This window comes from Lactuca sativa, chromosome 3 (genome assembly GCF_002870075.4).
Source record: "Lactuca sativa cultivar Salinas chromosome 3, Lsat_Salinas_v11, whole genome shotgun sequence".
NCBI lineage: Eukaryota > Viridiplantae > Streptophyta > Magnoliopsida > Asterales > Asteraceae > Lactuca > Lactuca sativa.
The window spans coordinates 228,500,980-228,573,068 of record NC_056625.2 but is presented as its reverse complement, the minus strand read 5'-3'; the positions used below and the strand labels follow the sequence as shown (position 1 = coordinate 228,573,068).

General features: G+C 37.9%; 1 protein-coding gene across 2 annotated transcripts; it reads left to right on the top strand.

Annotated features, from left to right (window-relative positions):
• The first annotated feature begins 38,523 nt into the window (after nucleotides 1-38,523).
• On the top strand, nucleotides 38,524-51,284 carry LOC111918599 (5'-3' exoribonuclease 3). Of its 2 annotated transcripts, XM_023914244.3 has the most exons (23): nucleotides 38,524-38,880; nucleotides 40,691-40,793; nucleotides 40,918-40,994; nucleotides 41,108-41,299; nucleotides 41,568-41,687; nucleotides 41,769-41,831; nucleotides 42,132-42,281; nucleotides 42,660-42,824; nucleotides 44,331-44,408; nucleotides 44,498-44,584; nucleotides 44,674-44,931; nucleotides 45,075-45,170; nucleotides 45,481-45,576; nucleotides 45,845-45,915; nucleotides 46,750-46,878; nucleotides 47,031-47,107; nucleotides 47,631-47,671; nucleotides 47,767-47,841; nucleotides 47,934-48,091; nucleotides 49,196-49,300; nucleotides 49,784-49,859; nucleotides 50,202-50,281; nucleotides 50,451-51,284. In XM_023914244.3, the coding sequence occupies exons 1-23, from the start codon at nucleotides 38,677-38,679 to the stop codon at nucleotides 51,073-51,075; spliced, it is 3,126 nt and encodes a 1,041-aa protein (XP_023770012.1). In that variant the 5' UTR covers nucleotides 38,524-38,676; the 3' UTR covers nucleotides 51,076-51,284. The 2 variants fall into 2 exon arrangements, with proteins under 2 accessions (XP_023770012.1, XP_052625458.1); XM_052769498.1 differs by lacking the exons at nucleotides 38,524-38,880; nucleotides 40,691-40,793 and having other exon boundaries at nucleotides 40,930-40,994; nucleotides 41,112-41,299.
• Nucleotides 51,285-72,089: the final 20,805 nt, after the last annotated feature.

Below are 72,089 nucleotides of genomic sequence, written 5' to 3'. Positions count from 1 at the left end.
ATGAACTCACCAGCGTTATGCTGCTTTTCAAACCACCTGTGTTCTCAGGTCAGTGTTAGAACAAGTACCCGAAGATCCTTTTGTCCAAAGATGGAGTGCGCAGAAGACCTGTTTCATTTTGTTTATATATATATATATATATATATATATATATATATATATATATATATATATATATATATACTATGTATCACAACTGTACAACTTTGCTTTTGAAACCATTGTAAAACTTTTCAATATGTAATGTAATGGTTGTTTTACTTTACTTACTATGTGCATTGGATTTGATACTCAACATGGAGTCAACCCCGGAAATGTTTCCGCCTTCGGTTATCGGGGTGTGACAACCTGGCAGCTCAAGGGCCTGCCATTGCTTCCAAGTTGTTGTGCAACCAATTGAGAACTTTAAGAACTCATATGCAAAGCCAACTTTAATTGGAATGGGCACAGAATATGTCAACTACAGATTTTTATTCTTGATTAGATCTTGAACTTCTTGTCAGGATCTTTAAGACTCCCACTGTCCTCTTGACATATAAGACTATCTTGCCAAATATTCAAGAGATAGTGTGGATTCTTTATCAAGACAAACACTTCACACAATTGGCCTCAGTTGGTCTTTGTTTTATCTAAAACATCACAACTTACCAATTTCAAATGTACAAGAGTAGGACACTTTTACTTTTACACTTGACAAGTGTTTTAAACCTTTCTTTAAGATATGTCACTCAACTTACAGTCTTGGAGTATAACTCTAAGAGTTGTTTTTGGAACAAAGCATGACTCATCTTCTTGATTTAATCATTCCAACAATTCAAGATTCCTCTTCTTAGCTATCAGAATGCACTTAGAGGATGAATTGTGATAAGGTCTCAAAATCAGTAAGATAATCTTAAAACATGATACTAAATTACTCTCCCATCTCTTTAGATTTGAGAAACTTTTATCCTTCTACCTAATTTGATTCTTCTTATTTGTTCTGTCATACATTGAAACTTTTCCAATGTCTCAGAATTGTAAGTATAATAATATTTACTAAACCTTAGTAAATCATGACGAATAGTCTTATCCATCTTTTGTGGTGGACTTTGACAAGGGCACAAGAAAGTGTACTTGATCCCTTAGTCCTTCTCTTGAGTCACATATACATGTGACCACGGAACTAGTCTTAATTTTCCAAAGTTGAAAATTCTCATACATCACACTCAACACCTTGTATGATTCCAAGTTTCGGTCCAATTGAAACTTGGGTGATGAGAATATTTCCTTATTTGGTAAATTTAGACACTACCACAAATGAAAGAATCAAATTCATATTTCCTCTCTTGCTCTTAACGGAATCTTATAAGCAACAAAGATTTTCACAAATGCCATTGTAAGGATATTTTAAAATAAATAAAATCAAAAAATTTTCCTTTTATTTTAAAACTTTGCGGAAAAAACTATCCTTACAGTGCAAAAGCACATGAAAACTTTGTTGTTATCTATTCCTCAGCAATATATCATAACTCCTAAGAAGTAGCTCAAGAATCCGATCTTCAAACTATGCGATAGAAATCCATCTACGCGATCAGATTCAACATATTCTTTCTTTAAGTTTCTTCACTTTTCTTTGATTCTTCAAACATCAACATGTGACCTAGTCACATCATGTAATAAGAATCTCCAAGTAGGAACTTAATAGAGTTAAACAATGGACTTTACCTGAAGTAGATTCAAACTTATTGACTTTACCAGCCTTATGATCTTTCAGGTAAATTTGGCAGCTTCGCAACCAATGCCCTTTCCTTTTTGGCAATAGAACCATATGGATCCTTTGGGAATGGTACATGGGATAATCTCAGACTTAGCCTTTCTCTTTACCATTTGGTCAACCGAGTTGACTATGGCCGATCCCTTTCAATTAGGAAGAGAATGCTTTTTCTGGATTTCCTGTGTCACTATTGTCCTTGTCCATAAAGTTTTGGGAAGTTGATATCCTAATCAAATTTGCTTTACTAGCCTTCCAAATCATTGTTGATTCAGCAGCACCAAGCAAATAGATAAGATCATTAAGGGTCTTGTCATAGTATGTTTCATATGAGTCCCAAAGGAACTCACTATGTGACTTAGAAAGTGATTGAACCACCAACTTTCTCAAGACTTTGACACCTAACTCTCCCGGCTTGTCAATATGTGACTTCATCTCCAAGATGTGATCACACCTAGACCTTGCCTTGCCAATAGGGCTTAAGTGACCTTGAACTTGTGGGTTAGGGAGAATAATTGGAGGGGGTGGAGGAAGTGAAATTCCAAGAGATTTGGGAAGATCATAGATGTCTGAACTAGACATCTTTTGGGAGATATTCAAGATAGTTGATTTAAAGTCCTTAATATAACACCCAATATGAAATATTAAGGCTAGGACCCAACAAACTATTTTATAACTTAGAAGAGGGATGTCGTAATCCAAGCTATAAAATATTTGAAGGTAGGTGAATGATGATTCACCAATTTCCACCAAGATAAACGAAATGTATTATTATGTTTTAATTGGATTTGAAACTCCTAGATCTTTTGAGATTCATTGAATTTGTTCAATGGCATGTTTCAATCTTGAGTGTGCCCTTCAGGTTTTGTGACTGGGATGCCGAGGATCACAAAAAAAGATGTGAATAACCATGCAAATATACTTGGTACCCTTAAGTTTTTACCCCTCAATCGATGTGCCGGTTAACCACACACGCTCTATCGATCGATGCTATGATAAGCATTAAGTTACCCTTTGCCTACCTTGTTAAATAAGAGTTAGTGTGCAGGTTAACCACACATGCTCCACTAACCGACTTAAACAAAGCGCAAAGTGTAATTTCATGGATTAGCACCTTATTCACATTTTCCTAAGTAACTAAGATTGAGTATTTATAAATGGTTTAGTTACTTAGTATTTATTATTAATACTTTTAATAAAGGGAGAATTCTAGTCCTTGTCCTACCCGTTCGGTTAACGACCCTCCACCGGTCAAGGAAGCGGTGGTGAGAGTGGACACCCATTAAACTGCCATTTTATAGGCAGTAACCTTATACCCCCCCCCCCCCCTTATAGATCGGCTTCGTGAATGAGGCCTACTAACGGTAAGACTGACTTGCTCTTATACATATATAAATATTATTAAATTGTAATATTATAAACTATAAGGGTTGAATTTTAACTTTTAAAATTCTAAGGGCTTAACTTGGAATTAAAGTATTCATTAGAGAAAACTTTACAAATTCCAAAACTTGAGGGCAAGTTTTGAAACTATTCAAAACTAATTAATTCCATAACTTATGAGTTTAAAGTAGTTTTAATTAAAAACTCTTCAAGTTCCATAACTTGAGGACAAGTTATGGAAGACTTTAAACTAATTAATAAAAAAATAACTTTTTTTTTATTGAACTTATGGAACTAATTAAGGTTACACTTTTTTTTATATTTATTATTAATGAAGAGACTCTTGAACCTCCATAACTTGAGGACAAGTTATGGAGTCATAAAACCATTTAATTAGAACTAGACTCTTCATTTTGTAACCTTTGCCAACTTTTATGAGTTTTATAATTTTTAAATGTGACTTTTCATATAACTTGAGGACAAGTTACAAAAACACACTTTGGAATCAACTCTTAGATTAAAATGGATTGAAATCAACTATTTTACACAACTTTTCTATTAATCTAAGAACAAGATAATTCAAATCATCAATCTTCAAGAAATTAGCATGAACATACAAACTAATACAAATCTTGAAATTATGAAAATTATCTTAGAAATTGGATTAGCATGAACATTACCACATCAAAAACAAGTTTATAAGTCCAAAAACATCTTAGGGTAATGTTCCTATTCCAATTCCAGCCAAAACAATCGAATATATGCTGTCAGGGGGTCCAACTCGTCGAGTGCACGAACCAACTCGACGAGTTGGATGCATTTTGCCTTGGACTCGGCATGTCCATTCATGGAATCGGCGAGTCTGCTGTGCAGATAGCATCAAAACTCGATTTTTTTTTCAGCTACTTTTGCAAGTATAACAAGAAAACAAGCCTAGGCTCTGATACCACTGTTGGGTTATGAGCATTCTAACACTCCTAAGTGTACATGCAACCCTAAATACCTTGGATCTTTGTTTTCTCTATTATAGATGCAATTATGAACATCCAAGGTATTATCCTAATCTAGCATACAAAATAATGAATATAACAAGATAGAATACATACCTCTTTGATGTAGAATGTCTTCATGAAGCTTGAGTTCCTAGTGCCTCAAGTGTGACACCTCAAATGGTTCACACAACACCAAATACACTTGGAATAACTTGAGAGAAACTTGAACACTCCTAAAACCGGCTAGCCCTTTCTTATTATTCATAGTGGCCGATTTTTCCCAAAGAATAGGATCTTATATAGTTGTTACAATTAGGGTAAACCCTAATTGTCATGACCTTCCATTTCCTTGGATCCATGGGTTCAAATACACCATGGAGTATCCATGGACCATCCTATGGGTTTTAGCCCAACTTGATTATCCATGGAGCATTAGCCCACTATACAAGTATGGATGATTTACACAATCAACCCATATATTTAATTAGTCTTCTTTTGATCACTTAATTAATTTCTATATTAATTGTTGATCAATACTAATTAAATAATCCTATTAATATATTAGAACTTATAGTATATTAATCAACCTTAAATGTTATTTCTCTCATTATAGTCTATCCAAGTGCATGATGCCATGCAACCCAAATGGACCATGCCGGGTCGGGTCAAGTCTTACCAAATATAGTTATGGACTTAGACATTAATCCAACACCAAGGACTCTCACTCACGATTTAGGGTTTTTGGATCTTAAAAGGGTGGTAAAGAGGCTGGGGAAGGGATGTAATGTTCTTTAAATAGGGCACAATCCCCGGGATTAGGGTTTTTCTCGTCCAGACCAGACTCACTGAGTCCACTAGCCGACTCGCCGAGTCGGCCACTTACTTTATGCCCCGGATCCCGCTCCGACTCATTGAGTTCCTCCCTGGACTCGATGAGTTGACTCATGACTTAGAGCTTTTCTTTTCTTTTCTTGGTCTTTCTAATTCTGGGTGTTATAGATAACCACCGTGATTAACAAGAACTAGTCATAAACTAACATGAAAGTTGGATAATTATTGAGCAATATAGACTTTGCAATGACACCTTCACTATCCTTGCATCCTTAAGGGAAAAAAACTATTGCAACCATTGTTGCTCTAGTATCCAAACTAAAGTGAAAACTCAAAATTTAACGAAGGGTCTTGATTAGAGATTGACATCGTTCGTGAGTGGGATATAATAAAAGCATATGGGGTGTAAAAGGTAGCTTCTAATTGAAGATTTCAATAATAGAGTAACAACAACGGAAAGAATAGAAAGAGAACAAAAAGAGATTTCTTGGATGTTGCTTCTTCAAATGACACACACACACACATAATTAATTTTAAAAAAAAATCTAAATATCAATATGGACGACACATCGACACCATATGGATAAAACTTGTTGGATATGGCTACATGACATGCCAAAGAAGCTCCATGTAGGTTGGAAAAGCAAATTGGTTATAAAATGTCATAAGGGGCAAACCAACTATAGAAATTCATAAGGTACAAATGAAAAAATTAGAGTAAATTATGCGAATGGTCCCTATCATTTAGTGTAATCAACGCGTTTGATCCCTAATTGTCTTTTTTAACTCAGACGATCTCTATTATGTATTTTTATTGCGTGTTTGGTACATGCCAGACCTAAAAAGGCTATATTGCCCTTCTTTGTTTCTTTTTTGATTTATTTGATTTATTTAATGTTAAAATAATAAAACAAACCACTCCTTTCTTCTCATGAATTCTTTGTTTCACAACTCTATGAGTTTACTTCTCCAATATTGTTTCAGCCTTGTTTTCCTTGACATAAATCCTTTAACATTGCTCTTGTATTCGATTCTAACCTAACATGCATATGGAATTCACCAAAACAAAAGCCAAATTCGTAAAGCGGATATGGAGAATATGTATACTTCTTCACAGTATGAACTTGATTTTTCTCTAGAATTATCTTACATTCGTTTTCTTGGATGCTTCAAATTAGGGTTTTAATGGGTCAAAGGTAGGATTTTTGGAGAAAAAGGGGTCCTCGGAACGTGATCCATGAAAGCTCACGACATAAGGAGGGCCGCATGAAGATTTCATTCGGGACGGAGCTCAAGACATGAGTAATAAGAGCTCACGACGTGAGGATCGCTGAAGCCCAAGCCCACGAAGTTTTAGGGTTTCCCACGTATTTAAGCTCCCTTAACTTGGTTTTAGGGTTCATTTCTCAGCCTCCACCTTCCCCTAACACATAAAAACCATAACCTAATCCATCTTGGTGATTTTGGATCCATTTTAGTGTTTTGGTGGCTAGAAGAAGAAGAAGAAGAGGTTCTAGAGTGTTGGTTCAACAAGGAGGCTTTATCATCATCATCATCATCTTGTGCATATTTTTGACAACTGTAAGTGTCCAAGATCTAATCTTTATGAGCTCAAATTGCTAGATGTAAGTTCTAAGCTCCTCTTTGCATGTTTATGTGGGATTGCATGCTTGGGATCCATAAAGTTGGCAACTTTATGGATCAGTGAGTCATTCTCTATGATTTGGTCATATGGATCTAGAGTATGGTTATAATTTATGAATCTTGTTTAAGTTTGGGGACATTTCTTGTGACAACCCGAAATTTCTATCTTATAAAACCATCCAATTCAATCAAAAGTCAGACTTGTTTCTGATATCTTTTAGCATTTTTAAGGGTCTGTTTGAGTGTTCTAAGCATAGTACATTCAAGGATTGGATGTTAGGAAGTATCTCCTAGAGTTTGTTGTTCAACATTCAAGCCGGAAAACTCCAAGGCTTGGAGTTTATGGTCGTAAACTAGAGATTACGGCCGTAATCTCTTGGCTGGCTGTAAACTCCTCCCATATACATGATACTCCTTCCTTTTTCACCACTTCTCACACTTCCAACTCAAGAAACTCAATTCTCTCTCAGCTATCATCAAGGATTTTTCATCTTGATCTTCAAAAGTGTAAGTGATTCTTCCATTTATAAGTTGATATCCTTCTTAATCTAGTAAAACTCTATGATTTCATCTATGGAATTACCTCTTTTGGTTAGATCTTCAAGATCATCATCTTTCACCAAGAACGCCAACAACACACACTAGTTCTTGGTAGCTGTGAACACCCCTTCAAGCTTAAAAAACGTAAGTATCCTTTCCATATACTAGTTTCCCATTAGAAGCTTGAATTACACCCTTGAAATCAACCACTTTAGTGGATCATCAAGAGTTTACGACCATGAGCATCTCCCTTGGCCGTAAACCCTTCTCAAGAACACCATGGGTCGTGAATATCATTGGCTGAAAACCCTTCTCATGATCTTCTTAGGTCGTAAACTCCCATAACTGCAAACTTCTTTGGTCGTAAACACCATGGCCGTAAACCCCCTTAAAGCAATCATATGTGATTGCAACACTTCAATCCAAGTGTTTCCTAGTCCCTAAGGTGGTTCCCTATCACGATTAGTTATTATATACACTAATTATATATATATATGTGTCATTATATGTTTAATAGGATCTGTTTGTGCTCGAGACTTCACCTGACACATAGCATCTTGTATCTGTCTTTCTTGCTAGATCACTCACAATCAGGTGAGTTCATACCCCTTAACATATCTTTTAAATGATTTTAAATGCTTTTATGTGGGTGTGGGGGTGGGGGGAATACAAGTAGAAACATTATAGTTATTATATCAATCACATGTGATTAATAACTATCAAACAATTGAATTTCTTATACTTCAAACTGTTTTATCAAGCAAACTATTTCAAAACATTTATATAAACTGACATCAAGTCATCAATAGTCATTCAAATGGTTAAAACTCTTTTATATGCTAAACACTTTATTAAACTCTTTTAAACTTATATATTGTCAAAATCATGTCTACACATCTACAGTTATATAAATAAGGTTGAAAGGGCTTAGGACTGATAACTCACTTTATTTCCTGTTCCTTGTTTGGTTGTGGACTTAAGGTATTCGGTTGTTTGTCCAAGTGTCATTTGAATCTTAGTTATATATTATGTATATGTGTATAGATATAAAATTTCTTACTTCATTTCAACACCTTTGGGTAGCAAAGGTGTACAAACATACTCAGATACTCAGTCATTCAAACAACATTATGTGACAACCCAAAACTTTTTCCGTTATCTTTAACCAATTTTCGTTAATAAAATTTGAATTTTATTGGATTTCTGTCAAATCCCTTGGTTTTGAAAAATTATTATGAATTATATAATTAAAATTATATACAAGTCAGAACCAAAATTGCACGAAGAACCCGAAATGTCTCGAAAATCTAACAGTTTTTTTTTTGCCTAAGTGAGTGTACGGCTGCACACCCGCTTACGGTTGGTGCCGGGTGGACCCCACCACCAACCATACCCACAACCTATAGATATGGGACCCCCACCCTCATTTGAACACTCTTGACCGAAAACTCTCTCATTCTCTGTAACAACCCAAAATCCAGGTAAGCTTTATGGTCCTTCTATTTTGAAAGTTGGCAAGTTTAGTCCTTTGAGTTGTATGTTGAATTGGCGAGTACGCTGGGCGTACTGAGGTGTACGCCGCGCGTACTCACGCGCTTAATTTGGACGCGGACTTGACCGAGTACGTTGGGCGTACTCAGAGGTACGTTGGGCGTAGTGAGCCCAGATGCAAACCCTAATTTCTGGCTTGTGCACTATAAAAGGAACATGTGGCCCTTTGCCCTAGCCACCATATTCCTTGAATGAGTCCCTTGAGAAGCTGAGATCCATGCCTTAGGCTGTGTGTGTATGTTTTGAGCTTGGAGTTAACTTTTCAAGGTGAAGAAGGGAAGGAGGAGCCATTGTTGGTGCTAGAAGTGGAAGAACAAGTGTAGATCTGTGCTCTACAGTGGTTGGAGATCTCTTTTGAGGTAAAAAGCTCTGAGCTTTCCTTGTTCTTCTTAAGTTTTGCTTTTTGGGACCATTTTAGGGTTTTTGGGTCCAAAGTTTGAGACTTTATGTGCAAATAGTCTCCATGAGCATGAATCTGGCCTCTTCTAGTGTGTTTGATGTTAAGTGTTCATAAAAATCCAGTCTTGGTCGTGGATCTAGTGTCATGCATGAGTTATAGTCCCATTATGGAAAGAGAAATGGTGTTTTGAGCACAAAGTGACCTCTACAGCCATGCAAAGGCATAAATGTCTTGACTTTATGGATTAAGTCGTATAAAAGGAGTCAGATCTGGAGTTTGGACGAAAGTCTTAACAAATTAAGGTCTGAATGAGTGGGATAAGGGAACTGGGTGTTACGCTGGGCGTAATCCCAGTACGCGCGGTGTAGAGTGTCGCGTACCCCGATTCTGTGGATGCTCCGGGTACCCCCAGCATACATGTTGGTATGCACAGCGTAACCCGGAGAGGGTTGACTTTTGTTGACTTTTAGGGTTTGGTCAACTCTAGCGTATTTGAGCCTAGCAGGGGGTAAAATGGTCTTTTACCCTTCCTAAGAGTGTTTAGAGAGTTTGGTCTAGCCTTGGGAAATTATGTTGATGACGAGTGTATATTTCATATGATTAGGCGGAGGCTAGGTCCTATTCACCGAGTTCGAGGTTTTCTGAGTTACCAAGTTACGCGAGGTGAGTCTTCTCACTATACGTTACCTTAAGTGGTATTCTAAGTTGACCAGAGGGTCTTATGTGCTATGTACGAGAATATGTGTTATATTAGAGATTACATGCTATGTGTTATTTGTATGTTGTATGATTACATAGACCGGACCGGAGGGTCCAACGATTCAGACCGGGTCAGAGGGCCCAATGAGCTATGACTGGACCGGAGGGTCCGACGAGCTGCGGGACAGGAGGGTCCCGCCGAGACATCTTGACCGGAGTGTCGGGTTTAGCCTCGAGTGGCGTATTTGTGGTATGTGGTATTTTGGGGAACTCACTAAGCATTTATGCTTACAGTTGTTGTGTTTGATGTCTCAGGTACCAGCGAGGACCGTGGGAAGGCGACGGCTTGACTCGTACACACCCACACCGATGGAGTTCACATTAGAGAGATCTTGGGATTTGTTTTGAAAACACTGTTGTTTTGGATTTGAGATTATGATATGATATACATTTTGTGGTTTAAAAATGAAAAATTAAATTGGAAATTTTACGTTGTTACATTCTCTCTCTAGAACCCCATACCGTACACCCCAAAAACACCTTTATTCTTCTGTAAAACATCAAAAAAACACCATTGGGGATTCATTTCGGAGAATCTAGGACACGTATTCACCGATTCCAACACTCTTGTTCTTGAGTATACGGCCGTACACCTTCAAGCTCGTTGACCGTACACTCATCCACGGTCGTACACCTTCAAAGGCCATACACCCTTCAAGGCAGTATACGGCCATACAGGGTTCACGGCCGTACACTCTCTTTCACGGCCGTACACACTCCCTAAGTAGTACATTAGGCTAAAAACCTGCTTTCCTCGATTCAATCAAGTCCCGGTAACATTCCTTAACCGAAAACAAGTGTTTTTCCAACACTTTATTTAATGAAATCGCTAATTTAGATACATATATGTATTTAATTGTTATTAGGATTCCGTTAAGTGCCACGTACAACAACTCGAGGGTCTTCGTTTCCAGTTCATTGATTCGACGCTTGCACACAACTAACGGTGAGTTCATACCCCTATATTTTTCGAGCTTTTAATGTTTTCAGGGGGGAATACAAGTAAAAGCACAAGTAATCTTGTGTTAAGAATATAATTTTGTTTATTATATCTTCCTATCATTAGTATACATTAAACATAAAACTTACTAAACTTGATGAACATAGTTACTACTAGATTTGCAGTCAGCTTTATAAACATGTTAAGATATAAACATTGCAAATATAGTTTTCAGAGCAAAGGAAACAAACTTATGAATTATAAAATGAAAGATACTGTTTTATAAGGATTCATGTTAATAACAAAAAGGGTTTTCATAGTATTATTAGTGAATTCGTTGAGAGAACTACAGTGTGAGACACCTTGTAACCAGAGTCTCCTGGAGAGAGAGTGTGAGTATGTGTATAGATCTATACGGGAGTGACAATCCCGCATCCTGACTATTAGCTATAGTCAATCCAGGGTGACAAACATCATTTTTCACGATGTCCAAGTACGTCGTAATGTTGATCGTCCATAGTATGGTTATAAGAATCCGTAGGTGAAACAACGAGTCGTTCACGTAATAATATACCTAACTAACAGTCAACAGGGTTAGTAACTATGTGATGCCTTAGTATGTACATTAGGGTAATATGAAATTAACATCCGAATTGCATTGGGATGTGTGATTTCTGCCTCATTTCCTATTCCTTGTTTGGTTGTGGGCTTAGGGCAGAATCACCCAATCGATTGTTTGTTCGATCCAAATTTCTATAACTTGTATGTACTAAGTGATCATAGGAGGGTATTAACAACACTTTCAGGATACATAACAACACATTATCAACTAGTTTTATTTATGTAATAAGACTATTATACAAAGGTTTTCATACAATGGTTTCTATACAATGGTTTTCAAAACAGAAAAATGCTTAAACAACATAAGTATGGTAGATACTTGTACTCTACAATTTGGAACAGATAATTCAATAACGTACATTTAGGGAAAAAGTAGGATTTTTGTGACAACCCGAAATTTATTCCGTCACAGTATTCCATTTCCGTTAAAAAATTTATTTTTATTAAGATTTTCTGTTAACTTTTGGGTTAAGTTAATTAAATTGAGACTTTTATTTTTAACTTCATAAGTGTCGGAACGCATTAGAAACACGTCAAATCATCCTCAATATTCTTTTGGAAGATTTTTAGTTTCAACTAAGTCGGGTTACGGCAAATTAATCGAGTATGACCAAAAGCTCCGTTTAATGTCGGTATCGGGTAGATTTCCACCGGGCCATAAACTCAACCCCTATATAAAGGATTGAGTGACCACATTTTGAAGCTTTTTCACTCTCTTAAAACACTTTCTCTCACTACTCTCTCTCTAAAACTCGAGTTTGATCCAAAAACACCCATTTCAAGCTCCAAATTGGTAAGTAATCTATCCTAGCTTGTTATTAAGCTTGTTTATCATGCAAATTCGTGTTTAAATCATCCAAATGCATCAAGAACATGTGTTTATGGTTTGGGAACATCTTCCAAAACCGTGAACTCCTATAAGAGGGTTTTGAAGCCCCAAAACCCTTCCAAATCACTTCTAGTGCTTAGATATGACTTAGGGGCTTGCATGAATGGACTTAGAACACCAAAATCATACCATTTGGGGAGTAAACTTGAGTTTACGGCCCAAGAACATTCTTGGACCATAAACACCTCCAAAGGGTGTTTAAGTGCCCCTAACACCTTGTATGGCTTAGATTTGGGTCTAGAACTTAACATGCTTAACCTACAACCACCAAATTGCATGAAGAATGGACCAAGCATGAGTTTATGGCCGTAAAATCGTGTTTTTACGACAGTAAACTCCCAAAGTGTCCTTCATAAACCGTAAACCCCTTTTTCCAAGGTCATTTCAAGTCCCGAGCACTTCCTAAGCCATGGAATCAACCCTATAAACCTCCCCTTATGCATTATAAGACCATTTAGCACCCAAAAACACACCACCCATGAGTTTACGGCTGTAAACTCATGGGGATATGGTCTTTGGGCCGTAAACTCCTCAAAGAGTTTACTTTTGAAGAGCAAACTCCATAATTAGGCCCTACACACCCTTAGATGCAACCCAAATCATTATAAACACTTGAGATAAAGTGTTATCGCGCCTCAGAATGTATTATCTTATTTAATTAGTATTTCAAAGTCTAATTAGATACAATTATGTATCTCCTCATGATTACATAGGATCCTCGCGTGTATTCAAGCCCTAAACTGACACTTAGCATCCAACCGGCACATTTGTCGACTGGTGAGTTCATACCCCTACACTTTTCTGAGTTTTTCATGTTTTCAGGGGGGAGGGGGAATACAAGCAAATCATAAGGATTTTCGAAACTTAAAATTGATGTAATTATATGATTTTCTGACAAACTTTAGATATTTTATCCCTTTTGTAATATGCGGAGCATAAGGGACATTTTCTTAATATAATTACATAGATTTCAATACAATGTGAAAAATTTATCAAACCAATTAAATTATTATGGGAATAATTTGGGATCTTTATTACTTGTTTTACGGATTCAGATTTCATGTAAAGTCAATATATAAACTATGTCTGATTTAGTTTATCCATATTTAGTCTAGAGTATCATGCTAAATAATTTCTTTGTATACGATTATTTATTCTCTATCTTATTTCAAATGATTTCAAAACTTGATAACGATCAAGTGTACTGTGAATTATTTAATACTAGGTCTTCGTTGTACCCTTCGGGGTATTAGTAAATCCTCTCCGGAAGTATAGCAGAGTCTCCTCGAAGGAGAGCGTGAAATTTGTGGATAGATCTATTCGGGACTGACAATCCCACAACTTAACTGTTAGCTACAGTTAGGTGGGCACGCCTGGGGTGACAAATTTTGTAAATCGGTCGATGTCTGAAGAACGTCTAGGAGGTCACAGGTCAAATTAGTATGGGTATACGACTCACAATACGTATTAAGATAACTTTGTTCACAGATTTATTTCTTTCTGTCTTCTATAGTCTTATTTATGTAATAAGACTACCTACTTTCGTAATGAATGGTATTCCAGGGTTCTTAATCTATAGTTTTATGTATTAAAACTACCTACTTTCGTAATGAATGGTATTCCAGGGTTCTTAATCTATAGTTTTATGTATTAAAACTACCTACTTTCGTAATGAGTGCCATTTCAAGGTTTTTAATCTATAGTTTTATGTATTAAAACTACCTACTTTTGTACTGGAGGGTACTCCATAGATCTTAACTTATGATTTTCTTAACGTACTGGTGACAATCATGGTCTTTCTTATGGAAATCGATAAACATGTTAGAAAATATGGGATTTTATTGGAAACATACATATGTATTTTATAACTCATAATTAATGGTTTTCGATATTACTGTATTCTTTGTCAAAGGAAATGAAGTGTTTTCACAAGATTTAATAATCAGATTTTTCTTACAAAACATGCTTATGAACCCACCAACTTTATGCTGATATTTTTAAAACTGCTTGTATTCTCAGGTTCTCGTTAGACAGGTATCCCACGATCTTTTGGAGAAGACAGAGCGTATAGAAGTCACGTCTTTACTTTTGTTCAAACTAATGTATCTATAAAACATGTATTACTTTACTTCCAAACAAATGTTAATTTTCTTATGTAATGTAATGGTTGTGTTTACTATGCTTACTATGTACATTGGTTGTGATACTACGCATGACGTCCTCCACCCCGGAATGTTTCCGCCTTCGGTTTCGAGGTGTGACAATTTTCCAGGGTAAACATCAGTACTTCATAAACAGTTGGTTTATTATTCAATTAACGAATATTCATTATTAATTCCATGACTCCTTAGTTTATGCATCCGGGTTACGTATGAAGAATATCCAATAGACTGTGGAATGTGTGGTTTCCACCTCATTCCCTGTTCCTTGTCTGGCTGTGGGTTTAGGGCGGATTCACACAATTAACTGTCCATCCGATATTAGTTTATACGAAACTAGTATGAACTAAGTAGCCATTGAAGGAATGGGTTAATCATGCTTTTCATAAGAAAATATTGGATTTTCTTGAGGAACAATATCAACAGATATCAAAGAACCGATACAGTTAACTTTGTAAGTATCTAGTGAATACTTCAGGATCATGTACATGAGGATCCGACAACCAGTGGAATGTGTGGCCTCTGCCTCATTTCCTGTTCCTTGTTTGGTTGTGGGCTTGGGGAAGAACCACACAATTGATTGTTTGTTCGATCTGGATTGTATATGATTTGTATACACTAAGTACTCGCGGGAGGAACTAGTAAAAATCATTTTTACTTAACATTCATTACATCAGAAAATATAAGGTTTTCCGGAGAAACATAACGCACTTTTCGAAAGAACACGAAACAATTTTCCAAAACAAAACGCTTATGAACTCACCAACTTTATGCTGATACTTTTTCAAAACCTATTTGTATTCCCAGGACATTAGTAGACAGGTACACACACCAGGTTCAAGAAGATGGAGCATAGTAGCTTCAAGTCTTTACTTGTTATTTACTTTTGGAGTCAATCATTTATGATTCAAACACAATGTAAACATTATACTATTAATACAATGGTTATTGTTGCTTTGATTACTATTATTCAATTGTTGTGATACTACACATGACGTCCTCCGCCCTCGAACGTTTTTGCCGTTTCAGTTTGGGGGTGTGATACATTACTAGTAAACTATAATAGCTATAGTTTAGAGAATTACTACTCACTATTTATAGTACAATGAAACATACGAGAGTCGGTTCATACATGAGTCGGTACAAACATACTATAATGAGAAACAGAAAGAACATACTATAACGATAAATAGAAAGAACATACTATAATGAGAAACATGGAGGAACATACTATACACTAGAACAGAGAGAACATACAATACACTAGAACATACTATACAAACACAAGAATACTATAACATTAGTGTGAGCCACTACTTCATGGCATGAAAATATACTACAGTGTCACGTTTTGTAACCAGAGTCTCCTGAAGGGAGAGCGTGAATTCTGTATAGATCTATACGGGATTGACCATCCTACACCTTGCTGCTAACTACAGTGGGACCTGCAGGTCTACGGGTGACGAATGTTATACCATTTTGACGCCTTTGATCACCGTGTTTTACTAGTCAATCAAGTATGGTTACAACCTCATCACATTTTACCTTAATTAAAAAAACTAGTTTAAGGTAGTTAGTACATTGGTAGATACTTATATACCATACTACAGTACATCTTTATTTTCCCATTGCATTCACATTATGATCTTCTCACATAAACGGTAATGTAAACTATATTTTGGTAATGATAGTCATGTTTGGGAAAACACTCACTTTTACAAAGGAACAGACATGCGGAACAGTCATGTCTTGGTAGAAGACTACATTTCATAATGAAGTAGAAAATATAGGATTTTCTAGGAGACACAACATTTACATCAAACATTTACAAACACTTTCATACAAAACAATGACACTAAAATACTTATGAACTCATCAGCTTTAATGTTGATCTATTCTTTCAAAATAACTTGTATTCTTAGGTCACTAGTAGACAGGTACACTGGAACAGGTTTTGAGAAGACGGAGCTCATTCAAGACTCGTCATTTATTTTGATTCTTATTTTGGTGTCTTACAAACTATACACAGAACACACTTGTATTAAATTATATTATTAATGCAATGGATAATGTTGTTGCTTGTTTGCTATTATGCATTGATATGATACTGTACATGATGTCCTCCTCCCCCGAACGTTTTCGTCGTTCCGGTTTTGGGATGTGACATTTCTTGTCATGTTGACCTAAGATGGGCTTAGGACATGCTTGGGGCATGCATCTCCATAAAGTAATTGTTTTTATTGGTCTTTGGAGTCCTTGTTAGATTTTGGATGAAGTAGGATTGAATGCTTAATGGATTAAGGACTTAAAGGTTGGGTTTCTAGCCTCAGACTGTTCTCATGACGTGAGACACAAGGTCTCACGTCATGAGAAGCGTTTGGTCTCGTTTCTGGTCATCTGTTTGGGGCTCACGACGTGAGAAAGGCTTCTCACAAATTGAGGGCTTCCCTTGGCTGAGTTGTCTCGGATGAGTCGTGATGAGTTTGGATCTAATTGAGTGAGTTCTCATGACATGAACAAGGCTAGTCATGACGTGAGATGTGGTTTTTGGGCTTTTGGGCCTTGTTAGGCCTTAGTTTTCTGTTTTTGGGCCTTTTTGGTGCTTGGGCCTATTTGGAGCTTTGGGTATCTTTTAGGAGGTTGGGCCATAATGGGCTTTTGATGCTATTGGTGGGACTAGGATTTTGGGCCAAGTGGGGAAAAGGGTAAAATGGAATTTTACCCTAAGTGTTGAACAATCGAACTTGGATCCTAACTATGGTTTGTGGACCAATTATTAATTTGGTATTATTTGTTGGTGCTAGCGCGCACGGATTCTCTGGATCGGCAAACCGGGCTTTTATCTAAGATATTCAACTGTCTGAGGTGAGTCTTCCTTTGTAGTAGCCGTGGGTCGAAGGCACCAAGGTCGGCCCACTAGTTATGTTATAACATGATGAGTGTCTTGTGATAATTGGCAGTCATGTTTGTATTTGTATGATGACTCAGTGATTATTGTGATGATATTATGTAGTAACAGTAGGAGGTGAAATAGACTCAGTATCCAGTTAAAATAGACCGAAGGGGTAGGCCAACACCCAGATATACTTGGAAGTATCCGGTTGAAATAGACCGAAGGGGCATACCAGCACCTATATATGCTTGGAACTATGTTTGTTTAGTATGTTTGTATAGTATGTTTGATTGGTATGGGGTAATTTAGGGAACTCGCTATGTTTTGTGCTTATAGTTTTTAGTTTATGTTTCAGGTAGGGGTGAGCATTTGGACATGTGGATTGGACCAGACCGGACAATTTTTTAAGACCCCCGGGCCGGTTCTCAGTTCTAGGATTTGAGTGTGGTCCGGTCCGGTTTTTTTATCGGGTCAGTTTGGCCGGTTCTGGGTAAAAACCGGCTGGACCAACTTATTTATAAAAAAAAGTTAAATTTTAAGCAATTATATCTCATTCGTTTTAAGTCGGATTGATATGCGGGTTTTTCCAACGTGTAACTTAGAGTTTGTAGATGATTTTAGACTATAATTTTGTTGTTTTTGATGTTATATTCAAGGAGTTACAATCAATCAAAGTTGGGATATCAAAGCTGAAATATTTTAGCTCTTCAGCAATAAATTAAATTTTTGTATTCTGTAAAATTGTTTAAACAAGCATATCACTTTCGTTTTAAGTTAAGTTGATATGCGATTTTTTTCAACGTGTAATTTAGAGTTTGTAGATGATTTTAGACTACAATTTTATTGTTTTTGGTGTTATATTCAATGAGTTACAATCAATCAAAGCTGGGATATCAAAGCTGAAATATTTTAGCTCTTCAACAATAAATTAAATTTTTGTATTCTGTAAAATTGTTTAAACAAGCATATCTCATTCGTTTTAAGTCGGATTGACATGCAGTTTTTTTCCAACTTGTTCTTTTTTTTATACAGTTATCCCTTTTTATTAAATGCTAAAAACATTTTCATTTTGTGTTTATGTAGAGATTGCACAAGCTTTAAACATGTTAGATTTAGATGACAATGATATTGGGAGGAGGCCAATGGAAGATTATATTATGACGTTTGTTAGTTGGATTAATTTTAAAGTTTAAACTATGATTTTTTGTGTTACGATAATTACTTCTGTATGTTTGTGTTAAGAACTTAAGATTGTTAACTTTTGTTGGTAAACTTTATATATATGTTAGTTGGTAAACATGTTAGATTTAGACGAAAATATATGTATGTTTGTGTTAAATTGTTACCAGTCCAAGAACCGGAAAACCCGGACCTGGACCCGGACACGACTCATGTGGTCCGGTCCATGGTCCACAGTCTGGTACAGTCCAAATGCTCACCCCTAGTTTCAGGTACTTCGGTTTGAAAGGAAAGGGTCCGACTTGATCACAACACATCCACACATGTTTCTGCATCATGATGATTTTGGGATTGTACTCTGATAACTGTTTTTCCTATAAAGTACTTTTGAACATGTAGAAAATGACAACGAATGTTTGGTTTAAAGATAATTAATATTTTGTTTGAATTAAAAATGAAACTTTTACCTCATAATTTTTTTGGGACGTTACAAGTTCGTCAAATGGGAGAATCCTTCACCGCCAAAATCCGATAAACACAAATGATATCAATCTTGATGCCAAAATCGAACCAACATTGTTTTCTCCTTCATCTACAAGACGAAAACCCAGTGTTTATATTCGATTTCAGATGTCTAATGATCTAAATCTGGGTTATCCGATTTTGGTGGTGTTGTAGTCCGTTTATCTCTAAGAGGGAAAATTAAAATTGAATTACTCCGATAAAGTCGGACGACCCCCTACTTCTTGACCCCCTTCTTTCTCTGTTCCAAGTACTACGGTGACCACTGCACTGCCGACCTTCACTAATTTCTTCGTTCCAAAAACACCACATATGTCTCTGCCCTTCGTTACAAAAATGCAAAACACGACTCCTCTTCCCTTTTTTGTCATCTTTGAACCTGCAAACCCATCTATAAACCTGCGTTCACCCATCAACAAACCTACAAACCTATCGATCGGCCCCTTTCTCTACTGCACCTGATCGCCGGAAGTAGTAATGGTCATTGGTAATGGTGATTGACGGACGGTGATTTGAAATCCCACATACCATAGCGATATCGAGATGTTGCCCTCAACAACCTAAATTCAATTTCCAGATCTTCATGAACACCCAAAAACTTGAAGCGGATAGGAGGAGGAGGAAGAAGAAAAGGGGCTTGGTGGTGTAGGTTTCCAGAAGAAAATGGGTGTTTGAAGTGGTCGATCAATTGAAGCTCTCATCCGAATTATTTTGAATTGAAGATGTGTATTTTTGTTTAAGCTCATGGAATGAAAGAAGATAGGCGAAAACGAGGGTAGGGGCGGGGCCACCTCATTTTTTAAGCATTTTGTAATAATAAATACGAAATAAATAATTATTAAATTAAAAAAAGAATTAAGAATAGTTTTTTTAAAGTAGGGACCAAACGCACAACAAATATATATAGAGAGTTAGGTTCAAATGTTTTTATTATCTATTGTGTGCTTGTAGGATTGATTTTGGACCAATCATTTTAGTTATTTTAACAAAAGTAATTAATGCATATTAAATGTTCAAGTTCTAATTAATGCTTATCATATCTTTAACATCTAATATGCATTGATTACTTTCTTAAAATAACTAAAATGATTGGTCCAGAATCAATCCTACATGCACACAATAGATAGTTAGAACAATATAACCTAACCCTATATATATATATATATATATATATATATATATATATATATATAGGTAGGTAGGTAGGCTGAAATGTTTTTAACATCTATTGTGTGCTTGAATGCACCAATAAGAATTTAGTAAAAATTATATCTATATTAAATGATATTTATACTTATAATTCATTTTTATGGAAACTAATTAAATTCATCATTAATGTCAACAATAATATTCTTTCAGAATGAATTCGTATCTAGAAAAATGAGTGTATATTCTAGCAAAATGAGAGTGTATTCGTTCTTCATATTCCATGCAACTTTATTGTATTTTAAGTGAATAAGTCCTTAAAAAAACGAACACATATATAAAAACCTAGGTATGAATTGATTCTGAAATAATGTTATTGTTGAAATTAGTGACGAATTTAATTAGTTTCCATAAAAAGAGAATTATAATTATTGATATAATTTAATATACATACAATTATGAAAATCATTTAATATCTATATTATTTAATTAAATAATTATTTAATTTTACTAAATTCTTATTGGTGCATTCTAGCACACAATAAATGTAAGAAATACATTAACCAAACCCTATATATCATATCATACATACTTATAAATGTAACACCCGGATTCCCAGGTATTATTTTTTATTCTTTTATTTTTGAATGATGTGAGGAGACTCGGCGAGTTGCAGTCTAAACTCGCCGAGTAGGATCGCGGTTTTGCATGCGGGTTCGCGTCTGGACTCGGCGAGTCCACGATGTTTAATGAAACCCTAATTTCCAGGGTTTGAGACCTATTTAAAGGGGCTTATGGTCGTCATTTGCGGCCACCAACCCCAGAGAGAACCCCTAAAGATATTTTGAGCATTTTGGGAGAGAGAGGAGGCCATTGTTAACCTTTGAAGCTTTGTTTGGCAAGGCTAAGGAGTTTCTAGACAATAGGAGGCAAGGGAGGTGGACATCCTTCGAATTTGGAGCTCAGAGCATCATTTTGGAGGTATATTTTGGCTCCTTTCTCTGTTATTATGATGAACATGGGGGTTTAGGGTTTCTTGACCCCTTTGTTGGTTAGATTTGATGTCCATTCCGTCCCTATTTGTGATGAGGCTTGAAATGGGATCCATAGAGGTCCAGAGAAGCTTTATTCCTTAAGCTTTATGCGGATTCATGGGAGTTTTGACCAAGGGTTATGAGATATGGGGCTAAAACATCATATAGGAGCAAATAGTTGTTGTTTGAGCACGAAGGTTTGGACTTTACGTGATTATCATGCTTGGGGAGGCCAGATCTATGATTTTATGGAACAGATCTGACCTCAGAAGTGAGTTTGAGTTTATGCATGGCATGCACTCGCCGAGTCTAAAGAACAGACTCGGCGAGTAGCATGAAGTTTGCCCGTAACCACTCAGCAAGTGGTCTTGTCGAGTTGAGGGGACGACTCAGTGAGTCAGGGAGAGTCAGGGGACTGAGTCAAGCCGGAACTCGCCGAGTTGTTCTTGAGACTCAGCGAGTTGAGTCGCGGTGGCCCTGCGATTCATGCCAGGTGGAACTCGTCGAGTCAGAGAAGTACTCGGCGTGTCAAGAGAGGATCCAAGAGAGTCAGTGGACACGTATAGACTCGCCGAGTCGCCCTAGTGCACTCACTGAGTCCGGTCAAAGTTGACCGTTGACCTTGTTGACCTTTAGGGTTGAGTACAGTTGTATTTATGAGTGTATTACTTTGTGTGATTAGGCGTAGGCTAGATCACATTTATTCCGAGGCAGATATTTACCGAGACATTGAGGTGAGTCTTCTCACTATACTTACCTAGAGTGGTATATTGTGTAGACCAGAGGGTCTTATGTGTTATGTATGAGATTATGTGTTATGTGCTATGTGTATGTTGTATGTTGTTATAGACCGGACTGAAGGGTCCAACGATACAGACCGGGCCGGAGGGCCCAACGAGCTATGACCGGACCAGAGGGTCCAACGAGCTACGGGACTGGAGGGTTCCGCTGAGACACATCCACCGGAGGGTCGTATTATAGCCTTGAGTGGCGTATGTGTTGTATGTGGTATTTTGGGGAACTCACTAAGCATTTATGCTTACAGTTGTTGTGTGATGTGTTTCAGGTACCAGCGATGAGCACGGGAAGGTGCCGACATGATCCGTACACACTTGAGGAGTTTATGTTTTGGATTCTGGGGAGATGTCTTGTGACAAATACATTTCAAAAAAATATGTTGATATTATTTTGTGAAAAATGATGGTTTTGAAAATGAAAATTTTGTTTTGAAAATTTACGTTGTTACAAGTTGGTATCAGAGCCTTGGTTTGAGGGATTCAGATGCATCTTCGGGCGTATCTGAACTCAAACTGAGGAATTGAGGAGAATTTTTTATAATAAAATAATTTTTTTGAAAAGTGTAACAGAGTTTTGAGACAAACAGAGCAGAGCCGTGTGTACGATCAGCCAGCGCCCGAGCGACGAATTCCCCAAAAGTACCCTTACTTATATGTTTTGAGATATGTTATATTATGCATGCTAGAGTAGGCTAATTATACATATTAGGACTAGAGTGACCTGATTTGTGATGCCTTAGCCTAGGAGTTTTCTGCTGCTGAGATGCTTTGAGAGCGAGTGATAGCAGTTAGGAGCTCATGAGAATAGAGTACTTGTAATCCAAGATCCAAGGAGGAGGATTTGAAGTGAATGCTGGTATGGTGTGGTCAGTAGTATTGGGCCCGTACTACTGAAGACACCGGATCAGTGGGCATTTCAATTAAGAATCTTTTGGACGATGGAGGACAAGTAGGGTTGCGTCATCGAGTATGAGCATGTTCGATCGAATCTCTGATAATTTTTGTTGTATTTCAGAGACATCATGGTTAGGACTCGACACACACTTGGTGGAATGGACGAGTCAAATCCTTAACTCTCCATGTAGCCAATGCCATGGGCTGGGAGGCTATGAAAGAACTCCTCCTTGCTGAATATTGTCCCCAAGGCGAAATGCAGAAGCTAGAGCACGAGCTCTGGAACCTGAAGACGAAAAGTTCCGATATTGCTGCCTACACTTCCCAATTTGATGATCTTGCCCTTCTTTTCCCTGGTCTAGTCACCCCTGAAAGCAAAAAGATCGAGAGGTTTATTTGGGGGTTAACTAATCCGACAAAAGGTCATGTCTTAGCTGCTCGCCCAGATACTTATGATAGTGCTAAGACTCTAGCCCAAGCTATAATTCACCACAGTGATGATGTTGAGGAAGCCACCACTGCTACCCCTGAATCGACCAAAAGCAGTGGTGAGAAAAGGAAATTTTGGAAGAAGAAGAAGGGTCAATCTTCCCAAGGCTCCTCCAAAAGACAACAAACAGTAGCAGTTCATGCTGCTACTACCCCCGTAGCTGTTGCTTCCGTTGTGGGATCCACAGCTCCAACTCCTACCAGCCGATATGTTGGTAACCTCCTTTTTTGTGAAAAATGCAAGTATCACCACAACCCCGGTCCCTGTCGAGAACTATCCTGTACCAATTGTGGTAAGAAGGGGCACACTGTTCGATACTGCAAAGCTCTGACTCAATCAGCAAATCAATCCTCTGGAACAGGCGTTGGTCAAGCCTGTTATAACTGTGGTGAAGCTGGGCACTTTAAAAGGAATTGCCCCAAGAAGACTACTGCTGGCAACACCGGAAGGGTCCTTGCTATGGGACGGGAAGAAGCAGTCGCCGATCCCAATGTTGTCTCGGGTACGTTTCTTCTCGACAACTCGTATGCTAATATTCTTTTCGATTCGGGTGCTGAAAGAAGTTTTATTAGTCATGCATTCAAACATAACCTAAAACATGATTCCCAACCTCTAACCGAAATATTTACCGTCGAAATGGCAAACGGAGAGAAAGAAAGTGCGAGTGAGGTATTCGTAGATTGCACCCTTACCTTAAACGACCATTCATTTCCTATCGATCTTATGCCCGTATCCATAAAGAGCTTTGATGTCATCATTGGCATGGATTGGTTGAGTCCTAATCATGCAGATATCCTTTGCTTCGAAAAATCCATCCGTCTCAACCTTCCTTCGGGTCAAACCCTAGTGATCTATGGCGATAAACTCGGTTCCAACCTTCGTATCATTTCCTGCATCAAAGCTCAGAAACTCCTACGAAAGGAGTGTGTTGCATTCTAGGCCCATGTAATCAACGAGAATCAAGAAGTTAAAAACCTCGCGAGCATCCCCGAGGTCTGCAATTTTCCTGATGTGTTTCCCGAAGAGCTTCCAGGAATCCCTCCCGAGCGTCAGGTCGAGTTCCGTTTTGACCTAATTCCTGGGGCTATTCCTGTAGCGAAGTCTCCGTATCGCTTAGCTCCAGCAGAGATGCAGGAGCTATCCAGTCAACTTAACGAGTTGCTTAGCAAAGGATTAATTAGACCGAGTTCCTCACCCTGGGGAGCCCCGATTTTGTTTGTCAAGAAGAAGGATGGATCCTTTCGTATGTGTATTGATTATCGTGAGCTAAACAAGTTGACTGTCAAAAACCGATATCCTCTTCCACGAATAGATGACCTTTTCGATCAACTCCAGGGAGCCAGTTACTTCTCTAAGATAGACCTTCGGTCAGGGTACCATCAGTTGCGAGTTCATGAAAGTGATGTGCCCAAAACAGCTTTCGGGACTCGATATGGACACTACGAGTTCGTAGTGATGCCCTTTGGTTTAACCAACGCACCGGCAGTGTTCATGGATCTGATGAACCGGGTGTGTCGTTCTTATTTGGATAAGTTTGTCATAGTATTCATCGATGACATACTCGTCTATTCCCGAAGTGAAGAAGACCACAAACAACACTTAAGGCTAGTGTTGGAGACCCTGCGATCCGAGAAGTTATACGCGAAGTTTTCAAAATGTGAATTCTGGATACGGAAGGTAACTTTCCTTGGTCACGTGGTAAGTGAGGAGGGTATTCATGTCGATCCTTCCAAGATTAAGGCAATAGAGAGTTGGTCAGCACCGAAGACACCCACAGAAATCCGACAATTCTTGGGTCTCGCTGGCTATTACCGAAGGTTCATCCAAAACTTTTCCAGAATCGCCAAACCTCTAACCACTCTAACACATAAAGGTGTACCCTTTTGTTGGGGTGATAAACAAGAAACCACATTTCAGACGTTGAAGAAAGCTTTGTGCAGCGCACCTGTCCTGTCCCTACCCGAAGGGACAGAGGACTTTGTTGTCTACTGCGATGCGTCTACTCAAGGTTTAGGCTGTGTACTTATGCAGAGAGAAAAAGTAATTGCTTATGCCTCTAGACAGTTGAAAACACACGAGGTCAACTATACCACACACGACTTGGAGCTAGGAGCCGTAGTTTTTGCATTGAAGATTTGGAGGCATTACCTTTACGGAACCAAGTGCACTATCTTCACCGACCATAAGAGCCTACAACATATCTTCGATCAAAAAGACTTGAACATGAGACAAAGGCGATGGGTAGAACTACTCAGTGATTATGAGTGTGAAATCCGTTACCATCCCGGCAAGGCCAATGTGGTAGCAGATGCCCTTAGCCGAAAGGAGAGTACAAGCAACAAGGTGAAGAGCCAGTCGATAACCATCCATTCCAACCTACCCATGCAAATCCGAGAAGCTCAGTTAGAAGCCCTGAAACCCGAGAACATGACAACTGAAGCTTTGAGAAGAATGGAAAAGAAACTTGAGATCAGAAGTGACGGAGTCCATTGTTTCATGGATCGGATCTGGATACCCAAGTCCAGAGGATTTAGAGAGTTAGTCATGGAGGAGGCACACAGAACCAGATACTCTGTTCACCCGGGCTCTGACAAGATGTACTTAGATCTCAAGAAACAATATTGGTGGCCAAATATGAAGGCTGAGATAGCTTCATTTGTGGGCAAGTGTCTGACTTGCGCCAAGGTAAAAGTTGAACACCAGAAACCCTCGGGTCTGCTCCAGCAACCTGAGATACCTGAATGGAAATGGGTGATGATCACCATGGATTTCATCACCAAACTACCCAAGTGCTCGAATGGGTATGATACCATTTGGGTGATTGTTGATCGTTTAACAAAATCAGCTCACTTTGTTCCAATCAAAGAATCATACAAGATGGAAAGACTCGCACGGATATATATTCAAGAGGTAGTCCGACTGCACGGCGTACCTGCATCCATTATCTCTGATCGAGATAGCAGGTTTACTTCCCGCTTTTGGCACTGTCTCCAGAAATCCCTTGGAACCCAACTAGACATGAGCACGGCATACCATCCTCAGACCGACGAACAAAGAGAGAGAACAATCCAAACCCTGGAGGACATGCTTAGGGCATGTGTCATTGACTTTGGAAAGTCGTGGGACGCACATCTACCTTTGATCGAATTCTCGTACAACAACAGTTACCACACCAACATTAGGGTTGCCCCGTTCGAAGCCCTATACGGTCGAAAGTGCAGATCCCCTCTGTGTTGGGCCGAAGTGGGAGATACACAGTTAGCCAAGAGTCGAGTCCCCAACAGTGCACTTACCGGTCCTGAAATCATCCGTGAAACCACTGAGAAGATTATCCAAATCCGTGAACGACTAAAGGCCTCGCGCGATCGTCAGAAGAGTTACGCTGATAATCGTCGTAAACCACTAGAGTTCCAGGTTGGAGACCGTGTTCTGTTGAAGGTCTCGCCCTGGAAAGGCACTGTACGCTTCGGTAAACGTGGGAAACTTAATCCGAGGTACATTGGACCTTTTGAAATCATCGCCAGAGTTGGTCCGGTAGCCTATAAGCTTCATCTACCTCACGAACTTAGTAACATCCATCCCGTCTTTCATGTTTCAAACCTCAAGAAGTGCCTATCCAATGAAACCCTAGTGATTCCATTAGACGAAATTGAGATCGATGAAAACCTCAACTTCGTGGAGGAACCGATCGAAATTATGAATCGAGAAGTCAAACGTACGAAACAAAGTCGCATCCCGTTGGTGAAGGTTCGCTGGAATGCCAATCCGATCAACCAAACGTCATTTTCAAATTCGTTTCCAATTTCGCCATTTTATTAAGTCATTAGTTTATATCGACTTAAAATGACTTAATGGGTGTCTTAATACATTTAGAAATCATTTTAACTCCCCACTTTAGTAATCGGAATAAGTATAGAATCGACCGTATCGAGTCACGACAATTTGGTCGGGTATGACCAAAAGCCTCACGTAACGTCGGTATCGGGTAAAATTCCGTCGTGTCCAATTCCCGAACACTATATAAAGTGTTTTAAGACTTCATTTGAAGCCTTTGGCCAATTTCTCATTAAACTCTCACAACCTCTCTCCTCAAGCTAGAATTAAGGTCCAAACCTCAAGTTTAAGGCTTCAAATCTTTAAGGTAACCTCCCTAGCATGTTATTCAACATCTTTAGCCTTCAATTTGATGAATTAATTGAGTTTTGGGACCAAGAACATGAGTTTACGGCCAAGGAGCAAGCTTGGGCCGTAAACTCCATTAAATGGGGTTTTTAAGCCAAATTACTCTTCCAAATCAAAGTTGGGACTTAGATATGACTATAAGGCTTGCAAATCTAGACTTAAATCAATTAAAACATGAATTATGAGGGACAAAAGAGAGTTTACGGCCAAGGTATGTTCTTGGGCCGTAAACTCCTCTTAAATGGGGATTTAGTGCCTTAAAACATGTCAAAATGCTTTCAAACTCAACCAATGGCTTTGTAGTAAAATCTAGATGCATCCAAAAATAGTTTAAGGGTTTGTAACACATCAAAAATGTCATTTATAGGAGTTTACGGCCTAGGAACATACCCTTGGCCGTAAACTCATAAATCTTGCTTAAGGATGCATCAAATTCACTTATATGGCTTGTACAAAATTCTAGAATCACACGTGATTGTTTTTAAGCATCAAAAACTAACTTTTCATGAGTATAAGAGAGTTTACGGCCATAGAACATGCCTCTAGGCCGTAAACTCCCAAAAATAGATTTAATGGTGTTCTAAATTCATTTCAAGGCTTGGAAAATTAACTAGAATCACATGTGATTGTCCTTTGTAGCTTAAACTAATCATTCTTGGCCATGGGTGAGTTTACGGCCGTAAACTCCAAGAGTATGGCCGTAAACTCCCTTTTAAATGGTGTTAATTCATTCCAAGTGTTCCAAGGCATTTTTAGATATCCATTCTAGCAATCCCCATGTCCATTTAAGCCCTTAAACCTTCAAAATCACACCAACATGAGTTTACGGCCGTAAACTCATGTGTGGGTGTGTTTTGTGGTTGCAAACTCTTTAAAATGTTTACTCTTGGGGAGTAAACTCAATTCCCAAGTCCCTAGTGCCATTACAAGTCCGAAGATGTCATCCGGGTCACTCCAAACGCTCGTTTTGAGGTGTTTAACCTCGTTGGAATGTAATGTTCCATATAACTAGTGAATGTATCCCTAATTGTATATATATGGACATTATTTCATTTTACATAGGGACATCGCGAGTAAACAATCCCCGAATCAACGTCTAGTATCCAAAACCGACACATTTCCAAGTCCGGTGAGTTCATACCCCTACTTTTTTTCACTGTTTTTCACTGTTTTCAGGGGGGAACACAAGAAAAGTACAAGGGTTTTTCTTGTACTCAAAACTTATTTTCATGTGTGTGTTTCACATTTCATGTGCTTTTAATATTGATATACAAACTGATAACTAGCAGAATACACAGATCATTTAAACATTTATTTGTGAAATGGGTTTTGTAAACTGTTATGTTTTATATATTTCACAAATGGTTTTCACATTTTATCAGTTAAAAGCATGACATTAGATCACATGAACAATATAATTCGTACACAGTCTTGTCATCGGTAACATTCCACAGAGATACGCGAATGGAGGATTATCCTATTATTACTAGTAAATTTGTTATTCCGTATGATTGGAGACACGTCCTCGGCGAACACTCCACAGAGATACGCGAGTGGAGGACTACACCCATAACCAGAATCTCTGGGATTTAGAGAGCGTGACTTGAGTGTATAGATCTATACGGGGCTGACTACCCTACACCTGGCTGCTAGCTACAGCCGAACCGAAATGGTTCAAGGGTGACGAAAGTCATAAAGATTGTGGACTACTTATTGCCACAGGTTCAGTCTTTAGTATGGTTATGGAACTCGCAACTAGGATAACAGAGATTTACTTATAGTAATAATGAACCACTTACTACATTTTACAGATAACCAAGTTTCGATTTACATCTTTTACATCTTTTACATAAGGTAACCAACATTTAGGAAAGTATGGGACTTTCCTGGGGAGAACATCAAAGATAACACGTATGCATCTTTTACAATGATAACCAACATACAGGAAGGTATGGGGCCTTCCTGGGAAACCTTGTACATAACCAGGTCTAACAGAATACATTTTTGAAAACCAACATACAGGAAAGCATGGGGCATTCCTGGATAACGTATACATAACCAGAAAAGTGTAACCAACTGAATAACATTACATCTTTTATAATAACTACCCTTCAGGAAAGTATGGGACTTTCTTGGGAATACACTGATACATTAAAGAAATAGAACAATGAATTGGATAACCAAACCATACTTTACTTTTGTGAAACAACAACCAACTTTTAAGAAAATATGGGATTTTCTTGGCACGTGTTACATTTTCAGATACAGAAAGGAAACATAAACATTTTCACAAAACAAAACTACTTATGAACTCACCAGCGTTATGCTGATTTTCAAACCGCTTGTGTTCTCAGGTCAAAGATAGTACATGTACCCGAAGACTTACTTGGTTCAGGATCGTGTGCGTGCAAGGCTCGTTCGTTTTGTTTATATCTATAATATGTATCACAACTGTATAAACTGTGTCTTTTGAAACAAATTGTAAAACTCTTAATATGTAATGTAATGTTTGTTTCACTTTACTTACTATGTACATTGGATTTGATACTCAACGTGGAGTCAACCCCGGAAATGTTTCCGCCTTCGATTTTCGGGGTGTGACACCAATTGTGCGTGAGTTTCCAGAGGACTTGTCGGGTGTGCCTCCGGAGAGGCAGGTTGAGTTCGGTATTGAGTTGGTTCTAGGAGTTGCGCCTATCGCTAAGGCACCGTATCGCCTTGCGCCTCCGGAGATGCAGGAGTTGTCCTCGCAGCTTCAAGAACTGCTGGGGAAGGGGTTTATCAGGCCGAGCAGTTCGCCTTGGGGAGCGTCTATCGTTTTTGTCAAGAAGAAGGATGGCTCGCTCCGGATGTGCATCAATTATCGTGAGCCGAATAAGCTAACGGTCAAGAACCGTTACTCGTTGCCAAGGATCGATGATTTGTTTGATCAGCTGCAGGGAGCATCTTGGTTCTCCAAGATTGATTTGAGGTATGGGTATCATTAGGTGAGGGTGCGGGAGGAGGACGTACAGAAGACAACCTTCCGAACTCGTTATGGGCATTACAAATTCGTGGTGATGCCTTTCGGACTCACCAACACACTAGCGGTGTTCATGGATCTCATGAACAGGGTGTGCAGACCAATGTTGGATCGCTCGGTGATCGTGTTCATCGACGACATTCTGGTGTATTTGAGATCCAGAGAGCAGCATGAGGAGCATTTGAGGGAGATCCTCGGAGTTTTGAGATCGGAGAGGCTTTATGCCAAGTTCTCCAAATGTGAGTTCTGGTTATGAGAGGTCTAGTTTTTGGGGCATCTCGTTAACCAGAAGGGGATTTTGGTCGACCCGGCCAAGATTGAGGCGGTTATGAGGTAGGAGGTGCCGAGATCACCCACCGAGATCAGGAGTTTTCTGGGACTGGCCGGCTATTATCGGAGATTTATTAAGGATTTCTCTAAGATTGTGTGCCCCTCACCAGGTTGACCCGGAAGGGTGTTGCATTTTCTTGGGGTCTGGAGCAGCAGACCTCGTTCGAGACACTTCGCAGGAAGTTATGCGAAGCCCCAGCGTTAGCCCTTCCGGAAGGGATGGAGGATTTTGTGGTTTATTGTGACGCATCGATATCCGGATTGGGAGCGGTGCTTATGCAGAGAGGGCATGTGATAGCATATGCATCGAGGTAGCTTAAGCCTCACGAGTCGAGATATCCCACGCATGATTTGGAGCTGGGGGCGGTAGTGTTCGCTCTCAAGATCTGGCGACACTACCTGTACGGGGTTCGATGTACGATATACACGGACCACAAGAGCTTGAAGTATTTGATGGATCAGCCCAGCCTGGATATGTGACAGAGGCGGTGGTTGGACGTGGTCAATGATTATGATTGTGAGATCCTGTACCACCCGGGCAAGGCTAATGTTGTAGCCGATGCACTGATCCGTAAGGCGGAGAGCGCCCCATTGCGAGATGTATGTTTGAGATTGACAGTGATGACCCCAATTTTGGATGCTATTCGAGGGGCCCAGGCTGAGGCTGTGCAACCTGAGAGCCAGAAGAGTGAACAAGTTGTCGGGCTGGTATCGGAGTTTGTTACCGATAGCCGAGGGCTTATGACATTTCAGGGTCAGATTTGGGTACCATCCATGGGCGGGATGCGTACCATTTTGATGGAGGAGACTCATCGATCAAAATTCTCGATCCATCCCAGGGCCACTAAGATGTTTTTGGACCTGAAAAGGGATTATTGGTGGCCCTGTATGAAGAGGGATGTCGCATGGTTTGTAGAGAGATGCTTTACCTATCGCAGGGTTAAGGCCGAGCATCAGCGTCCACATGGTAAGTTGCAGCCATTAGAGATTCCCGAGTGGAAATGGGAACATATTACCATGGACTTCATCACCAAATTGCCAAGAACCGCGAGGAGTGTTGATGCAATTTGGGTGATTGTGGATAGGTTGACAAAGAGTGCTTATTTCCTGGCCATCAGTGAGAGCTCTTCCGCGGAGAAGTTGGCGGAGATGTACGTGAGAGAGGTGGTATCACGACATGGAGTGCCGATTTCGATTGTCTCAAATCGAGATGTACGTTTCACTTCCAGATTCTGGAAGAAGTTTCATGAGGAATTGGGAACGAAACTGCATTTTAGTACTGCGTACCACCCCCAAACAGACGGGCAGAGTGAGCGGACGATTCAGACGCTCGAGGACATGCTCCGAGCATGTGTGTTGGGTTTCGGCGGAAGTTAGGACACGTTTTTTCCCTTGGCGGAGTTCTCTTACAACAACAACCATCATTTGAGCATTGGCATGCCGCCCTTTGAGTTGTTGTATGGGAGGAGGTATCGGACCCCTATCTGCTGGGGAGAAGTAGGGCAGCGCGTGATGGGTAGTACTGAGATCGTGCTTCAGACGATGGATCAGATCCAGCAGGTCAGACAGAGGTTGTTGACCGCTCAGAGTCGTCAGAAGAGTTATGCGGACAGACGCCGGTCCGAGCTTGAGTTTCAGGTTGGCGACTTTGTGCTCCTGAAGGTCTCTCCTTGGAAAGGAGTGATTCGATTTAGGAAGAGGGGCAAATTGGGGCCCCGATATATTGGTCCTTTCAGGGTGGTCGCGAGGGTAGGCAGGGTAGCCTATCGTTTGGAGTTGCCAGCAGAGTTGGGTCAGATTCACGACACTTTTCACGTGTCACAATTACGAAAGTGCGTAGCCGACGAGTCGGCAGTAGTGCCACTAGAAGATATTCAGGTGGATGCGAGCCTAAATTACGCTGAGAGATCAGTGGCGATCAGAGATCGAAAGATCAGGGTCCTGAGGAATAAAGAAGTGTCACTGGTCCAGGTCCAGTGGCAGCATCGGAAAGGGTCAGAGTTAACTTGGGAGCCAGAGCGTGAGATGCGTGAGCAGCATCCGGAGTTATTTGTAGAGTGAGACTTCAAGGGCAAAGTCTGATTCTAGTGGGGGAGAATTGTAACACCCGGATTCCCAGGTATTATTTTTTATTCTTTTATTTTTGAATGATGTGAGGAGACTCGGCGAGTTGGAGTCTAAACTCGCCAAGTAGGATCGCGGTTTTGCATGCGGGTTCGCGTCTGGACTCGGCGAGTCCAAAAGTGGACTCGGTGAGTCCACGCTGTTTAATGAAACCCTAATTTCCAGGGTTTGAGACCTATTTAAAGGGGCTTATGGTCGTCATTTGCGGCCACCAACTCCAGAGAGAAACCCTAAAGAGATTTTGAGCGTTTTGGGAGAGAGAGGAGGCCATTGTTAACCTTTGAAGCTTTGTTTGGCAAGGCTAAGGAGTTTCTAGCCAAGAGGGGGCAAGGGAGGTGGACATCCTTTGAATTTGGAGCTCAGAGCATCATTTTGGAGGTATATTTTGGCTCCTTTCTCTGTTATTATGATGAACATGGGGGTTTAGGGTTTCTTGACCCCTTTGTTGGTTAGATTTGATGTCCATTCCGTCCCTATTTGTGATGAGGCTTGAAATGGGATCCATAGAGGTCCATAGAAGCTTTATTCCTTAAGCTTTATGAGGATTCATGGGAGTTTTGACCAAGGGTTATGAGATATGGGGCTAAAACATCATATAGGAGCAAATAGTTGTTGTTTGAGCACGAAGGTTTGGACTTTACGTGATTATCATGCTTGGGGAGGCCAGATCTATGATTGTATGGAACAGATCTGACCTCAGAAGTGAGTTTGAGTTTATGCATGGCATGCACTCGCCGAGTCTAAAGAACAGACTCGGCGAGTAGCATGAAGTTTGCCCGTAACCACTCAACAAGTGGTCTTGTTGAGTTGAGGGGACAACTCAGTGAGCCAGGGAGAGTCAGGGGGACTGAGTCAAGCCGGAACTCGCCGAGTTGTTCTTGAGACTCAGCGAGTTGAGTCGCGGTGGCCCTGCGATTCATGCCAGGTGGAACTTGTCGAGTCAGAGAAGTACTCGGCGTGTCAAGAGAGGATCCAAGAGAGTCAGTGGATACGTATAGACTCGCCGAGCAGCCCTAGTGCACTCGCCGAGTCCGGTCAAAGTTGACCGTTGACCTTGTTGACCTTTAGGGTTGAGTATAGTTGTATTTATGAGTGTATTACTTTATGTGATTAGGCGTAGGCTAGATCACATTTATTCTGAGACATATATTTACCGAGACATCGAGGTGAGTCTTCTCACTATACTTACCTAGAGTGGTATATTGTGTAGACCAGAGGGTCTTATGTTTTATGTATGAGATTATGTGTTATGTGTATGTTGTATGTTGTTATAGACCGGACCAAAGGGTCCAACGATACAGACCGGGCCGGAGGGACCAACGAGCTATGACCGGACCAGAGGGTCCAACGAGCTACGGGACTGGAGGGTTCCGCTGAGACACATCGACCGGAGGGTCGTATTATACCCTTGAGTGGCATATGTGTTGTATGTGGTATTTTGGGGAACTCACTAAGCATTTATGCTTACAGTTGTTGTGTGATGTGTTTCAGGTACCAGTGATGAGCGCGGGAAGGCGCCGACATGATCCGTACACACTTGAGGAGTTTATGTTTTGGATTCTGGGGAGATGTCTTGTGATAAATACATTTGAAAAAATATATGTTGATGTTATTTTGTGAAAAATGATGGTTTTGAAAATGAAAATTTTGTTTTGAAAATTTACGTTGTTACAATAAATCTAACATTTTTTCTTGAATCTCATGCATTTGAAACCCCATTTGTTAACTTCCTCAAACCACATTCATTTGAAACCTCCATTTTTTAACTAATGCAACTCAAAAGTTTTCTTAATTATGATTTAACACTCAAAAGTTTTATAACTTATATTATGTTTAATTAGCATTTAGTGAAAAGTTTACTATAAAAAGGTCAATCTTTTGGGAAGACATGCATACAAATCATATACAAATTTCAGAAAGAAAAGAAATTTAAAGGTTTTTGTGTTGGGTTGAGGTTTTATGACCACTTTTGGAGATATGTTATTATACTAGAGCTTTTAATTTGTAAGTTTGATATACTAATTCGTTTTTATATTTTCTTCGTTTTTTGATTATTGTAATACAATCGTTGTATATTGTGGTTTAATCGTTAATATATTGATCATATGTTATATAACGTGATGTAGAAAATATTTAATTAAATATTTTAAATATGTTTTTTTTTTGTTTTGTAATTGTACCGTTTCAAAAAGATAATTAATTAAAACTCATACATATGTTATACTTTCCATCTCTCTCTTTCTCTCTCCTTCTCTCTCTCTCTCCCCCTCTCTCTCTCTCTCTCTCTCTCTATATATATATATATATATATATTATAATAGAGGTCAAAACACTTCAACCAAAATTCATTTAAAATCTAATATTTCAAATGCTTTTTCATAATGATTGTAAAAATTTCAACATGTGTTACTTAATTAATTGATTAATAAAAATATTAATGTTTTGAAACTCCTAACTCTTAAGCTTTTATTATTTAATTTGTTAGTTAACTAAAATATTTTTCGTACATAAATATAACATTTTTTATGTTTGGTTACTCATATTTGTTTATGTAATTAGAAAACAAGGTGTACATAAAATGATTACTTCAATTTCACATATGAATCGATACCACTAGAGAGGTATGTTGTCTTTAACCGGTGTAGGAGATCCACATACCCTTTTTAATTATTTATATTAATGCTTATTAATATCTATTTTATATTCCTATTCATCTTAATTTTTAGGTACAAATTAAGGAAGAAGATTCTTGGCGCACCAACATAAAGTTAAACGTACGCCTTGCAAAATATGCAATTAAAATTAAATATCATATTTAAAATCGAATTTATTTTAAAACTCTTGATGACATTTATGTATAATGATATATTTTGTATGATTTCATTCTTAATTTCAATGTTTAATATATGAAAGCTCACATATGAAACCTTGGATGTTTTGGTGTAATATAAATAGTGTAATACAAAGTTTATTTGTTCAATATTGTTTATTAATAGCTCATTCAAAACAACTTATTTATTATTCTATCCAAAAAATATTATCGGACATAAAAAAGTAGATTATATTAATGTTATACAAAAACTTATAATATATATTGGATATTATAAAAGTAAAAATAAAGTTTATAAGTTATGAACTATATTAGATAGTATCAAAATATAAGTTGATGAATTTTTATGTTATTTAATAATTCGTTTAATGCCCAAAACATGACTAAAAACGTAAATTTCAACATATTTCTATTTTTTCCGATAATTATTTTAACAACTTAAATGCATTTTTGCGCAACGCGCGAGGTTACGCCTAGTGTGTGTGTGTGTGTATATATATATATATATATATATATATATATATATATATATATATATATATATATCAAAGAGTTAGGGCACTTTCAGTCTAACCCGAATACTTTTTTCACTCCAATTTTGGTATATATATTTGTAAACTTTGATAGTCTGTATCTTTGTAAACCCGTGTGTATATATATATATATATATATATATATATATATATATATATATATATATAATCAAAAGTTTATATGGGTTTATTAAGATAGACGTTTAAAATCATATCATATCATATCATAATCATAATCATAATCATATCATATCATATCATATCATAATCATAATATATTATAAAGGAATCATTTTTCCTTTCATCATATTCATTTGAAACTCCTATGCATTTTTCCTTTCACCACATTCATTTGAAACTCCCATGACTTTTCAATTTATTTCTAATAATAATTATAAGTTGATTAATAAGGTTAATAAATATCAAACCTAAAGTGTAATCATATATAAACTAAATTTCAGTATTAAAATAATATCTTTATGTCTACTTAAAAGTTATGTTTTCTTTTAACTTTTAACATATTATACTTAATTTATTAGTTTTGGTCAAGGTTGTAAAAATCGCTCGACGTTAGCTAGTCGGTGGACTGGGGTTAAGAGATTAATTGGCTAGGCGGAGATTAATCGGGGACCATTAATTGCTAATTTGTTAGATTTTTAAAAAATAAATATGACTAATATCATATAAAAGTTTATAGAAACCACTAATATCATAAAAAAAGGTTAATATGATAAATACAACACTGATCTTATCTCAAATGGTTTATGTTGAGATATAACTTCTTCAAAGTGTTAAAATTTCATCGGGTTCTGTTGTTTCAGTCATTGTGTATGTAAAGATTAATCGCTAGGCGCCCTATAATCGGTCGAGTAGCGCCTAGGGATTAATCGGAGATTAATTGGGACCTAATCGGGATTTTTACAACACTGGTTTTGGTATATTGTTGGATATAAACCATTATCATTTTCAAGATACAATTTTGGAACGATTTATATAAAATACTTATACTATTAATTTAAATATAACATTACAAAGTCAACTTAAATATAAATTTTAGTTTAACTTAAAGAACCTAAAAAATAATTTGTAAATAATTAAAAGTGATAAGTTGTAATGACTTTCTAATAATGATTATAAGTTGGTTAATAGGGTTAAATAAATATCAAACCTAAACTGTAATCATATATAAACTAAATTTCAATTTTAAAATAATATCTTTACTTCTACTTATAAAGTTATGTCTATAACTTTTAACATATTATACTTAATTTATTAGATTTAAAATGTTGTTGTATATAAACCATTATAAGTTTAAAGCTACAACTTTTGAACAGTTTGGACAAAATACTTAAATTGTTAATTTAAATATAACATCACAGTGTTAACTTAAATATAAATTTCAGTTCCACTTAAAACCAAAGAATATTTTGTAAATAGTTAAAAGTGACAAATTGTAGTTATAAATGCAAAAACTAAATTGTAATCTCAATTTAACTAAAATATTTCCTAAAGATATTTTTATAATCGTTCAAAGTTTTCAAATAAGTAGCTTTAAATAACTTACAATAACCATAGTTAAAAATAGCTCTGTATAAATGATTATATTGTTACCTTTATAATCAAAAAAACAATGTTTGATGTTTTAAATAATTATAATGATAGAAATTAAAACATTAAGGAAATAAAATTTGAAAAATTAAATAACAATAACAACAACTATAAATAACATTAAACCATATATTATATTTAATTTTATTCATGTGTAACTTGAGGGTAGAACTAATTCAAACAATTGAGATTATGCAGTTATAATAGGTGTATATATTATTATATAATTCAAAATAATCAATATATTATATCAACTTAGAATATGAATTATTATATCAAATTTAACAACAAAATTATTGTTATATTTAAAAAAAACATATATTTGTAACGACTTCAACTATATAAGGTATTTCTGCGCATGAGATTCCACTTGAGTATATACAAAACTTGGGTGAAAAAAGTATTTAGACTGAAAGAGCCCTAACTCTTTGATATGAGTCCATCTAAAAAGACTTGTAAGAGATACTTGGTATCGACCTATAACTTAGCATTCGTGATACATTTGCCTGATACTCAAAATTACAAAACAACCCTACCCTTCTTCCTCATTAATCAGATTGTCAAGACGAACCCCTACGCAAAGCGGCGCACTGGACCTTTTGCAGCGGGGCACGATACATACCTTCGGCGGCGATGGGAGTACCGGCGTTTTACCGCTGGCTAGCGGAGAAGTACCCAATGGTCGTTGTTGATGTTATAGAGGAAGAAGCCGTGGAAATTGACGGCATTAAAATTCCCGTCGATACAAGTAAACCTAACCCTAATCAAATTGAGTATGACAACCTTTATCTCGATATGAACGGAATAATCCATCCCTGTTTTCACCCTGAAGACCGGGTAACCATCCTCTCTCTCTCTCTCTCTCTCTGTAGAGATATTTATCTCTATATGTATATCTCTCCATGTGTGTATATGTATGTTTAGTCTGAGATAATTTGTTTTTGTAGTTATATGTCATGTGTTTCCTGTGCTTCTCCTCGATATTTTCTTCAAATGATTAAAAAACTCGGAAGGTTTTGAGAGCTCATAGGATTAGAGTAACCATTTATAATTCTGTTTGTAAACGCTTCTTAATAATCCACAAGGAATGTGATACACTAAAAAGTTAGCCTCACATTCAACCCTGGAAACTTCTCTTCCAATCCTTGACATTGGAGAATAGAAGAATATCATTCATGACTGAGATGGTCTATATTGAACCTAATGGCCCTTTTGCATATAAAATTCACCTTATAACTTGTCTTGTTGCCAAATTACTTCACTAACTTGGTCGAAAGGGTATGGGTACCTAGTATATTGGAGCCTAGAAAAGTCACTCTTGTTCAGTTATTTGTATAGCCAAAATACCTGCAATTAGTTAATCTGCATTCAACTATTATCTACTTCCTGATAAATCTTTCAAGTTTGTTTGTATGATGGTCGATGGTGAATAGAATACATAAACATGAAGAAGCCCATATCACTTCCTGTATAAAAATTGCTTTGGAACATTCCCAGCAAGGAAGAACGGAAACCATTGAGCAAAACCCACATATCAAAGCTTTTCAAATAACAACACACACCAATTTTTCATTGAGGTTTTAAAAGGGTATACATGACCCATGCAGGAGGTAAATCACAATGTCCCTGTCCCTGTAGCAAGAAAGGTTATACCCAGGCTTGAACCTGAGACCTCTCCTATGGATAGGACACTCGTGTGGGGACTTTTCCTTTGAGATTTTAGTCCCCAAAGTCTATTGCTTTCAATAAATCTCACCCTCTACATTCATCTCACCTAAAAAGCATCATTATTGAGGTTAATGAAACATACATGGAATCAATCATGGCATTTTGGTTCCTTTATTTTGGATTGATAAATGAATGATAAGCTCTGTTTAAGATCTCTTTGCCTCTTTCTTAGGTTTTAATCCTCCAGAGGTTACTTAAAGCAAGCATAACTACATCCTTAAAATTGGCTATATATATTATGGGGCCTTTGAGCAGCTAATGGGATGATCCCATAATTAGGGGCTGTGGTAGTAACAGAAACGAGAAGCTTAAACTGATCTACTATAACGTACATCATGCAGTTTTGTGAGAAACATTGTTCTACTCTTTTTCCTCATTGATGACATATATGTCTTGGAGTTATCTATTATAACTGCCTGTTGCCTTTTAATTTTTTTCTTTCCATTCATTGTTGAATGGATAGAGCTCTTTATGATGAATGAATTCTGTCTAGGGGAATTGCGGAATAACAAAGCCTTTTGGACCGAATGAAGTGTCTTATTGAGAGTAAATGACTATTTTATCCTTGTCTAGAAGTGATATGGAGCCAATACCTAGGGAGGCAAAAGTTTTAAGGGACAATAACAAAACTCTCAACATATTCACCAAAATCGTAATATAAAAAAGTAACATTGCTGGAGATTTGTAAATGTTTTTGGAGTGTTGGGGTGTTGTAAGTACTAGTGTTATCGGGAGGTCCTGGATACATAAATGGTCCAAACTATCATTTAACAAATTAAGTCATCATGTTTGTAATTTGTATTTGTTAATTCAAAGAAATCCTTTATTATTATTAAGTCGAAAGGAAACAGCACCTAGGCTAGGATTGTTAGTTTTTATGCATTTGCAGTGTCTTAATAATGAAAAGTGATGAATGCAGCCTTCTCCAACGTCTTTTAATGAGGTGTTCCAGTGCATGTTTGACTACATCGATCGGCTCTTTGTGATGGTGCGACCTAGGAAATTGCTTTATATGGCTATTGGTGTGTAGTAAGCCTGAAAAATTCTTGTAATATCATATATATATATATATATATATATATATATATTTCATTTTAGAACTGATAATGAATTCTTTGAAAAATATCTGAAAAAAATGTGGTGTAGATGGTGTTGCTCCAAGGGCAAAAATGAACCAGCAGCGATCTAGGCGGTTTAGAGCAGCCAAAGATGCAGCAGATGCGGTACGTGTAACAAACAAACAAACACCCCGATCAAAAAACTCTAACTAAGCTAAGGGGCTCAGTTTTTAATTTTTATTATTGTATGTGCATGGGTTGAGAAATTGCATTTTTAGGCAGCTGAGGAGGAGAGGCTTAGAGAGGAGTTTGAGAGGGAAGGCAGAAAGCTTCCTCCCAAACAAGAATCACAAACTTTCGACTCAAATGTCATCACCCCTGGGACTGAATTTATGGCTGTTCTCTCTGTTGCTCTCCAGTACTATGTTCACCAAAGATTAAACAATGATCCTGGATGGAAGCCTATAAAGGTAAATTCTTTCTCTAAATTTTCAATATACCTACCTACCTACAGCACTGCATGCACTTTTAGTTTTCTTCTTAATTAGGACATTCTACTTTCCTCTCTATAATAATAGTTGGGTAGATTTTTTGTTTTGTTTTTTTTAAGAAGAAATGAAAGTAGGATGCTGTACTAAAAAAAAATCCCACTACTATTTAAGTTGCATAAATTACTCAAGGAACATTTATTGCAGAAGCAAACTTATCTAAGTCATGACCTGTTCATCTTTTTTGAAGGTTATCCTTTCGGATGCTAATGTTCCTGGTGAAGGGGAACATAAGATAATGTCATATATTCGCCTGCAAAGGAACCTTCCTGGTTTTGATCCAAACACCCGCCATTGCTTATACGGATTGGTATTATTCGTTTTCATTCATTACATTTGACACTTGGCACTGTCCACTTAAAGTTTGATCTTTTTTTCAAACAAACTACAGGATGCTGATCTCATCATGTTGGCTTTAGCTACCCATGAAGTCCACTTTTCGATACTTAGAGAGGTATAATTGCACAAACCTTAATCTACTTGTATCTGCAATAAACTTACTAGGGGGAAGGAACTGTAATCTGTTGACCTTTTGGTTAGCAGGAAACGGAATGGAAAATAATAATAATATTTTGATTTTGAACTTAGAAGTATATTTTTCATTTTATATATATATTTTTGTAGATTTTATTTGCACCTAATGCTGTCCAGTGCCAGTGATCTCTGTTTATTCATTAACTTAATGCTTATTGATATTATCTTATTCAAGTGAGTGATGCTTACTACACTCTGCTAAACACCTGGGTTGTTTCAGGTTGTATTTACTCCTGGACAACAAGACAAGTGTTTTCTTTGTGGTCAAATTGGTCATTTAGCAGCAACTTGTGAAGGAAAGGCAAAGAGGAAAGCTGGGGAATTTGATGAAAAAGGAAATGCTGAGGTTGTGCCCAAGAAACCATACCAGGTAGCTGTCAAACTGAACTTATGCAATTATTTGTTAGGCCAAATGCAAGAAATACCAACAAACTTCCATTATTTATGTGTTATTGCTTCCTATTAAGCCACTCTTTTTTGAAAAACTACCCAATTATAGCATTGCTATTCGATATGTTTCTTGTTACTTTGAAAAATCTGTCTAACTATAGCAATGAAAATTGCTTCGTGTTTGGATGACATTGGTGGATTTTTTAATGTACAATGCTGTAATAGGAAGAAAAAGAAGTAGGATTTTTTAATAAATAAATCAATGGAAGAGTGTTGCTATTCCTGCATTTAACCCCAATTTATTTTCTGCTCTTGGAAGGCTGTGTATTTTCTGGAATAACATGTGTATGCTTTGCAGTTTCTCAACATATGGACTCTTAGAGAGTACCTTGAATATGAGATGAGGATTCCTAATCCTCCTTCCAAGATTGATTTTGAGCGAATAGTTGATGACTTTATCTTCATATGTTTTTTTGTTGGGAACGACTTTCTACCACATATGCCCACTTTGGAAATACGTGAGGTACCAATCAGAATAAAATATTTATTTAATTTTATAACGACACAACTTTATTTATTTTTTTAATTTCAATGATTCTATCTAATAAAATAATAATTTGCTTTTATCGAAAATAACTAGAATGTATAGTTTTTGGTTAAATTTTAGTGAGCTTTTGTCACGATTCATTTTTTAATTTTTACAAATAAAAAATTCATTACTTGTAGCTAAGTAACGTATAGAGTAGAGTTAGAGGGTGTTTGGGATTTCATTTTGAAGTTAAAAAGGACTTTTACCCAAAAGGACTTATTGCCTTATGAATGTGAGAAAAGTAGTTTTTAAAAAAGTGTTTGGATTAGCTTTTTAGTGGCAAAAGTCAATAAGTTAAAAAGTGTTTGGCTAACTTAATGACTTTTGCTTGTTTTTTCTTCTAATAACTCATAAGTCATTCCAAGAAGTTACAAATTGTAACTTATTCAAAACACCTTTTCAAAGGCTAAACTAAAAGTTGTTTTGAAAGTCCTTCTTAGGTATCCAAACACCTTTTTTTTTCAGAACTTATTAACTTTTCAAGATGTCAATAAGTTAAAAAGGAGTTTTTAGATGAAATTCCAAACACCCCCTTAAACCGATACGTTGTATTTACGTATAATGACAGAATACAAAAGCATATAAAAATTAATTTGATTCCTACATAGAGAAGTTTATTACAAACGAGAAGTAACCAATTTGATTAATCTTAAAAGAAGAGGATTCAAATGATGTGTTAATAATTTCAGAAGGGCTAAGGCTGTGTTTGGCGCGCCACAACTAGCTTATAAGCTAGCTTTTTAAAAAGCTACATAGACTAGCTTTTTAAGAACTTTTTTAAAATTTTCCAAATATACCTGTTAATTAATTATAAAAACACATTTTTTTATGTCATTTCACATTTTTCAGCTAGTTTTACCAAACGACATTTTTTATCAGCTAGCTTTTCAGCTATCAGCTAGATTTTATTTAACAGCTATCAGCTAGCTTTTCAGCTAGTACACCAAACATAGCCTTAAAAGATAGCAACTTGCCTTGATTTATTTGTTTATCATAGCATCTTTAATTTTCTTTCTCAATTATAGCAGTGAAAATTGTTTTGTAATTTGAAAAGTCTACCCAATTAGAGCATTGTACTATGAATTTTTCCTTATTAGGAAAAATCTACTTACTCAATTATAGCAGTGAAAATTGTTTTGTAATTTGATGACATTGCTATATATTTGGGTAGATTTTTGGAATTTGAATATGCTGTAACAGGAAGGAATGAAAGTAGCATTCTGAAACTTTAAGCTGAAAAAAAGAAAAAGAAAAAGAAATGGTGCAATTATATAATAAACAAAAAAGAAAAAGAAAAAGAAAGTAGCATTCTGAAACTTTAAGCTGAAAAAAAGAGAAGAAAAAGAGTAGGAGTAATTTAATTTTAATAAATATATATATATATATATATATATCTTGTTTAAGGTGTATTTGTTATATCTGGGTGGTGGTGGTTGACAGGGTGCAATTAATTTACTGCTAGCGGTGTATAAAAAGGAGTTTAGGAGCCTGAATGGGTATCTGACTAATGGAAGCAAGGTGAGTATTATGTAATGTTAATATGTTATATTGAAGTAGTAGTATGTATCTGCTGGAGTGGACTGAATTGTTTTGTTATTGACTCCCAGCCAGACCTTAAGAAAGTGGAGCAGTTTATTCAGGCGGTGGGGTCATACGAAGATAAAATATTTCAGAAAAGAGGGCGGTTGCATCAGGTGAGTAGATAGTTTTAGTTTGACTTTGATACAGGTGGATATTAATTAATTAATAATAATAATAATAATAATATGTTTGTGTTGTGTAGAGACAAGCGGAAAGGATAAAACGTGAGAAATCTCAAGCAAAATCTCAAGCAATGAGAGGAGATGATGCGGCACCACAAATGGAACCGGACTCATTAGTTCCAGTCGGCCGCTTTCAGGGATCACGTCTTGCTTCTGGACCTTCCCCCTCACCATACCAACCCCATTCTCAGCCCCGACCACAAAAACTTGCACGCCTCTCCACCTCTTCTTCTGTTGGTGCTGCCATTGTTCAAGCCGAGTCCAGTCTTGAAAATGATGTATGTTTGTTTCCCTTCTCACTCACATTATCAACTGCTTTTTACTTAAACCCTTTCACTGTTTAGGACCAGGAATTATCATTCCTTCTTCTTTGGCTCTCCAGAATCCAGATCTTATAAAAAGAAGTATTACTTGTTTTCAGGTACTTGACAATAAGGAAGAACTCAAAACAAAACTCAAGGGGATACTTCGTGACAAGTCTGATGCTTTTAATTCTGACCAGCCGGAGGAAGATAAGGTTACCACTTACCATTATCTTTTATATGCCTCAATACTCTTACCATATTCTACATATACCAATCTACTTCTATATTTTCTAATCCACATACAAACCTATTTTTCCCTACTATATTTGGGTCGACTTTTCAAACTACAATGACACAAACTATATGTATATGAGTAGATTTTTCCTTAATAAGAAAAAAAAGTATGTGCATGTGCAATGTTGTAATAGAAAGAAATGAAAATAGGATGCTACAATACACAAATAAATGAAGACGATTTTATAGTTTACATGTTATGTTATTCTCATGATGGGTTGTTGCCAGATAAAATTGGGAGTGCCTGGATGGAAAGAGAGGTACTATGAAGAGAAGTTCTCTGCAAGTTCCCCTGAAGAGCTTGAGGAAATACGGAGAGATGTTGTAAGATTCCAAACCTTTTTCAGTTGATTCCATCCTGTGCTTAGTTGATATGTACAAATGAAAAGCTCAATTAAAAACCCAAATAAGATTATTATAAAAAAATATATATCTTCTACCCATTTTTTTAGAAAACAAAATATAAATCTAAGTAGTATGATGATTTTTTTTTTTTTTTTTTTTTAAAGTTGCCTATAGAAGTTACATAAATAAAAATGGGTTATTTTCCAAAAGAATGAACCTTAAAGTATATGCTAATGGTTTTTCATAGGTCTTAAGATACACAGAAGGCTTGTGTTGGGTGATGCATTATTACTACGAAGGTGTCTGTTCCTGGCAGTGGTAAGTAGTTTCTTCTATATATATTTATTGTAAAGCCACTATTTTTACAAAAATAAGGGTTAAGTGCAAAAAGATAGCAATACCCTTTCATTTATTTCATTATTTGTTTATTAGCATTCCACTTTCATCTCTTCCTATTATAGGCTTGATCTATTAAAGTACATTGTCTTAATAAGATAAAGTTGAAGCTAAAATGCTGTAATAAGAAGATTTGAAAGTAGGATACTATCGTAAACAAATGAATGAATCTATGTTGGTGTATCTTGCATTTAGCTCAAAGCTTAATTGGTACTTGATGGATTTTGGAATCATTGAAGCATTTTCAGTTCGTTCTTGGGTGGAATTATGATATAAGACTTTTGAACAACTTGTCAGATGTTCAGTGTGGTATATGTTGGGAACATATGTAAAAGTCCTTGATCTAGTTTTTCTAAAAAGGGCCAACCATCATTTTTCTTTTGTTTTTGTATAAGTAACTTTGGCCTTGTCTTTCCATGTAGTGTGTTGTCTATATAAACTGCTGTCTGGATCAATGGTTTTTGAACATATTTGAGAAAATGACACCACACTTGGGTTAAACGGAAGGAAAAAATAAATGAGGCCAATTTTGTAAAAAGATAGGAATTAAGGGGATGGCTTTCTCTAATAAGTCGTTCTTTCCGCATAGTCCAAAGAAAACAGCCATTAATAGATTACTTGGTGGATTAATTTTAAACAATAATCCTTTAAACCCACAGCCCTAAACTTTGACACCTTAGGGTTTAGGGGTATGCTTCGTTGCATTAAGTTCCTCAAAAATAATTATATTGAAACATTTCATATTTGTACTTTCAGGTTTTACCCATATCATTATGCGCCGTTTGCTTCTGATCTTAAGGATCTTGGAGAATTAAACATCAGTTTTGAACTCGGTTCCCCATTCAAACCGTTTAATCAACTGATGGGCGTGTTTCCTGCTGCAAGGTCGAACCTGCTATATATATATATATATATATATATATATATATATATATATATATATATATATATATATATATATATATATATATGTATGTATTATCTTGATTCCTTCCATATTAACAAAAAAATGTCTTTAACTGAGTTCATTTTTACAGTTCCCATGCTCTTCCCGAGCATTATAGAAAGTTGATGATGGATCCGGACTCGCCTATTATCGATTTTTACCCAACAGGTGAAGTATTTTTTTTAATCTAATACCCCAAGCCTGAAGTTATAAAAATTCCAAACCATGATGGAAACTATACCAGCCCACAAGTTAAGGCTTTCATTGAGTTGTTGATTATAACATTCTACTTTCATGTCTTCCTACTTTGAGAATCATATTCATAGCAATGCCATGCAAATATAAAACCAATTTCATTTCTACAGTTGGGTAGATCTTTCAAAGCATAATAGTTTAATAAGAAAGAGACTAAAAGTATGCCATAATTAGGTAGATTTTTTCAAAGTGGCATTTTTATGCTGTAAATGTAATACAAAGAAATAGCTATTGTTCACAAAAAAGGAAAGTACTTTTCTCTTTCTTGCATGTAGCCAGACAAATTATAACAAACTGCTCTCTACCCACACCTAGAATGAGTATCCAATCCATCCAACTCAATACACCTAGAGGGGCTGGGCTGCTGCTGATAAATTTTGTAACACCCCATGCCTGCTTGAAGTTTAAAGACTTTTTTTTTTATAATTGTTTTCAGATTTTGAAGTCGACATGAATGGGAAGCGTTTTGCATGGCAGGTATCCACTATGGTTTCTTCTTTTCCCTTTTCCTTTAACAGGGTTTCTCTATATTTGAAAATATTAACAAACTTATGGTAATTACGTACGTGTAGGGAATAGCAAAGTTGCCTTTCATTGATGAAGATCGCCTTCTTGCAGAAGTGTCAAAAGTTGAGCATACTTTAACGGTATGAGGACACAACTCATGCCTCTATTTTTTTTTTCTTTTTGTTGATGAAAGTATCTACTGAAGGAAAATGATTTGGTGATTTATATACAGGAGGAAGAGGCTCGGAGAAACAGCACGATGTGTGACATGCTTTTTGTGGCATTATCACACACATTATCTCCATACATATTCTCTCTAAACGACCGATGTAAGCAGTTATCCGCCAAGGAACGAGTTGAAGTCAAAGAACAAATCGACCCACTCGCGAGGTAGGTTTCTATTGCAATGTCTGTCTACTTGTTGGCATTTTTAATCTTTTGTCTTGGGATTAATGCAACCTATTTTCATTGATTTCTTTATAATAGCATCCGAGCTTCATTTCTTCCTATTACAAAGCAGTTTTTTTTACTGCTGTAATTTGTTAGGTTATTTGAAGAATGATTTTCAAATAAGAAAAAGAAAATCACAAGTATAATGCTATAGCTGGGTAGGCAACGTCTTATTTTAATAAGAAAATTTTGAAAGTACAATGCATTAACCAAGAGAAATGAAAGTAGCATGCTACAATACACAAGTAGACGAAATACATTGCTTATATTGCAGTTAGAATCTTTTATTTATTGATTAAATGCAAAAATAGCAACATACTCTATCAATTTCTTTATTAAATCCTACATTCATATCTTTCTATTACATCATTGTACTTCAAATGAAATGTTCTACCGGTTATAGCAATGTCATCTGGATACAAAGCAAGTTTCACTACTATAATTAGGTAGATTTTTCAAAGTATAATGTTGTCATAAGAAAAACATTTTAGAGTACAGTATTATAATTTGGTAGATGTTTTCAAACTACAATGACTTAATTTGGAAAAATATTCAAAATACAGTGCTATGATAGAAAGAAAAGAAAGTAAGATGCTATAAATGAAACTACCTTGTGTGTGTGTGTGTTTAGCCCTTTTTATTATATTTTGTAAATTTTGGCTTAAAATAAAAAATAGCAAAAAACTTTCATTGGTTTGTTTATTATAACAAAGTACTTCCATTGTCTTCCTATTTCAGCATTGTACTATAAATATCTACCATTATTGCAATACAAAGCAAATTTTACTACTGTAGACTTTTCAAAGTATAATGTCCTGGTAAGAAAAAAAATTGAAACCGGTTAGATTTTTCAAAGTAGAATACTTTAGTATGAAAAAAGAAGTAGAAGTACAATAATGCTGTACTAGAAAGAAATGGAAGGATGGTATAATACACAAATAAAGAGTGTAGGTTGCTTTTTCTTGTATTCAGCCTTTCTTTCTTTTTGCAAGTCCGTATGTGTTTTTTCCTTTTTTTTTTGACATAATTGGTGGGTGTGTGCAGTGGTGGGATGAATGGGTATCTATCCCTTTGTGGCGGAGATCCCTGTCCTCCGATATTTAGCTCACCTGTTGACGGCATGGATGACATCATGGATAATCAAGTCATGTATGTAAACTTTCATTCCCTTTTTGCTATTGTGTATTGCTGGTGTGTAAGGAAGTAGGCCATGCCTGTTAAATAAACAGAAGAGAAGAAGTTGGAGAAAGATAAATGTTTTTTTTTTTTTTTTCCAACCTAGAAAGGTGGGACATACGCTACTAATAAGCTATTGATCTTTTGTCTGACTCTGTGCGTAAAAAATGCCCTCTCCCTGATCTGATATCAGAGGACAGAGATATCTCTAAAAGATCATCTCAGGCTCATGGGTGTGGGTGGTTAAAGGACTTGGAATAAAGGTTGGTTCAACTTTTGGGTGCCTTCCATTCCGTTCCTTTGGGTTGGATGGATGGCTTTTAGCCTTAGCCTTGTTATCCGCGAGAGAAAAGTAGACCTAGAAAGTTAGTTAGTTGGTTAGTTTGTCCAACCGCGGGGAGGGGAGGGGAGGTGTTCACTAATCTAATTTTTACTGTTTGCTTGCATGCATATCAGATGTGCTATTTACAGACTGCCGGAATATCATAACCATATTTCTCGACCACCTGCAGGGGTCAAACCACCAAAAAAGGTAATTGCTATATACAGCCTATAGGCTATAACGTTCATTGTCTTGTCATACTAAATTCAGAATGTGTTTTATCCCCAACCTAACGCAACATTCCAATGTAAAATATTTTTACAATGCTTAATCCCAACCCAACTCAGCTCGAGTTTTTTATACTTGATAAATGACACCAATGTAATGTATTTATTATTTATAATCAATCAAGTTTACCTAATATTATAATCTAAATCGATAAAAATATTTATCATTCATTAAATTATAGCCTTTTCTATAGACGAAATAAATATAGCAATTTTTATCTTTTATTTGTGACCAGTCGACTGACTGGTGGAATTTATGGTGCAGACGGTGACAGTGGATGATTTACAACCAGAGCCTGCTTTATGGCATGAAGATTCTGGAAGAAAGCCCTGGGAGAACGGAAGGTACACTTACTGTTCTTTCTTTTAACTTACCTCAAATCTTTCAAACCAACAAAATAACAAACACACCGACACCGACACCATGGAATGGAATAGAATTTTTTTTCTGTTCTTTTTGATAGAGAAGAGAAGGTTCCAGTCCCTAACGGATGATTTTCTACTTTTGATGTAGGAGTGGGCAGAACAGGCAGCATAACAACTACAACAATAACAATAATAATAATTATAATAATAATAACCAGCACCAGCACCACCACCACCAATCTGGGCGGCAGCTTGGAGATGCTGCACATCGACTTGTGAACAATAGCTTACAAATAAAGACAGATAGAAGAAATAGTCATTATCATCATCCATACGATCCACGCCCACCCCCTTTCCATGCTGTTAGACCACCACCACCACCAGCAGCATCCTATCATCACAACCAAAGTAGGATGGTGCAGTCGCAATCGGGCTATCATCCTTCTCCACAATCACATAACTATGCCCAACCCCAACCTTATGCTTCACCTGCCCATGCCAATTACAGTAGTAGTAGGTCAGTTTCAGATCATCAAACCCCTGGATACGAATACGATCCACGTGTCACCCATCAAACTCCACATGCCGTTACTCATTACTATCCACCCCAGGGTTACAATAACAGTGGTGGCTATGGTGGTGCCGCCAATCAGACTGCAGGATGGGCAGCCGCTCGTGGGAATCAGGGTGGCGACAGAGGAGGAGGAAGACATCATCATGGCGGAGGCAACCAATTCTCAGCATTGAATAGAAGACCCCCTCATCGCCGTTAGATATGTAATGTCTATGTTTATGTTTATGTTGGAATACATAACATAGAGATATGTATCATATGTGTCCACTTATATCAAATTCATTCCATAGGTTCAGCTCAGGATATTAGATGATTCCTCTCTAATTTTTGTTGTATTTATACTTGCCTTTGATGTTCCTTATCTTTTTATCGAATTCACTAATAAAACCCAGAAAATCTTTATTCCAATGCTTTTCATTTTGTATGTCACTTTGTGTGCTCTAATTAGGGTTTTATATTTAGGCTGTGCAGATTAGCTGAAAACTAGTTTTTGCTTTATAACCCGCCGTTCTTGAAAAAAACTGTAAGATGGCATTAAAACGCATTTACATATATACTTAAAATTAGGTTAACACCAAATTTGGCTAATCAATTATTTCATATATCTTTAAAGTACCAATGTATATATTTTATTACATGCAGACTTAACATAAAAGCTATACTAAATGCGCTCTTTTAGCTTTTTGACAACTTATTGCCCTAACTTATTTTCACACTTTTTTTGCAATGTTTTTCTACTACACTTTCAACATTTATAAAATTGAATATGTAAAAAATATACATGAATGCAAAAATGTTGGGCTGTAGTTTTAGTTGTGAAGTGTACAAAATATATGATGCTTGAAGTTAGATCGATTGAAGCAGGGCTGGTTCCACCAGATAAAAGGCCCGGGGCAAAAAGAAAGAAATGACCTCTTCAAATTTCAATAATTTAAAGAAAATTATCAAAATTCATATACAATTTGAGAAAAGAGATGAAAAACATACAATTGAGGTTCATTAAGCTTTAAAAGAAGCTACTTATTCCAACTTCGGTATTTTTATTTAATCACGTAACTGATGTTGGTATAAAGATGAAATTGCCAAAAGTTATAAATAAAATATTTGTATGATCTTTTTTCTAGATGTAAAATCACTAATAAAAGTATCAACTAATAATCAATTGTCACACCCCCAAACCAGACGGCGGAAACGTCCGGGGGCTGTCGTGACTCAATTGAATACCATCACAATGAATATACATGAAACATAACATCATACAATACCAAGCATTGGAATATTACAACTGGTAGCGTTTACATTCAGTACATAGTTTCAAAATATTACATTCCCAAAAGTAAATTGTTCGATATTAATTAAACAACAGCAAAACGTCATAGAGTACAATTCTTCCTTCACTTTATCTGTTACCTGAGAATACAAGTATTTTGAAAAACGTCAACATATGAAATGTTGGTGAGTTCATAAGTAATGTTTGAAATCCAATGTTTTGTATCGTTTTGAAAACCACCAGAAAATCCGATATTTTCTGAAAATTGTATAGTATAAAAGGTGTGAAGATCCGAAAGTATGCTTGTTTGTTTCTATAAATGTAAGAGTACGATTTGTAAAAACTCGGTATGTAATTCGTAGGTGTAATAATTGAAAATCCTAGGAAAACCCGACGTTTTCCCATTACTTTGCATTAAATAATTTTATGTTTTGTTATTTCGTTACGACAGGTGTATTCGTTGAGCTCCGGGGACGTTGGATTAATTGTGGATTGTGAATTGTTGTAAACGTACATGAATGAAAATGACCAGTTGACAACCGTACAAACGATTCCCTTAGGCGTCGCTCGCACTATTCACTTAACCCAACCACCCGGACTCATGTAGCCCCACGACCGAGGGGAAAAAGTGAGTGCGAAGCCCCAGGTAATTCCCTACGTCGTTCAAGGCTATAGTGAATGCGAAGGGCCCTTAGCCCAACTCGCATCGGTGAATTCTCGACTTTGCTAGCAGTACCGAAGGACCCTTGGGGACCAGTAGCACGTTGCCATTGAAAGTCCTTTTACGCTGTGTTGGATCATGTAAGACCCAACAACTCGTAAGGTTGATGTCTTCGGGCCTAAAGATCAGGTCATTGGGCTAGCTAGGCCCAACAAACAAGATTTTACACTTTTGGGCCCAAAGATGGTGTATCGACGTCTGTGCACTCTCACGTGTGTATTGAATTCCCAAATTTTCCGTGTACGAATCGAGTTGTCGTCATGTTAGTAGTTTCGGATTTGTTATTGATTCGAGACCGAATCAATTCGTTTGATAACGATTTTTGGTGTTGTTGTGTATTGTAATTCGTCGGTAGTCGCAGTGCCAATATTTGATCACAACGGATGTATTGAATTAACATTGAATTTTTTTTTTGTTTACAGCCCCTCTTTATTTTGTCAATTTACTTTTTCAACCCTTTGAATAAATTAATTTCCGGTTTAGTCCTTAAACCATTTTTCTTGGCATTCTAACACCAAAACTTATTGAAATTGATATTTTTCAGCACATTTTTAGTTGAAAACAGTTTTAGTCCCTCAAAATACAGTTTTCTCGGCTGTAACCTCTCTTTTTCGCAATTTTTACACTTTTGGCCCAAATTGGAATTTTTTTGCAACTTTGGTCCTTTTTAATTATGAAAAACATTTTTAACCTTTAAAAAGGACTTGGAACACTAGTAGTCCACTGTTTTACGGAAAAACACAGTTTCAGCCCCTCAAATTGGAAAATTTCGCATATTGGGCCCTATTGGGCCGAAAAGTTCATTTTTAGCCCATTAAGTTTAGAAATTTACATTTTAAACATTCTAAAGTGTATATTTCTGGAAAAAATTCCTTTATGAAACTGTTTTGACACTTCTTAACCTCCAGAATTTGTATTTTGACATTTTGGGCCCTTAAACTTCATATTCTTAGCATTTTAAGTCTAAAAATGTGATTTTTAGCCCAAGATGTTCATCTAAACCAACTTGGTTATTTTTGTAGTAATGACTTATGTATAATGATATGTTTTAGCACTTGTTTCATGCATCATAACACAAATCTCGATTTTTAGGTCCTTTTGACTAGTTTCAACACCAAAAACACACAAAAGTATGTAAATAAACATAGAAATCATACAAGGCATACACATAATGATAGATCTACACATTTGCTTGTATTTCCCCCCAGAAAACTTATAAAAACCAAAAATAAGGGGGTATGAAGCTCACCTTAGGGTGTGGTTTCGGTTTTGGAGGAGAAATGGAAGAAAGTTTGGTGATTTTCGGCCCTAGCACCCCTTGATGAAGATCTTGGCCTTGAGGTGTTTCTAAGATACAAGATCATGATTTCTCATGAGTTAAGAAGAGATTTTTGATAGATCAAGGAACCTAGATCATAGAATTTAGTATAACCTTACCTTGGAGGGTGATTTTTGGTGAAAAATCTCCTTGGAATGCCTTTAAATCTCGAAAATTTTAGGAGAGGGAGGGAGGAATGCTCTTCAAGACTTAGAGAGGTTTGGAATGAATTTTTTTGGTGAGTGTAGGAGGGTGTTCGGCCGAGAATGAGAGAGGGGAAGAAGAAGAGAGGGTTGAGTTGACATACATAGATGTATGTTGGTCCATGCATGGAAGTATGGTGGACATAAATGAGGTGGCATGAAGAAGTCAACTCCTTTCTTCTTGGGCTTGTCTTGGGCCGAATTTTGGAAAGAAAAAGAGAGTATTGGGCTTTAATGCCCCTAAGCCCAATATTAGAGTTAGGTTGGATGATTTTTGGCCCAAATAAAATATAATATGATGTTTACACTTTGTTGGGCTAGTTTGAGTTAATTATGATTCATAATATTTAATTTATTTCATTATAGGCCCAATATGGCCCAAAATGTTGAAATAAATAAACGTGGGTCCAATTAGAGCCCATTTAAAGGTTCTAATCCCATGATAGTCAAATTGGAAGCTTATTGGTCCATTGAGTCCAATAAGGAAGTCCTAGTCCAAAATGGACCTAAACAAGAACTTCTAGGGTTTCCAATTGCTTATTGACTATTTGTAGCACTTGTATGGTGTATTTGATTGAAATTCTGTTGTCATAGAGTAAGCATCATACATGCTCTTTGAGTTTTTGATTCTACATTTTACTTGAGTGTAGTGATTACAAGACACAAAATTTCTAGTTGTGACATCATCCCCCCGTTAGAGGGAATTTCGTCCCGAAATTCTGTTTGAAAGCTAGATTTGAGAATGCTAAAATAGGTGAGGGTACTTTTGCTTCATTTGATCCTCGCGTTCCCACGTGAATTCTGGCCCACGCTTCGCGTTCCACCGTACTTTCACGATCGGGATGCGACTTTGCTTAGTACGCTTCACCACCCTGTCCATGATTTCAACCGGCTCTTCAACGAACAGGAGATTCTCATTGATTTCGATCTCGTCGAGGGGAATGACGAGTGTTTCATCCGATAGGCACTTCTTTAGATTAGAGACATGGAACACAGGGTGAACACTGTTTAGCTCTGCGGGTAGCTGCAACTTATACGCCACTGGACCTATTCGGGCGACGATCTCAAAAGGTCCAATGTATCGTGGGTTTAGTTTTCCCCGTTTTCCAAAACGAATAACCCCTTTCCAGGGTGAGACTTTCAACAGTACTCGATCCCCGACCTGAAAGTCTAAGGGCTTTTATCGTTTATCGACGTAGCTCTTTTGTCGGTCGCGCGATGCTTGTAATCGAGCTCTGATTTGGACGATCTTTTCCGTGGTTTCACGAATGATCTCCGGTCCTGTTAGTGCCTTGTCTGATGTATGCGTTTTTGCTAGTTGGGTATCACCTACCTCAGCCCAACATAACGGTGATCTACACTTACGCCCGTATAGTGCTTCGAAAGGAGCGACCTTGATGCTCGAATGATAACTATTGTTATACGAGAATTCGATTAAAGGTAAGTGGGTATCCCAAGACTTCCCAAAGTCTATCACGCATGCGCGGAGCATGTCTTCGAGCGTTTGGATGGTTCGTTCGCTTTGACCATCCGTTTGCGGATGATAAGCGGTGCTCATGTCAAGATGAGTTCCTATTGCCTTATGGAGTGATTGCCAAAAACGTGACGTGAACCTACTGTCCCTATCCGAGATAATAGACACTGGTACTCCGTGGAGTCTCACGATTTCTCGAATGTATAAACACGTCAATCTCTCCATCTTGTAGGATTCTTTGATTGGCAGGAAATGGGCAGACTTCGTCAGTCGGTCGATTATTACCCATATGGTGTCTAGTCCATCCGACGTTTTGGGTAGCTTGGTCACGAAATCCATAGAAATCCCCTCCCATTTCCACTCAGGAATTACCGGTTGCTGTAATAACCCTGAGGGCTTCTGGTATTCCACCTTTACCTTGGCACACGTAAGGCACTTACTAATATAGGTAGCAGTTTCTGCCTTCATGTTAGGCCACCAGTAGTGTTGTTTAATATCCAAACACATCTTGTCTGAACCAGGATGAACGAAGTATCGCGTCTTATGGGCTTCCTTCATAACTACCTCCCTAAATCCTTCGATTTTAGGGATCCAAATACGGTTCATGAAGTAGTATACTCCATTCTCCTTTGCCTCTAGGTTCTTCTCCATCCTGCGCAATGCTTTGCTTGCCCTGTTTTCCACTTTCATGGCCTCCGATTGGGCTACCACAATTGAGTGACTAGGTGAGATTGAATGGTTATAGAGAGAGTTTTCATACGACGATTTGAGTACTCCTTCCGACTTAATGCGTCGGCTACCACGTTGGCCTTGCCTGGGTGGTACTTGATCTCACACTCGTAATCGTTTAATAATTCAACCCATCTTCGTTGCCTCATGTTCAACTCTTTCTGGTTCAAGATGTGTTGGAGAGTTCTGTGGTCCGTGAAGATGGTGCACTTCGTACCATACAGGTAGTGCCTCCAAATTTTCAGAGCGAAGACCACGGCTCCCAATTCCAGGTCATGGGTCGTATAATTTACTTCGTGCGTCTTTAGTTGGCGAGATGCGTAAGCTATCACCCTTCCACGTTGCATGAGAACGCAACCTAAGCTCTGATTCGACGCGTCATAGTAGACCACAAAATCTTCCGTTCCCTCCGGTAGCGATAGTACCGGGGCGCTACAGAGAGCTTGTTTCAGGGTTCGGAATGCGGCTTCTTGTTTGTCCGTCCATTTGAATGGTACGCCCTTTTGTGTAAGCGAGGTAAGTGGCTTGGCAATCTTAGAGAAGTTTTGAATGAATCTCCTATAGTAGCCTGCTAGACCCAAGAACTGACGGATTTCCGTAGGTGTTGTCAGGATTGCCCATCCTTCAACCGCTTTGACTTTAGAGGGATCCACATGAATTCCATCTTGGCTAACTACATGACCTAGAAAGTTCACACTCCGGAGCCAGAACTCACACTTGGAGAGTTTTGTGTATAGCTTCTCCGATCGCAGCGTTTCTAGGATTTGTCGGAGATGTTGGCCATGCTCATCTTCGCTTCGGGAATAGACGAGGATGTCGTCGATGAAAACAATGACAAAGTTGTCGAGGAATGGTCGACAGATTCGGTTCATTAGATCCATAAATGCAGCAGGGGCATTTGTCAGACCGAAGGGCATTACGACAAATTCATAATGTCCGTAGCGAGTTCGGAAAGCGGTTTTTGGAACATCCTCTTCCCGGACTTTGAGTTGGTGGTATCCGGACCGTAGATCTATCTTAGAAAAATGACTAGCTCCTGGAACGAGGTCGATTCGAAATTCCACTTGTCTCTCCGGGGGTACTCCTGGAAGATCTTCAGGAAACACGTCTGGGAACTCACATGCTACGGGAATGTCTTGAACGTTAACCTCTTCCTTGGTCTTATCAACTATGTGAGCCAGGAACGCCAAGTTGTTCTTTCGTAGATGTTTTTGTGCCTTGATGCACGAGATGAGGCGAAGGTTCATGCTAGGTTTGTCTTCGTAAATTACTAGGGTTTCGTGATTTGGGAGGCGAAGACGAACGGCCTTCTCGTGACACATAGTTTCAGCATGGTGGGGGATTATCCAGTCCATGCCGATGATCACATCGAAACTCCTAATTGATACTGGCATTAGGTCCATTCGAAAGACGTGTTGATTAAGGGTTAGGGTGCATCCGATGTAGATTTCCCTAGTGGATTCGGTTTTCCCATTGGCCATTTCCACCGTAAAGGTTTCATTTAGCTTTTGGGGCTGTTGTTTTAATAAATGTTTAAACTTATCGCTTACGAAACTTCGCTCCGCTCCGGTGTCAAATGAGATGCATGCATAAGTGTGGTTTAGGGGAAACGTACCGGTAACAACAGCGGGGTCCTGAATCGCCTCTCCCTGACCCATGGTCAGCATCCTTCCTGTTCCTCCGTTTCCTGGATTGTTGTTGTTAGGGCAGTCTTGGCGGAAATGCCCAGTCCTTCCACACCCATAGCAGGTGTGGCTAGGCCCTGCATTGTTGCCGCCGGTGGTGACGTTGTTGTTGTTGCGATTGTTGTTGTGGTTGCTGTTTCCCTGTTGTTGGTTCTGGGGAGGGTAAGCCCTGCAGTACTTCGCCGTGTGTCCCCTTCGGTTGTAACTAGTGCACTGTAACTCCTTGCATTCTCCATGGTGATGGAAACCGCACTTGTTGCACTTGGGAAGATTACCGAAATAAGGTCTTGAAGCATTTGAAGCAGCTGAGGCTGGAGCATGTGGTGCGGCTGGAACCGGTGCGGTGACAGCGTTAACCGCCACTGGCTGCTGCTTTTTAGAGGTCTCGGGGCCCTGGCGCCCCTTCCTCTTATTGTTCTTCCCCTTCTTGCCATCACCTTCCTTCTTTCCTTCAGCCTCCGCTGGCTTCTCACCGTTTTTGTTGTTATGGTCATACAACTTCTTTGCCAATCTTTTTGCACTGTCATATGTTTCGGGGTTTGCAGCTATCACATTTCCTTGAATTGGTGATGTTATTCCCCAGATGAATCGCTCAATCTTCTTTCCTTCCGAGGTGATCATACCCGGGCACAACAGAGATAGTTCACTAAATCTCGATATGTAGGCATCGATATTCACATTCAGCACAGTGAGGTTCCACAGCTCTTGCTCCATTTTCTGAATCTCACCTCGTGGGCAGTATTCAGCCATCATCATTTCTTTCATCTCCGCCCATGGCATAGAGTTAGCTATAGGAAGTGTCATGGCTTCCACATGTCCGTTCCACCAGGTGAGCGCTTGATCGACAAAAGTGCAGGCCGCGAACTTCACTTTCGTCTGCTCAGGACAATCGCATATCTCGAATACCGACTCCACCTTCTCGATCCATCGCTTCAGAGTGATCACTCCTCTAGTGCCATTAAAAGTTCGTGGTTTGGCATTTGTAAAGTCCTTGTAGGTACATGTTTTAGTAGGTCCTTGATTCATCCCGTTGTTCGAACTCCCTGCCCCTTGCCCGTTGCCTCCTCCGTTATTCCCTTGGTGGAGTTGTGCCATAGCTGCGGTGACCGCAGCAGACACGGCTGCCTGGAATGCAGTGGAGTCAACTTCGGGTGGGGTTGGTCCAAGGTTTCCGCGAGTAGGTCGGCGAGGCATCTTTCTGTCATGAAACGGAAAGATGTTGAGTGTTTGGGGTTTTTGGAAGGTTGTGACCCTACTGACTAGGTGCAATGTACGTACTAAAACATTCTTACCATTCAACATACAATCATAAATTCTCAACACATAGCAATTTGTAATATCATAACAAAGCACGTAAAAGTTTACTAATATTATCCGCATTTGATATATGAAAAATTTGCTCGTAAGAGCATACATGAGTGACACTAGTTCGACAACATAACGGCTCTATGAGTAGTGTAGTCACTTAAACATAGAGTCGGGGGTACATAGCATAGTTCCTAACGACCTACTAAGATATGTCTATCCCTAACCACGAGGATCTGCGTCCTACGTATTGGCGGGGTCATATGCCGAAATGTTGCGCCAGTAACTGAGCCATCTCCGTCATGTATCCAATAACCTCATCCCTCTCATGCTCAGCTCGCACTGCCCGAGCCTCCATAGCATACAACTGTTGTCGTAGTGCGGCGATCTCAGCTTCGGGGGAACGGTTCTCCCTTGGAGGGTTCACTGGTGGAGCGGGGTGGTCTGGTTGCGCCTCGTTCTCACACGGCGGGATGTGGTCCTTGTCCTCGTCTTGGCCTTCCTCGACGTCGTCGTCGGTCTCTCCAAATTCGTAGTCGGTTTCTATGTATTCGTCAGGTCCGACGTCGTGTGCTTCCTCTGGATTCCCTTCTGGTTCATCTTCAAGCATCCCGTGAGCCACTAGAGCTTGATGGAACTGGATACCCAACTGATCTCCCTCCATGACGACTGGGGGAAAGTATAAACTATCGTCACTCCCACGTCTATGATATATACTAAATAGACGTTCTCTTTTTGGTGATAAAAGGGTATAGTTTTAGGTTCCCTAGCTATCCCGATCTCATCAGAACGTGTGTTAGTTATACTTTGGAGAGAATGTAGTTGATCAGGCTACATCCACTCCTTGGTACCACTAAGAACATTCCTGAATTAACCGAGATACTAGCATTATCTTGTTTGGTTCGGCGTTGTGTTCCTTGTTCCTAATGCAAGCAAAGATGTTTTGTTGTTGTATTTTTACTTGTTTTGTTCAGAGTTATGTTAGTCCCTTTTTGGTTTATAGTTGCATATCAATGTATGGTTCGATATGCTAGTTCACTATAAACAGAGCTCTGATACCAACCTGTCACACCCCCGAACCAGACGGCGGAAACGTCCGGGGGCTGTCGTGACTCAATTGAATACCATCACAATGAATATACATGAAACATAACATCATACAATACCAAGCATTGGAATATTACAACTGGTAGCGTTTACATTCAGTACATAGTTTCAAAATATTACATTCCCAAAAGTAAATTGTTCGATATTAATTAAACAACAGCAAAACGTCATAGAGTACAATTCTTCCTTCACTTTATCTGTTACCTGAGAATACAAGTATTTTGAAAAACGTCAACATATGAAATGTTGGTGAGTTCATAAGTAATGTTTGAAATCCAATGTTTTGTATCGTTTTGAAAACCACCAGAAAATCCGATATTTTCTGAAAATTGTATAGTATAAAAGGTGTGAAGATCCGAAAGTATGCTTGTTTGTTTCTATAAATGTAAGAGTACGATTTGTAAAAACTCGGTATGTAATTCGTAGGTGTAATAATTGAAAATCCTAGGAAAACCCGACGTTTTCCCATTACTTTGCATTAAATAATTTTATGTTTTGTTATTTCGTTACGACAGGTGTATTCGTTGAGCTCCGGGGACGTTGGATTAATTGTGGATTGTGAATTGTTGTAAACGTACATGAATGAAAATGACCAGTTGACAACCGTACAAACGATTCCCTTAGGCGTCGCTCGCACTATTCACTTAACCCAACCACCCGGACTCATGTAGCCCCACGACCGAGGGGAAAAAGTGAGTGCGAAGCCCCAGGTAATTCCCTACGTCGTTCAAGGCTATAGTGAATGCGAAGGGCCCTTAGCCCAACTCGCATCGGTGAATTCTCGACTTTGCTAGCAGTACCGAAGGACCCTTGGGGACCAGTAGCACGTTGCCATTGAAAGTCCTTTTACGCTGTGTTGGATCATGTAAGACCCAACAACTCGTAAGGTTGATGTCTTCGGGCCTAAAGATCAGGTCATTGGGCTAGCTAGGCCCAACAAACAAGATTTTACACTTTTGGGCCCAAAGATGGTGTATCGACGTCTGTGCACTCTCACGTGTGTATTGAATTCCCAAATTTTCCGTGTACGAATCGAGTTGTCGTCATGTTAGTAGTTTCGGATTTGTTATTGATTCGAGACCGAATCAATTCGTTTGATAACGATTTTTGGTGTTGTTGTGTATTGTAATTCGTCGGTAGTCGCAGTGCCAATATTTGATCACAACGGATGTATTGAATTAACATTGAATTTTTTTTTTGTTTACAGCCCCTCTTTATTTTGTCAATTTACTTTTTCAACCCTTTGAATAAATTAATTTCCGGTTTAGTCCTTAAACCATTTTTCTTGGCATTCTAACACCAAAACTTATTGAAATTGATATTTTTCAGCACATTTTTAGTTGAAAACAGTTTTAGTCCCTCAAAATACAGTTTTCTCGGCTGTAACCTCTCTTTTTCGCAATTTTTACACTTTTGGCCCAAATTGGAATTTTTTTGCAACTTTGGTCCTTTTTAATTATGAAAAACATTTTTAACCTTTAAAAAGGACTTGGAACACTAGTAGTCCACTGTTTTACGGAAAAACACAGTTTCAGCCCCTCAAATTGGAAAATTTCGCATATTGGGCCCTATTGGGCCGAAAAGTTCATTTTTAGCCCATTAAGTTTAGAAATTTACATTTTAAACATTCTAAAGTGTATATTTCTGGAAAAAATTCCTTTATGAAACTGTTTTGACACTTCTTAACCTCCAGAATTTGTATTTTGACATTTTGGGCCCTTAAACTTCATATTCTTAGCATTTTAAGTCTAAAAATGTGATTTTTAGCCCAAGATGTTCATCTAAACCAACTTGGTTATTTTTGTAGTAATGACTTATGTATAATGATATGTTTTAGCACTTGTTTCATGCATCATAACACAAATCTCGATTTTTAGGTCCTTTTGACTAGTTTCAACACCAAAAACACACAAAAGTATGTAAATAAACATAGAAATCATACAAGGCATACACATAATGATAGATCTACACATCTGCTTGTATTCCCCCCAGAAAACTTATAAAAACCAAAAATAAGGGGGTATGAAGCTCACCTTAGGGTGTGGTTTCGGTTTTGGAGGAGAAATGGAAGAAAGTTTGGTGATTTTCGGCCCTAGCACCCCTTGATGAAGATCTCGGCCTTGGGGTGTTTCTAAGATACAAGATCATGATTTCTCATGAGTTAAGAAGAGATTTTTGATAGATCAAGGAACCTAGATCATAGAATTTAGTATAACCTTACCTTGGAGGGTGATTTTTGGTGAAAAATCTCCTTGGAATGCCTTTAAATCTCGAAAATTTTAGGAGAGGGAGGGAGGAATGCTCTTCAAGACTTAGAGAGGTTTGGAATGAATTTTTTTGGTGAGTGTAGGAGGGTGTTCGGCCGAGAATGAGAGAGGGGAAGAAGAAGAGAGGGTTGAGTTGACATACATAGATGTATGTTGGTCCATGCATGGAAGTATGGTGGACATAAATGAGGTGGCATGAAGAAGTCAACTCCTTTCTTCTTGGGATTGTCTTGGGCCGAATTTTGGAAAGAAAAAGAGAGTATTGGGCTTTAATGCCCCTAAGCCCAATATTAGAGTTAGGTTGGATGATTTTTGGCCCAAATAAAATATAATATGATGTTTACACTTTGTTGGGCTAGTTTGAGTTAATTATGATTCATAATATTTAATTTATTTCATTCTAGGCCCAATATGGCCCAAAATATTGAAATAAATAAACGTGGGTCCAATTAGAGCTATTTAAAGGTTCTAATCCCATGATAGTCAAATTGGAAGCTTATTAGCCCATTGAGTCCAATAAGGAAGTCCTAGTCCAAAATGGACCTAAACAAGAACTTCTAGGGTTTCCAATTGCTTATTGACTATTTGTAGCACTTGTATGGTGTATTTGATTGAAATTCTGTTGTCATAGAGTAAGCATCATACATGCTCTTTGAGTTTTTGATTCTACATTTTACTTGAGTGTAGTGATTACAAGACACAAAATTTCTAGTTATGACATCAACGTTATTGTAGCACCTGGTTCCTGGTACGTATTTAAATTCAACTAATTTTGTATTTTACTCTGGGACTCGGCGAGTTGGAGGCTCAACTCGTCGAGTAGACTCGACATTATGCGGGGGTTTTAGTGACCTACTCGACGAGTCGGGGGACCGACTCGACAAGTAGAAGCTGTCTGGATGAAACCCTAATATTTAGGGGTTGCACCCTATTTAAACAACTTATCTCGTCCCAAACCAGCCATCGTCCCTCTCACTTCCAGAAGACCCTAACTCGAAACCCTAGCCAATTATTGAGTGTTCTTGAGCTTTGTGGTGCCATTTTTGTGTGTTTGAAGTTTGACGAAGAGAAGGAAGCTTGAGAGATCAAGAGGAAGCAAGAAGATCTAGAGGTTTGGGCACATTTCCAGCTTATTTGAGGTATAAAGCTGAAACCTTGACCATCTAACTCTTATATCTCTAGTTAGGGCTCATTTCTACCGCTTTCCTAAGCTTAGTAAGGCCATATTCGGGGTTGGGTGTGTATCATGGAGTTACACTTCAGATCTGGAACCATTGAGGGTTCCTATGGCATAAAGGTGCCAACTTTATGGCCATGGGAAGCCCATGCATTTTATAAACCTCTTTTCTTGGCTTTTTGAGCCAAATACCCCATGCATGGACACCAATTTTGTGACTTTACGTACAATATGGACCCTAGGAGGTTAGATCTATGGTTTAGATGCTTTGAGACCAGCTGAAATCGACTGTATAGTTTTGGTCAAAGAGGGTCTTGGCGAGTCGTTCATGGGACTCAACGAGTCGGGTTGTATTTTCCCATCAAATCCTTTTGTTGATGGACCAGATGCTAAGATAGAAGAACACTAAGTTTTCTAGGCTTATTAGGGACCTGGAAATCATGGAACTCGGCGAGTGTATGAATGCACTTGGCGAGTTCAAGGCAATGTCCCAGCCCCATGAAGACGGACTCGGCGAGTTCAAGGAGAACTCGACGAGTCATAGACTAGACACCCTCATTTGGATGAAGATGAACTCGACGAGTTCAAGGATGAACTCGACTATTTCAAGGATGAACTCGGCGAGTCGGTTGAAGAATGTCCCGATGCTTTGGTTGAAGGGGAACTCGTCGAGCTCTCGCTAGACTCGGAAAGTAGATTTGAGGGTAGCATTTTGTGGAAGAGGGGGCTCGACGGGTTGGGGGACCAACTCGGCGAGTCGAGTCAATCGGATGTTGACTTTGACCAAAGTTGACTTTGACTAGGGTTTGACCTTGACTTTGACCTGGACTTGAGTTGACCCTTGTAAGGGGGTTATAAGTATGAGATAGTAATCAAGAAATGTTGTTGCGTAGGGATTGAGGAGTTGAGATGAGTTGATTTCCATATCGAGGACAGTGCGGACACTACACGACATCAATGTGAGTTACCTTCTAGTATTTGACATCCCCAAGTTCACGGCCCGAAAAGACCGGTTTGTTTATGCTTTATTTTAAAATCAGAGTAATCGTTTAAAGAAAACGGTTGCGGGATTTGTTCCCAAAACAAGATATGATAAAAACTTATCAAAACATTTCTCAAAGAGAATGTATTTTCATTAAATAATAAAACCTCGGGATGTCATGTTCCGATACAGACACATAAGCATAAACAGAACATACATTCATTTACTCTAGTGATTTACATCTCCTTTAATCTCTCAGTGCAAAGCAGCTTCGTATCGATACCTGTGATACAATTAAACTGAGTGGGTCAGGCTTGGGAGCCTGGTGAGCATATAGGGTTTTCAACCCACAATAATATAATTATTATATTTAATCATCAAACAATCAACCCAATTACCCATCCCCGTTATCTTCTTTATTTCTTAAGGTTTTACCCTAAGAATCACCTATCCTTCATTCATTCATTCCTAAAGATTGACTTTAAGGAATAGACACAAATTCCACTGTTACTTAAGGCGCATCTACTAACTTTATCATTTAAGCGCCTCTGCCAGGATTACGACATTCACTATTAGGCGCATCTGCCAACATTATCCTTTAAGCGCATCTGCCAGGATTACGACATTCATTATTTGGCGCATCTTCCGACCTTATCCTATAAGCGCATCTGCCAGGATTACGACATTCACTATTTGGCGCATCTGCCGACCTTATCCTATAAGCGCATCTGCCAGGATTATCCTATAAGCGCATATGCTAGTATTATGACATTCTCGATTTGGCGCATCTGCCGACATTATCCTATAAGCGCATTTGCCAGGATTATCCTATAAGCGCATCTGCTAGTATTATGAAAATCTCTATTTGGCGCATCTGCCGACATTATCCTATAAAACCATCTTCCAGGATTATCCTATAAGCGCATCTGCTAGTATTATGACATTCTCTAATTGGTGCATCTACCAATACTATTCTTAAGCGCATCTGCTAGTATTATGACATCTCTATTTGGCGCATCTGCCGGCATTATCCTATAAGCGCATCTGCCAGGATTATCCTATAAGCGCATCTGCTAGTATTATGAAAATCTCTATTTGGCGCATCTGCCAGGATTATCCTATAAGCGCATCTGCTAGTATTATGAAAATCTCTATTTGGCGCATCTGCCGACATTATCCTATAAGCGCATCTGCCAGGATTACGACATTCACTACTTGGTGCATCTACCGATATTATTCTTAAGCGCATCTGCTAGTTTTATGACATTCTCTAATTGGTGCATCTGCCAATGTCATTCTTAATCATCTTTCATACCTCCTCATTTTATCAGATACCAACTATCTCATCTACCCATGTTCTACCCAACATATTTGTAGATATAAAATACATATACAGTTTAACTCATTTAAAAACTATATAAAACGTCCATTCCACACTCACCCAAACATATACTTAATACATTAAAACAATACTTGTATTATACTCGTGTTTATAAAAAGGACTATACACCCACACATATAAACAACTTTATATTATACACATAGCACGTATTTCATAGCAAATACTTAATATTTATGTGTTAGAAGAAAGTAACCACACATTCACTTGATTAGACGATGCTCGGACAACACTACGGCTCTTCAAGTAGATATTCTTCGGTGAAATCGGGATATCTTCACACACCGGGTTTCTCGCGGACAGAGCTTCATCTCGGAAACTCTCTTCTCGGGATCTTCGGGCTTCGGGATTCGCTTCGGGTCTCGGGATGATACCGGGGCTTCGGGGCTACTTCTTTGCACGTAAAACGATGTAATATGGGTGAGAGATGAGAGAATGAGCAACCAAACTCGGCTGGCCCTTCAAATCTATTTATAGGGAAAAATTTGCCCTTTCCACATCGTGACACCTTTTTCCACGCCGTGGGCTTGGTCGTCACTGCATGCGTCATCACAAGTTGCATCTGGGGGGACTCCCGGAGGTGTCAGAAGACTGGCCACGTCGTGGCACTGCTTGCCATGTCGTGGTATCTGACAGTTTTGGGGTTTCGCGCCCCGAACTTCAAAAATTCATAACTTTCTTATACGAACTCCGTTTTCGACGTTCTATATATTGACGCGTAGGTAAAAACAAGATCTACAAATTTCATTTAGACGTTTTAGGCTAATTTTGAATTTATTTTTAATATATTAATAATATACAATTTTTAGTAGGCTGGGACAGGAAAATTCCGTTCGAAATTCATAACTCCTTCATCTGAACTCCGTTTTCGTCTGTCTTTTTATCATTGGACTAATATTGATGAGATCTTCAATTATCATTTAGAAAGTTTTGGCTAAATATCACTCGAACTCAATCTCAAGTTTTGGACTGCATACTGCTAATGCTGAAACTTCGAAAAATCATAACTTCCTCATACGAAGTCAGATTTAGACGTTCTTTTTGTGCACGCTCTCGGTTTAACGTATTATACGACTTTCATTTAGATTTATAAGGCCAAATATCGCTCTAACGTAAATTCACTATTTACGTCGCGCTGTGTCGTGCCGGTTCTGTCGCGAAACTTCGATAAGTCATAACTTCTTCGCTATAACTCAGATTTCGGCGTTCTTTATATGCATGGAAACCTTGTGACATATTCTACAACTTAGTTAAGATTAATCCTTCTAAATAATCTTCCATCAAAAAGTCATTTTTGATGCTTATCGTCTCTAAATTGACTAGCCCGGATCTACGGGCGTTACACAGTAGAAGTGGGTCTAAGGCACCAAGGCCGGCCAACTAGTAAGAGTTATAGTTGAGATGATTGTCTTTGTGATAATTGTCTGGTATGTGATATTTGTTATGATTACGTGCTAGTATGCTATGATGTTATGTGATATATGATAGGAGGGGTAGGATAGACCCCAGTACCGGTCGAAAGGACCGAAGGGGTAGTTAGTGCTCAGTTATGTTAATACATATTATGCTATGTGCTATGATATTATGTGGTAGTAGAGGGTGAAATAGTCCCCGGAGAACGGTCGAGAGGACTGAAGGGGTAGGCCAACACCCAAATATGCTAGGCAAAGTTACCGGTCGAGAGGAATGAAGGGGTAGGCTAGCACCCAGGTATGCTAAGCAAGGTTACCGGTCGAGAGGAACGAAGGGGTAGGCCAGACATGCAGATATGCTTGGTAGTATGTGTTATCTATGGTATGTGGTATGATGGGGGGAACTCACTAAGCTTCATGCTTACAATTTTCAGTTTTGTTTCAGGTACCTCTTTAGCGAAGGGAAAGGAGCTGGCGCGGTAGCGACACATCACACGCGCACCAGATTCCGCACTATGTGATCCATGGGATTATACTCTGAATTTCATTACTATTTGATGTTATATTTTGGGACATGTTATGGTGGTTTTTATGGATTGATATGAAATGAATACTGTTTTTGAAAAACGATTTTATAAGTTATTTAATTAAAAATGAAATTTTTGGCCTTGAAAATTGGGATGTTATAAGTTGGTATCAGAACCTTGGTTTGAGGGATTTGGACACACCTTCGGGGGTGTCTGGACTAAAACCGAAGTATAAATGTAGGGAAAACATTTAGTCAGAGAATCTTAGTCCCTTTGTGTTTTCCTTAGACGTGACACTATATCGGCATGCATGTATGTACTTATACTTTTCATAAAATAACGTTTTTATTTTTAAAAGTATAAATGTAGGGAAAACATTTAGTCAAAGAATCTTAGTCCCTTTGTGTTTATAGTTTGTATATCTTATATGGTTTGATATACTATGTTCACTATAAAACAATGCTATGATACCAATCTGTCACACCCCCGAACCAAGGATGGCGGAAACGTCCGAGGATGGAGGACTTCATGTATAGTATCACAACAACGAGTATAATAGTGCTCAAAGTAAATACAACCATTATAAATATAATCGAGAAATTTACATGATTTCACAAGTTACATGTTTCAAAATCGATTACAAAATAATGACAAAATGTTTTGATCAACGCCGAAGCGTTCCATCCTCAAAAGCTGGTAGTCACCGATTTCTATGGACTACCTGAGAAAAAAAGTAAATTTTGAAAGAGTGTCAATAATTAAGTTGGTGAGTTCATAAGCTTTTGGATGTAGAGTTTGAAAACCTTTGTTTGCAAATGTAATGTATACTCAAGAAAAATCCAATATTTTCCTTATGAAATGTTATGTAGTCTTAAATCCCAAGACTGAATGTATGTATGTGTTTCGTACTATGTAACGATGTATGCACTTTTAAATAGATAAAACCCCTTTTTTGGAATAGAATTCCCGTAAACTATATGTGTCGTTATCTCCCTATGTGAGTCGCTATAACCATACTATGACAGAGAAGACCTGATGCGGCGTTGTTGAGGTGTCGGGATAGATATGACATTTGTCACCCCCGACCGGCCGGTCGGGCTGTAGCAAGCACCATTGGGTGTGGGTTGTCAATCACAATATAGATCTATATATAATTATCACGCTCTCCCTACAAGAGACTCTGGCTATAACTTACAAGAATTTTAACCCGTACTCTAAGAGCACAATGAATAATGTCTCACAATTTACGATAACGAGTTTACGTGTAGTGTGAGTGTAAAACCTTTTCTGTGGTGGAATTAAATCCCCTTTTCATGTAGTAAGTTTGTAATGTAAATGCATAAACTATACCTATTATAGTTTACCATGTGGTAAATGAAACCCGATTATATTGAGAGTAAAACCTTTTCAAAGTGAGTAGTAGTTTTAGTAAAACATAATTATACTTATTATGTTTCCTCTTGCATGTTTGTAATAACTAAGGACTCTTACAATCAGTGAGTAATTTCTATTATTTAAATGTACTTAACATGAGACACATGTGAAATATGAAGTCTTCAAAGATATACACTTTGCTGAACATGTTACAAAGTGTTATAAAAATTGTAAGCTGTTTAACTAGCTTTTAACATTTCTGCATTGTTTTAGAAAAATCACAGAAATATCATACGAAGTCGAAAACTGAATCCGTAAACTCTAAGAGTTTAGAAAATGTATTTCGTTTGTACATAATTTTTATTATGATTTTTAGGGATCTCCAACTTGTGTCAAAATGACCATTTTCACTGACTGGTCCGAAATCTTAGCTACAGTGATAGACAGTTTTGTAAAAATCACATAAATTGTAGAAAAATCTTATGAACATGTGCAAGTAGTCATTTTAAAGGTATAAACCTGAAATATCTGCATATTCAACAGTTTTGAAAAATATTAAGTATAAGGTGGTCAAAACAATCGGTAAATATAGCTTAACTTTTCTGTGAGAAGCTGAAATATGTGTTTGAGTTATGTTATGGTGTTTTTACTTGTATATCCCCCCCTCTAAAACTTGAAGAAAACATGAAAATGTACGGGTATGAACTCAACTTAACTGATTTCTAGGGATGGATGATGAATAGAAGAGGTTTCCAAGTCAAGAACACTTGGAAGATGCTTGAAGATTTGAAGATCCTAAGAACAAATATGACGATATTTGTATGAGAGATCCATGTTTTGAGTGAAGGAGTGTAGAACATTCAAGAGTAAGATGAAGATACTTACCAAGAGTGGAGAAGATGCTTAAGATCAGCCCTTGAGTTTCGAGTTTTTAGAGAGAGAAAGGGAAAAAAGAGAAGGTAAGTTAGCTTTTGGTGAAAGAGTGGATCTTTTGGAGGAGGGATAAGGATTTTTCCCCAGCCTTTGGTTAATGTAACATGCTGGAGATGAGTGTGAAAGTACAAATAGTAGACTAACTAAGGATGAATAGTGACTGGAGGTTGTCATAGAGTGGGTATGGGAGTGGTTGGTGTCATAACTTTATGGGGAAAGTCACACTCTTAGACAATATCTTGCATAGAAGATATCATCTATAGTTAGAGATTTACCCTAAAATATGATTAAAATATGAATATATGGGGTTGTATATGTCAAAATATGAGTTTGGGTGAAAATCCCATGTTAAAATCAAGAAAAACGAGCTTAAAACCTGAAAGTAGTCGAAAACCGGGTTTAAGAGGCGAACCTACGAGGGTTCGGTCCAAGGAGGTCTTGATCCGAGCCGAAGGGAGGTTCGGTCCTCATAGTGGTTTCTGTCTCAAGGGAGGCTCGCAAGCGAAGGCGAAACGAGCCGAACCGAATGGAGACAACTGAAGCTGCTGCAGGTGAAGCTGGTCTCGGTCCTGATTGCTGTTTCGGTTCGTAAGAAGGTTTCAGATCTTAGAGGGTGGGTTCGGTTCGCTTGGAGCTGGCTTCAGTTCTAAGAGTTTTGGTTCTTAGGGTTCGATTCTTAAGAGGCTTCGCCCCCTTTAAGCTGTTTTCCCATAAATCTTTCTGTTTTGAGTGATTTTTGACCAAATTAAGGGTCTTTATGCCCCGAGTGATTATAAAAAGTTGAGAGAGGTTGTGAGAGAGATTTAGTAGAGAGAGAGAGAGATAGAGCGAGAGAGATTGAAAGAGACTTTGTTTGTGACTTTTGCGAGTGTTTAGCTTCACAATTCAAGGTTTGTAAACCCCATTAAGCCTCGTTATGAGTGTTATGCGCCCCCGGAGGGTAGGTAATAATTTTTTATCGAGTAGTTCCATCACGTACCCTGATTAAGGTTTAGATTTTCTGAACACGTGAAAACTCAAAGTGATACTTTGCATTAAGATAGTGTGTTGTACAATAGTAAACATAATGTAAACCATCATATACGAGGGTTAATTGTGTTGACCGGTTTGACTTGTTGACTTTATTTGACTTTGACTTGACCAGAAACTGACGGTTGTCACATCATCCCCCCGTTAAAAGGAATTTCATCCCGAAATTATCACTTTGACCGGGACTTCAAGAGTTAGGGAAAAGATGCGGGTATTTTTGTTTCATCTGATCTTCGCGTTCCCAGGTGAACTCGGGTCCTCGCTTAGCGTTCCATCGTACCTTCACAATGGGAATGCGACT

Coding starts and splice junctions, on each gene's coding strand:
- LOC111918599 (XM_023914244.3), top strand. CDS start 38,677: ATGGGAGTACCGGCGTTTTACCGCTGGCTAGCGGAGAAGTACCCAATG. Junction 45,916..46,749: donor GGTGTCTGTTCCTGGCAGTG/GTAAGTAGTTTC, acceptor TTGTACTTTCAG/GTTTTACCCATATCATTATG. Junction 47,672..47,766: donor GGAAGCGTTTTGCATGGCAG/GTATCCACTATG, acceptor ACGTACGTGTAG/GGAATAGCAAAGTTGCCTTT.